Here is a 60,948-nt window from a genome sequence, read left to right as displayed (position 1 = left end):
GATCCCAGTCAGGACCTGCCACTGCTGCAGGTGAACATCTTACCCTAAAATACCCAAACCCATCTAAAAATATTTCAAAGGAAGAGTTCCTAATAGCTGTTTACTATTAAAGAATAGAGGAGGCTGGGAAACTGCTGAGGGTTTGAGGAACTTGAGCACAGTAATTCAAACACTGTTATTAAAGTTTGCCATTGAAAATCCTCATCAGGATATTGGTTTACTGTCTTCTGGTCTCAGTCAGGTTGAATTATATTGTTTACCATGGGTCAGAACCATGACCATGAGTACAGAACTCTATTGCTCAACTGCTTTGCAGCATCCAGACTTTTTAAAAATGTGATATTGCTCATCACAGACTTAAGGGTGAAAAGATTAATTGCAACACTTTGCATCAGCATCAGCCTTACAAAGGAGGCATCTGAGCAGGGTTTCAGCTGATGAATAAATCACTCTGAGTCTATTAGTGACCAAATGGATGACATACATGATTTATTCCTGAATCCAGCTGGCAAGACACATCTCACATCCATGTGGTTAAACTCTTTTATCTCTAAACAAGAGTGTGGGCCCACTGGAATAATTCCTGGGCCTTATTATGCTTTAAAATATGACCAAGTATTGTCTGGGACTGTGGGGGCTGACATGGGGCAAAACCACATCAGGAACTGTGCAAACAGTTTCACAACATAGGCAGCAGAAGGAAATGCCAAGTCTTGGGTTCTGGTGCAGTTTAGTTTTCAGTGTAGAAAGAGATCTGAGTCTGAAGACATGTGTGGAAAAGTTCCCTTGGAGCCAACTAAACCTCTGGATTAAACCTGTGGTTTGGGATTGGTGATCTTGAAAGCGTTGAGCAAGGAGTTACTCGGTGCACCAGCTCTCCTGAGCACTTCATCAGTTCATCAGTGTGAATATCCCTGACAGACCTGGACTTTTACTTCTCCATGGCAAATATGGAGAAAGGATATCAGAATCCCTTTCACAGTATCTTTACTACTCAAATTGACAGTGATGTTTGCCTCTCTGCCTGATTGGAAGGCTCATTCCAGTGATCTGAAAGCTCAAAGTTTGTCATGTTTGAGAATATCCCAAGGGTTTACATAGAGAAAATCCATGAACCCCACACAGTAACAGGTGTGACACCAACACAGCAGATAAGATCCTTCAATGTTCCCATCTTCTTTGCCAGCAAGCACTTATTATTAAGTTTAATAGCAAGGAACTCATTTTCCACATGCTCCAAACATACCAGTGAAAATGCTGATTTAAAGTGCTGGCCATGAAATGGGGAGTGGAGGAAGAAGGGATGGGGAGCTGCACCCTAAAAAACACAGCCCAAGCAGCACCAAGTGCAAGGACCAGAGCAGCTCTCCTGGGGTACAGCTCCAGATGAGGCTTCTCAGGTGCTTTTCCTTCTCATTTAGCATTTCCTCCCATGGAGCAGTTTCCAGAGCAGTCTGACCCAAGCTCTCAGCTCCACTGTGTCAGAGCTGGCCCTGAGCACAGCTGAGTGCCTGGGGTTGGGAGGCAGGGTTGAACACTCCCTGATTCACACACACCCCTTGCCAAGTTTGCCAGCAGGGATTCAACTGGTCCTTGTCTGGCCAAGGATCTCCTGGTTTGGAGGTACCCAGTGGGTCCATCCTTCCTTCCAGCCCTTCTTGTACTCGTTTCAGGCCAGGCCTGCCATCCCTGGCTCTGCCATCCCTGTTCAATGTGCTGGTGTTGTTTTTCCTGCTGGATGAGAACACACCTGAAACTTCCCTCGTTGAGCACGTCCAGAGGAGGCAACAAGGCTGGAGAGGGGCTGGGAACACAAATCCTGTGAGGAGCCCCTGAGGGAGCTGGGGGTGCTCAGCCTGGAGAAAAGGAGACTCAGGCCTGACCTCAGCACTCCCCACAGCTCCTGAAAGGTGGCTGTGCTCAGCTGGGGCTGGGCGCCTTCTCCAGGAACTGACAGAACCAGAGCACACAGCCTCGAGCTGCACCAAGGGAAATTTAGGTTGGATATCAGGAAAAAGGTTTGCACAGGAAGGGTGATGAAGTTCTGTGGCAGCAGCTCTCTGGCCATAGAGGGCAACACACGACTTTCCCAGGCATTGTCCTGGGAAGAAGAGAAAAGAACGAGAAACAATTCTTATCTTCAGTTGCTCACCTGTTGCTGTGAACATGTGGGATGTGTTATGGAGATTTGTTTACCAGAGGGTGATTTCTTAATTGGCCAGTGGTGATGGTGTTTAAATTCAATAACCAGTTGGGTTCACCTGTATCGTGACTGTCTGTAAGGGCAATGGGTTTCTTAATAAGTATCGTGTAATAAAGTGATTGATCAGCCTTCTGGAATGATGGAGTCAATGGTAATTTTTACCCAGCTGGGGGCCTGCAGCAACAAAGTTCTGGAATGGTGCCAGGGCTCACCCTAGGTCAGGGGTGGCTCCATGTGGTGGAAAAATCTCTCCTCCAAGCCGTGCTTCCAAAGAAAGGCTCAGCAGTCTCTGTTGTTCAGACTCAAGGCAGTTTATTGCAAGTTATCTAAAAGATTTTCTTCTCTGGCTGCTGTGGTTTGCTCACAGCTCAGGCAGAGGCACACACACACCCTGACATCCTCTCTGACCCCGACTGCTTCTCTCCCTGCCCAGGGCTACTGCTGTCTTTTATATGGGACATTACGTGTGACATGTTTGCAGTTTTTCCCCAATGCCTATTACCTATATTAAATGGTGATTTTCTACTCTAAACCAATCTGTGAGTGCCAACATCACCAAGAACCAAGGTAAGGAAGAAGAAAGAGGAGGAGCAGGACCGGCCCACATTTCTCTATATTAAACCCTCTGACCCCCATGTATAGAACAAAAAACCCCCCTGTACAGCACTCAAAATTTCTTTCCTCTACTTTGTAACTACTTCTAATATGTAAACTTTTGTGACTTGTTCTTCCTGCAAGGTTGGTAAATCGTTCCATGGTTCAAACCCAAAATCACAGCTGTTTCCAGCTGCCTGCCAGGGTCTCAAATGCTTCTGACCTGGACCCGGAACTTCCAGAAATGTCTGAGGGACATTTTGAGTTCCCACAGAATGGCTGCCTGGGGAGGTGATGGAGTCAGCATCCCTGGGTGTGTTTAACAAAGCCTGGATGTGGCACTGGGTGCCAGGGTTGAGTTGAGGTGTTTGGGCTGGGTTGGACTCGATGATCTTGAAGGTCTCTTCCCACCTGGTTATTCTGTAAATTCCCAGCAAGTGAAATCCTGATCCTCAGGCAAAAATAACTTTGCTGTGCATCCAGGTACACATGTTCTTCAGCTGCACTCTTCTCAGGGGCTCTTGTTGGTTTGGCTGGAACATGTGGCACTGCAGACAGAGAGAAACTGCAGCTAAACTACCCCACGCAGAGAAAACTGAGCCACATCCACACATACACGTGTGGCAGCTGTTTTCTGCTTTTTTATGTTGAGCTTCCTGACATTGGCTGAAATACTGTTCTTTCAGAAATGTTTCTGTGTGTATATTCCTACATCCATCCATCGCTTTGAGGCCACAAGCTGGTTTGGCTTTTTCCCCAGAAATTCTGATGTTGAGAAGAACAGGTATGGCAGAGTGTGTGTGTGATGTCAAAAAGAAGAAAGGAGGGAAGATAAGAAAAAGGTACCTTTGATGCTATTCCCTGAGCATTCAACTGAGATTAAAAAATTGTCAGTCTTGAGTCCATGAATACACACGTAGGAAAAGCACTAAAGTACATATTGACAGCCCACTTAGATACAGAATATTAATTTCTATACATTAGTATTAAAAACATATTTTCATTTAAAAATAATTAAATTGCTGAACTTCTAAAAACCTCCATGCTGCAACAGTAAGATGGCATCAGCTACAGAGCAGGTTGTAGCAGTTTAAGGTGATGAATTTCTAGTCTGAGCACGGTGTGATTTATGAGATAATTAGAAAAATAAATGAGTAACCGCCCTGTTTACACGTGGGGAAGTTAGGATTCATAGACAAAAAGTGCATTTTGCTTTATATTATTCACTATTTGAGAAACTGGGAAATGACAGTGAGAATTTAATGTTGTTGTCAGTGAGATAAAGAGAAGGAAGAGGGGCAACAGGGTGTAAGATCAGCAGAAAAGTGATTAAAGGAGTTTTGTCCTTGTTTGAAAGAGGGCTCAAATTATCTAAAGACATTACAGGAATACTATGTAATGGCTCCTACAGACAGAGAAGATGTTGAAAAAGCTCTCAGTCTACTTGTAGAAATTTTTAAAAAATTCGTTAAAATAGTCCTTACATCTTTTCATGCACATTCCTTCCTGTTACAAATTGCACATAAGCTCCTGATTTGCTTTTCCACCTTTTTTTCTTCGAATAGCATTTTCTTTTTCACTTTAAATGAAAAGCACTTGTTGCAGAGGATAGATAGATATGATTGTTATCTTAGCTAGCCGAATGTCACTTCTACCCTTGGATGAATCCTGGAGTGAAATGGACTGTTCCATCCCACCTCATCCCTCAAGCACTGACATTAAATTAATAAGCATATTGAAACACTATATATGAATGTTTTTACTACTTTTTCCATGTTGAGTAAGGACTCAGAATGTAAGCTGTTTATCTTGTACATTTTCCTCTTTACTTAAAGACAAAGTGCGCTTTTCCAGTAAGCACAGTGGGCGAGAGTCTGATGTCATAAATACTAAACTTTTCCTCTAATTTCAGTAGAGTTAGGAGTGTTTATAATGTTCCACAGACTAATTTTTCTAAAGCATACAATTTATTTGCTTGTAGAAAAATCACATCCATAACTCTTAAGAGTTATGAAAACTGTGGATTTCAGTAAACTGCTTTCTAGTGCAATTGGTTACTTAAATACTGAAACAGGAGATTGAGTTATAGACTGAAGGTTCTGTGGAATTCAGAGCAAGATCAAGCTACTCTGCTATTAGAAATAAATAAATAAGACATTATTTCTCAAGATTTTTCTTTCAGTTCTGTGTGATGCTTAAATAATTTGAATTATTGATGTTTTGCTTCTCTATTTAGAATTTTCAGTGTAATCAAATCGATATTAAGAAATAACAGCGTGAAATTACCACTAACTGAGCACTTTGGTCTGACCCAACAAAACATTTCATTACAAGCTGCAAATGAACAGTTAATGATTTCAATGGAGCTTAATGAATGCTCAAAATTAATAATCGATCATTAAACATATTAAAGCAGGTAGCAAGTTTTGCTACTTAAAGGAGCCCTTTGACCTTGATTTAATGAGCAGTGTTTTGGATAATTAAGAGTCTAACCATCCTAATTCTTCATACAGCACCCAGCTGTAAAATGCTATTCCTGAAAATTGTATCATTGCCTGTACCAGGGGAGATGGTTTTCTTTTTATATCTTCTACTCTCAGACAAGCTGAAATCTTTTATGGGGGTTTAATGATAAGACCATTTGATTCATCTATTCCATCTAGTTTGCCAATAATACATTGACCTAATGTAAAGATTTAATATATAGATTTTGTATTTAATATATAAATTCATTTTTTATGAGATACCTGTCTGTAAGGATTCAAAGCTGTGCCACCACCCTCATGGGGAAGAATTTCTTCCTAAATATCTAATCCAAACCTCCCCTCTGTCAGTTTGAAGCCATTTCCCCTTGTCCCAGCACTCCATGCCCTTGTCAGAAGTCCCTCTCCAGCTCACTTGTAGCTCCTTTAGGTGCTGGAAGGGGCTCTAAGCTGCTCTTTTCTTGCAAAGAAAACATTAAAATTATTTTCACAGTGATCCAAGTCCACATGATACTTAAAACACAGTTGCAAGGCCAGAATTCAACTCAAACAAATAGCAAAGCAAACTGGGTGTTGTCAGATGCTGCTGATGAGGAAAAAGTGGGGTGTTAGATGTTGTTACTCATCTCCCCACTCACTGAGCTTTATGCACTGCTTTACTCTCTGCATGGAACATGTGCCAAAGCAGTCCTGAATCCATCACCTCCCCAGATGGTGCAGAAAAGGCTTTAAATAAAACAAATAACTCTGCCATATGCAGTGGTCCGTGTTAAGGACATTGCACAAGGTCTGATATCTCCAGCAACCCCCAGAACCTGGGATTTCTGCTGCCCAGCTGCTGGAACCCAGCCTGGGGTGCCCCCAGAGGGACCACCAGCCCCTCATACCTGCTGGGTGATCTCCTCCTTGCCTCCAAGTCACAGAATTATAGAACCATTAAGGTTGGAAAAGACCTCTAAGGTCACCAAGTCCAACCACTTGTCCTGCATAGCCCCCTTGAGTACCCCAAATCCTCAAGTTCACCTTCTTTTTCCCTTCCTATCAGTTGCACCTTCCCAATGAGCTCTCTCCAAAGCACTGCCTGTGGTTAATTCCTTCATGGCCCATCAGTGCTGGTTTAGACACTTTTGTTCTTCATCCCCATCCTGTTCATCCCTTGTCAGCCAGTCCCGTGTCCCTGTGTTTTATTTGTCCCTTTCCCTTTTACTTGTTATCCCCTGTGAACTAAAAATCCCTTGATCTTGTAACTTTACCAAGTCAGACACTCTCGTGTCCTGTGTGTCTTCAAGGCTGTCCCTCAAACTTGTTTAAAAAATCACTCTCAGGGCAGTTTCTGTGTGCATTAGAACTTCCCTGCACCTCAGTTGCCCTATAAATTTATCAGGCAGCAGTTCTGAACCTCAGCTGCCAAATAAATTGATCAGGTAGCATTTCTTATGAATGTGTGTGCCCTGGGTGTGCTGAACTGGGATGTCATTCAGCCCATTCATTGCCCTCTCCATCACATATCCCCTTGTGAACGATCAGCAAATATGGATTAAGTGTCTGTATTTCATGAGAGCAACTTCAAATCTGACAAACGTTTTAAACATTAAAGTGAGTGTGTGTATATATATATATATACATATATATGGATGGATGGATGGAATTCAGTTTGTGCTTTAAGGCCTCCCAAAAAGATTATTTCATCCTCATTTCTGTGCTTAATAACTCACACTGGATCTGATCAAGTCCACCCAAATATCCCTATTTGCTTGTACAGTCCTGGAATCTTTTCCCAGGAACCTTCCTATCCCTCACAATCCCCTTATGCTTCCTATCCCTCCTAAAATATTCTGCTCACCTAGAAAATGCTTCTGCCATCAAAATATTTAATCCTCACCCTCTGTGAATGAGGACAAAAGGCTGTACACTAATTAAAGAGTGCTAGATCATTAATTGAAACAATGCCAGAGGTCCAATTAACTAAATAGTGCTAGAGCACCAACTCAGATATTCTGCTTTTTCTGGACAGAGCACTGTTAAAACACTGGTTTGCACCAGCCTGTGCTCCCCATAGAAACTTTTACACATGGTTTGGAAAGCCAGTATGGACAAGGCCCCACAGGCAGCATGGATGAGACATTTCTGTTTCAGAGACAAAAGGGTTTTGCCATAGGGACACAAACAGGGCTGCTTGAGTTGGTTTTGTGGTGTTGGAGCTGGACATGATGCTCGTTGTGGGTCCCATGGGGAAGTGCAGACATCCCTCAAGAGCTCTGCACTGAAACAATGCCTGGAGTGGAGGAATTCTGAAAACAGCTGTAATTCATCATCCCCAGGGTGATTTATTCCTCCTTTGGGCATTACAGCACAGCCCAGCATCAAAGCCACCATGAGGATGGCGTGTGCATGGCTGTGGAGGACAGATTATGGACAAACAACTGCTCAAGATAAATGCCTGGTGTCCAAAAGGAGAATAAACAACTGCATTCTTAAACATGGCTGTGTGTAGGGAACACATAAAGCCTTCAGAAAAATAAATTAGTGGTAGGAAATGAGTGAGTTGGCCAGGCCTAACAGGGATGATGAATGCAGTGAAGGTGAGGGAAGAGACTGCTTGGGTAGGAGGCCACTTTCTGACCTCCTACCAAAACTGACTGGGAGCTAAAAATGACCTGTGACGTAAGGGGGAAAATGTGCTCAAGGACTAAAAAGGGGTCTCAGGGCTGAAATACTACACTGAACGTTTTATGGCTCCCACTAAAATAAAAATGATTTGTGAAAGAGAACTGTAGGGACTATATGGGAAAGGTCCTGGATCATGCATTCCTTGGAGAGTGGATCCCATTAGCATGCCTGGCTAGGTGACCCTTGCTGTCTTCTCCAGTTCATTTCCTTAACTCTCCCTTTTTTTTACTTGACAGCTGCTCTCTGACTGCAGTTCAAGGTGAGTTTTACTTCCCACTCATCCATGGTCTCTGTGTCCCAAGAGGATTTCCCTTGACCATGGAAGCCAGTCTCTGGATTTCCATCAGCTGCAGGCTTTTCTTGTTGCCTTCCTCTCTGGAAACAGAAAGTAGGGCTGTGTTTATATTTATTTATTTTTATTTATATTATCTATATCTATATCTATCTATATTTTTGTGAAGAACTAATGTATCTACTATGCTCCCTGATAGCACCCTTAACCATTACATGGATATAAAAATGACATTCCATAAACACAAAATGTAAAGAACTGCATTTAATGGGGATATAAAAAACACTTTGGTTTCTGACAAAGATCAGTTCATGTCACATGGAGCACCAGAAAGCTGGACTGACAAATAAGTCTCTTACAAGAGAGATTATACAAAATCTGTATAATAATACAATATGTGCACCCACAGCCTCTCGAGCCTGGGTCTGCCCTGCCTTGTTTTTGATTTGATCTGAGAGAACTCTGAATTTCTCAGGATTTTTCTGCCTCATGTCTCTGTGGGAACCATACAGTGTGGAGGTGTTTGTGTAGCCTTGGGCTCTACATTGAGCAGTTGGGATTTTTCCACAGAGAGAACATTTTTGATCAGTTTAATGGGTTATGGGTATAGATAAGCTGCATTGATCCCAGATTTAGACACAGCTTCTTGGCAGATATTTTAGTGTAAAAAGACATTTTCTTGGAAAAAAGTGCAACCATTTCATTAAAGATGTTTCAGTTTTTGGTTCTTCTCAGTTGCCTGGGTAAGTTGCAATTTATTTGAGCTGGGAAAGAGTGGAGCTCTCAACCTCTAAGTGCTGAAGATTAGAGCATACTGAAATTTTTTTCTCTTCAGTTTCTGTGCTAGGCTAAAACCTAATGTGGAAGGGTTTTCCTCCATTGTGAGAGCATTATCTCCACGAGAAAGATTTGGGAGTTTTCTGAGGGAGCAAAAACCTGTAACCCAAAAGAAAAGGGGATGTAGCATGGTGCAAAAAGATAGGGTTGGAGTTTGGGAAACAAATCAATTTATACGAGAGTTTTGTATCTTGAAGACCTTTTATTGTCTTTTTCACTCAGTGAGGATGAAAAATTCACTCCAGGATGGCGAGTGACCACAGTGTCACCATGTGCAAGCCTCAACCACTCCATCTTCCAGACCTGGCTGGCTGTGGTGACCATTGCTCTTTAGGAATGTGCACAACAAACTGCTCTCCTTGCTTTATTGTTTTAGGGGCAATCTCTGGGACTGCCCTCAGGGATGCTCTTCAGAAGAGGCCACGGAGCCCAAACAAACAGCTGCAAGTGGCAGGTAATGCTGGAATCTTATACTTGGAAAAAACCCTTAAATTAAAAAAAAATTAAAAACCAGTGAGAAAATAACAGCTTCCATTGTCCAAAACAACACAGTTTCTGCAGAGGCATGGCATGGCTTGGGTGTCAAATATGTTGTTAGATCCAGATTTCTATTTCAGATTTCCTACCTCAACAACCCAGGGTAGTACACCCACATTTGTGGTGGAACCTTTATCAGCATCAATTGTGTCATGACTGCAGCACACTGCCTCAGTGTGAGAGTGTGGCAGTCCCGTTCTCTGGGCAGAGAGACATAATTCTGTCTCTTAGGAGAAACACAGAGAGAAGAAGAGAAAACAATCTTTACCTCTGCTCCTTTGTTCTCCCCATGTGCAATGTGGTGTGGAGATTGTTGACCTGCAGTGATTGCTGGGTTGGATTCTGGTAGAGGTTGTTTGGGTTCAGTGACCAATGGATCCAGCTGTGGCTCGGGCTCTCAGCACAGAGTCACGAGTTTGTTGGTTAGTTGTTGGATAGGTAAGTAAGAAGTAATTATGTAGAATAGTATAGTATCTCTTTAAATAATATATTAATGTAATATAGTATAGTTTTAATAAAGCTATCCCACAGCCTTCTGATCTGGAGCCAGACATCATCATTTCTTCCCCTTTCTGAGATCGTCACATTTTTACAATATGTGAGCAGGATAAAAACAGTTAAAACTCCTGTTCTGCTCCTCATTCTTGCTGCAGGTGGGAGCCAGACCCTTTTCCTCCTCAGAGCTCCCCACTGGAGCATTGCACAGCTGGACATCTCCCTGCTGACTTAATCAGGGGAGCTGGAAGACTCTGCTGGCTTCAGCCTTGATTTCACATACTAATCGCTGACTTCCTGGGAGTGGAAATCAAGCTGATTGCTGATTTGCATAAGAGGAGGTGCATTTGCATGAGTGTGAGCATTCCTCATGGGTGTGCATCCTGAGAGACCTGCACAGAGATGGGAAGATGGAACAAAGGGGTGTTTGCTTGCTCTCAGGCCATGCTGCACAACCAGTCAATGCCATGGGACACCAGCAAGCCAACACTCCCCTTTAATTACTCCTGCCTTTAGTGACTGCACTTAAAATAAAGTGTAAACAGCTGGTCCTTCACACTCTGCTCCAGAAAGGTGCAGAAATGGAAAATGAACCTTTTTGTTCAAGACCAAGCTCAGCACTGCAGTAGCTGACGCTGCACCATCAGTTTCTTCACCAGCACACTGCAGGCAGCATGTGCCTGATTCACAAAACTACTTAGAAACAAAATTTGGGTTAGAAAAGTCCTCTAAAATCACTGAGTCCAGTGATGAACCCAGCACTGCCAAGCCCACCACTAAACCCTTGTCCCCAAGTGCCACATCTACACATCTTTTAAACACCTCCAAAGATGCTGACTCCACCACTGCCCTGGACAGCCTGTTCCAAGACCTGACCAGCCTTTCAGTGAAGAATTTTTTCCCAATATCCACTGGCCATTTCCTCTCATTCTGTTCTTATTACCTGGGAGAAGAGACCAACCCCCACCTTGCTAGAACTCACTTTTCTGGCAGTTGCAGAGAGCAACAAGGTCCCCTCTGATCCTCTTTTTTTCCAGGCTGAACACCCCCAGCTCCCTCAGCTGCTAATTCACCAGCTTCCCTGCCCTTCTCCAGACCCACTCACAGCAAATTTGGCTACAGTGTACTGAAAATCCTGTGGTGGAGGGTGCTTTGGAAATGGTGAGGCAGGTGGAAGGTCTGGGTTGTGCAGGAGTTGCACTGCAAAGCACCCAGTGAGGAGTAGATTTTGCACCAATTACTCTGTGATTCATTTCAGGCCATTGGCTCTGGGTCAGCACAGCCTCCTGGAGGTGGATGGCACCGAGTACTGCCTTGGTGTGGATGCAATCTTCATCCATCATGTCTAGAATCCCACTGACATTGCCAACAAGTCATTTTTTTTACTGTCAGACAGCTGAAGGATACTGAGCATCCTCCCTCCCCAGCATTTATGTGCATGTTCAATCCAGCTCCCAGTGAGGATGGGTTTGTGGGAAGCATTGGAAGATGCTGCAAAGGAGGTTTCCTAAACAGCCTCCTCTCTTGGAGGTGTTCCATGGTATCCACAAGGATGATCTCAGCCTGTTTTACTCAAGATGGGGAAAAGATGGGCCTGTTTCTCCATTTTGGGAAAAAAAAAATGGATCCAGGATGTGCAGATGATTCAGAGGCTTGCCTGCAGTCACAGCCCTGTGTGCTGAAGGATGAAGGAAAGCCAACAGGAAAAACTGAAGGACTGTCTCAAGCCCTCCCTCAGAGACATGCCTGTCCACCCTGGGTCCACCAAAATTCACCCCAAACCTGACTTTTGGGGAGTGTTATCCCTTTATCAGTCTGTACTTTGGCCTTTTCTCTCTTAATTGCTCTTATTTTGCTGTCACCTGTGATAGCTATAAGGAATAATTAATTATATTTGCAAGGTGCTTGTCAATCATTGCACAGAGTCTGGAGCCTTGTGTGTGTGGTGAAATGGGAATGAGAAAGTGTGGTTCATGCCTCATCCAGGATTTTCAGAGAGGAATCTCTCACCTGTGCCCTGTTCCAGCTCTGACATTGCCCTGCTGCACTTTGAATCTCCTGCCAATGCCAACAGATTCCTTGAGCTGGGAGCGCTTCCACCTAAGACAGAAATTTTACCCAGTGAATGTCCCTGCTATGTTACTGCCTGGGGAGGGGTCAGTGGTGAGTAAGGGGGAAGGAGGAGTGTCCAGGGGGATCAGCATACAGATAAAACTTGTTTCCTCAGCCCCTGGAGCTGCTGGGCCAAGGTGTCACCCTCCCTCGAGTCCCCTCTCCTGTGCAGGGGTGACACAGCACGGGCAGGCTGCAGGAGGGGATGCTGCCAGTGGTGGGCCATGAGATCTGCTCCCAGGAGGGCTGGTGGGCTCCCAGGCAGAGAACACCATGCTCTGTGCAGGTGGAGATGGTGTGAGGGCACTCTAAGAGCTCAGAGAGGTTTCAAGCTGCCCTCTTTCTTTTTCCTTCTTCTCTCACTTTGCTGTGCCTCGGGTTCTGGTTTTGCCAGAACTGAAGTTCTGGCTTTGAAAACGAGAAAACCAGAAAACTCAAGTTCTGGTTTTGCCATTTCTCCACCTTGCAAGTTCTCCTGCAAATCCTGGCCCCTTTGCTGCTTTCTACTGAGTATCTCCTGAACCAGGCCTTCTTCACATTCCTCCAGAGACCAGCGAGCAGAGAAAAAACCTAGACCCTCAGGATGCACCTCTGCCCTCTGATTTTGGAGAGTAGATTGGCCCTGTTGTAGAGTTGTGTTTGCACTGTATATCCCCTCATAATGCTTTGTCCTTCCATATCCCCTCTTTGTACCTGTTTGGTTCATCCCAGCTTCCCCATCAGTACCTGTATGTCCATCAAACCCCAACCCATCCCCCTGTCTCCTCCCAGGTGATGTGTCCATCACCTGGTGACCCTTCCCCTTTGTCCAGATCCTTCCCCAGGGTCACCAGGTAGCTGGACCCTGGCTGGGACTCCTCCCCAACCCTGAAACATAAACTTTAAGGAATTTAGAGATTTTAGAGGAGCTAAGATTTTAGAAATGAGCCTTACTAGAGTTAATTAAAATAATAATAACAAATGAGTAGGTCTAGATGAAGTAAGGAGTTAGTAGTTAACTAATAATTGATTGCTTATCAGGACAATGTTTAGTTAGCTGGGTTTATAATGAAGAATATAGAAACTAACAAATAGCTTTTAGGAACATAAGACAATTGTGGGCCTCCTCTGTTCTGAAACCAATTGCAGACAAGGAATAGGAGTTCTACCAAGAGTTCATTTGTCATATTTGCATTGAAAAGGTAGAAAGGTCAGAACGAGGAAGACTTCATTTACTTCCTCATTTTGGGACCCCTCCCCATGAAAGGGACCACCGACCCATTTCAAGGAACAAACTTCATGCTGAATGGCTTTGGGAGTGATTAGCATACGAAGCGGGGAATGGGATGTACCAAAATTATGAATATGCATTTGTATTTTGGGTATTTAATACTTGTATGGATAAAAGGGCTCTGTAATCACCTGGAAGGTGCGGTGTGTATTTGGGAGCGATCCCACACACTGCCCGGCGTTGAACAAACACACACTTTCTAACTTTAAACTGTTAGAGAGTTTTTGTCCGTCACAATTGGATATCGGTACTAGATCAATATCCATATTTTTTTCAATAAATCAACCCCCTCCTCAGTGGTCATTTTGAGGCCTTGCCCCCCGAGAGCCACTCCCATGTCCTTCCCCCTTTGTCTGCTCGGTTTTCCCTGCCCCTCTATACCTGGCAGCTCTGGGCAGGGACCTCCCTCTCTTGCTTTGGATGCCCTTCGAGGTCAGATGTGGCCTGGGATCTCTCCAGGCTCTCATTAAACTTTGGAACTAATCCTGATGGAGAGCGCCTCTTTCCTTTGCTTGTGGGACCAGCTCGTCTTTGGACTCACGAGGGAGCTTCTCCAAGCCCCCCGGGATCCAAGGAGAAGTTCCTTCCCTCTGCCCACCTCGCCCCACTGCCCAGCTGGCCGGGCTCCACAGGGGTTTTATCCCCATGGATTCAAGGGGGAGATGCAGCACCCTGTCTCTCAGCAGCGTGTCCCAAGGACCAGATCCTGGGGACAAGGGTGAAACTCTGGCAGTTGCCTCTGCCCTGACCCAAGGGGTGAAGCTGCCAGGAAGTTTCTCCACTCTTCCAACGCTGCTGTGTTGTTGCACCCTGAGCCAGGCATTGCTGCCTCCTGTTTGTCACCCTCCTCCTTCCCACCCACAGCTCCCTCTGGCCCAGCTTAGGTGGAAAAGGAAGATATTGTGATGTTCCCATTATCCCAGGGGATCCAGGTGGCCTCAGCATCAAGGCAAGGAGGTTTGGCACGTGAAACACTTGTTACCTCTTCCTCTATTCCCTTCACTGCAAAGGTGGCTTCTAATAAAAGCAGCCATGCAGAGTCCTTAAAAAATGGTGGAAAAATACATAATGTGTGATTATGTAAATATAGGAATATAATATAGAAACATACAGAAATAAAGCAGGTTATACAATTATACATAATGCAGTTATAGGTATGGGATAATTATAGGTCTGTAGATGTTTAGTGTAATTTTTTTGTGTGTGTGGCAGGTTGTGAGCCCAGGAAGAGCTTTTATCTTCTCACATATTTTAAGTCTCTAGTGCTCCTTAATCCTATCCAGATAATTTGTCTGAGTATTTCCTTTCCTTCCTCCAATCCAGGGGACTCAGGGGGCCTTCTCTACTGCTACAGGGATCATCACTGGGAATTCCATGGGATGCTGAGTTTTGGGTTACTTCCCCACTGTAACACCTACCAGAAGCCCACATTTTCCACACGTGTGTCAGCCTACATGGACTGGATCTACAGCATGAGTTGCTTCATGCCTGTGCATTCCCCCTGAAAGCAAGGAGTTGGCCAGAGGAATTTTTAATTTATTTTTCATTCAGAGTAGTTTGGGATTTTTTTTTGTTTATTAAACCATTAGGAGTGGAACAGGGAGGCTTAAAATCAGGAAATTTGATGCTACTTTTGGTGTAGTCAAACAATTTTAAGGAAGCAGCTGCTGCCTCAGAGCTGAAATGTTCTGCTGAGGGCCACAGACAAAATTCAAGCCAGGCAGGAGCTGGGCTCCATGTCCAAAAAGTTATCATCACCATTCACCCAGACAAAACCTTGCTGCAGAAAACCATGGAAAGAATTAGCTGGATGGGAAATGTAGCAAACATAAAGCATCTCTAGAAGTGTAAATCCTGCAGTGCTGCACTATGAACAAATTCTTTTCTCAATCATAAATAATGACTGGCATAAGGAGCAGCCTTTTCCCAGGCACAAAGGAAGGTTTTGTGGAAAAGCCTCTGTAAATTGTGGGTCCTGCTGGAAAGAAAGGTGGGAAAGAAAGGTGGGTAGAGGGAGGCCACTGCTCTCCATAAACCTTTTTGGGTGGGAATAGGTTGTTAGAGCAGTCCCCTGGCTCAGCTGGGAACAAACTCTTCTTCAGACCATTCCCTGACATGGAGACATGCCTTATTCTGCCTCTCTGCTGAATTAATCTGGTTTTTGCTTTCCAGACTATGGAGAATAATGGAGGTTTCTAGGGAAGGATCTCTTGGTGCATGAATATATGAGATAAAATTAAGGACCTATGCTCCTAAACTCTTCTCTCATCCCTTCTGCACCTCTCTGGGTTATTAGCAGCAAGATTTGGCTAATTTTGGTGTAATGGAGTCTCAGTGAGTGCAGCCAGTGACCTGGTGGTGTGTTTGCTCTGCCTTAGGCAGGGGTCCAACCCCCTCAGCAGGGAAGGAGGCTCAGGAATTCCCAGTCTGTGACAGTGCCCTCAACCTGGGGCTGGGCAAGGCTGTCATTTTGGGACCAAACCTGCAGAAAATGGTCATGGTGCATGTTTCTCATTGAGGGGTTCCTTAGGGATGACCCCACCAGAGGCAGAGGTGCTCAGCTCAGTGCTTCCAGGTCAGTGGGAGCAGAGCAGTGTGTGATGCTGCTGGGCACCAGTGCAAATGCTCCTGTCCTGATCTGTTCTCACAGCAGCCAGCAGAGGTTTTGCTTGCAGAACTGGGTTCTCTTCATATTCCCAAACAAACTGTTTCAGTCATAAAGATGCTCCTAAAGAGAGCATTTTCCTCGAGTATATTGGCAAACAACCCATAGGAAGAACAATCCATCCAACTTGTTCTTAAATTCACTCTGTACAGGATGATTCCTTAAGACTGAGAACATAGAAAAGAGCATTTTGGTGTGTGCTCTTCTAGGCAGGAAGCAATAAATTCCATGTAAAACAGTCCCCTGTGCTGTTAGGTGTGCAGAAGCCCTTATTCAGTCAGCTGGGCAAGCCTGTCTGCAGTGAACAATAATGCCAAATATTAGACACACAGCAGAGCTGGTAAAGGGAGGCAAGGGGGAAGACAGAGGAAAAGATGTAGGTGAACAATAAAGCAAGATTTGTCTTTTGATGATCTGCAAAACCATCCCTTCTCCATCCCTGGAAGAGTTCAAGGCCAGGTTGGACAGGGCTTGGGGCAACCTGAGATAGGGGAAGGGGGCAGGGGGGTAAAATGAGGTGACCTTTAGGGTGTCTTCCAACCCAAATAATTTTATGATTCTATAAACTACAAATCCATCCTCTTGGAAAACACAGGGAATCCCACAACCTCTCTTCTCTCCTTTTGCTGTGTGTGAGATGCACACTTATGGATGAAGGATTTCAATTTAGCTTTTTAATTATTTTAAACCACCTATGTACTATCTCTCCTAAAACCTGCACACACCTGCGGCACAGCACTATTTTAGCAAAATCCTCTCTTTGGGGAATGCACAATTCTCCTCTCCAGAAGCCACTAGAGGGCATTGGCCAACCAAGGGAATGTCACACACGGTTGTCACCTCCTGCTAAAGGAGTTTTTGGGCCAAGACTGATAACGTGCCATGTCTCAGCCTTGCACTCTGCCCTCTGTGTTTGCTTGCAGACCCACAGATAAGCAATGACACACAGGAGCTGCTTTTCACCTCTGTTTCCCAGAGCTCTGCTCTGCAAACAGTTAAATCTTCCTTATTATGGCAAACGAAAATGAAAGCAAGGGTGTTTTCTGTGAGGCTTGTGAAGGAGCAAAGTCCTGGCTTTATCCTTGGCCCTCAACTTTATTATGCTGCACTTGGCAGTGTCTCCTGGGTGCTCAGGAGTTTGGCAGCTCTCCTCTTCTGACAAATTAAAACCCCCTGAATCTCAGTTTTTCCACCCCTTAATAGTCCTGAACGGTTCTTGCTCCTTTTTAGACAGCTTGTGTGATTTCTGCGCTACATCACAGAATCCCATAATGGTTTGGCTTGGAAGGGATCTTAAAGTTATCATCTAATTCTAGCCCCCTCTCCATAGACAGGGACACCTCTGAAAGAGCTCAGTGGCACCTGGCTGTATTCTAGTTTTTCCTTCAAAAAGAAGGAATTAAAAAGACGCAAGATCAAAGGCTTTGGGAAATGACAGCTTACAAAGGGAGCCTCTCAAACTATTTCCAGAAATTGCTGAGAAATGAAGTATTACTGAGCCTGATGCCTGGGTTGGGGTGTAACCCTGTGTCCTTGGTGTTAGTGGGATTTGGGGATGTCCCAGGGCATCCCAATTTCTCATCAGCCTCCATCCCTGAGGCTCAGCAAAGCTGGGAATAACTGGGGATGTTGCTGCTATTGGGACCACAGCAGCAATTTAGTGAGGGTGCACGTGCCTTGCCACAGCCCAAACCACCACAGCCACCCCCAGTTTGTCCCCTGATGTGACAGCAATGACAGGCTGTCCCTGCTTCTGCCCACAGTTGTGCAATTACCCCTGTGGTCTCCACGGGGCATCAGGTGCTTGAAACCTCTGGTCACAAGCTGCCCTGAAATCCAGGCTGGACATTGCTCCTTTAAATCCTTCCTCCACATAAACAAATCCTGGACCTGTTCCTACAACTGCCAGGAGGAGAAACCTCAGGCTGTACCCACAGGAGCAGGAGAATCAGGTGCTGGAGACACACAGCTCTAATTCAGGGTCATTATCACATCCCCAGTGCCAAGAGCAGAGTTTTCTTTCTGTGTTTTGCTGACAGGAACAGCTTGTGCTGCTCAGCCATGATTTATTGTGCAGGATAAGAGGCAGGCAGGAGCTGGCAGCACATGGTCAGGGCATGTGTGCCTCTCCTGTACCTCCTTTCCCTCTCACCATGCAAGTGCCTGGCTAGAGCTGTGTGTTCCTCAGCTCTGCTGGGCACAACTGATCCCAGGAGCCCACCTTGGAATGCCTGTGGAAAATGCAGACCTCCACAGGATTTACTGTGTGGAGATGATAGATTTAACAGCAATGGAATATCCAGTGGTACTGGGAAAACACAGCTGGGCACAGTGTTATAATGCTCACAGAGAATGTGGAAAAGGAATCCACATCCTTTTCCCCAAAACTGAGTGGTGAGGGTGCAGCTGAAGCAGGGAATTAACTAGATTTTGGTAAACTGGTGCTGCCCACATGCTTATGGAGAGCAGAAAAAGGAGACAACCATGGCAACAGGAGAATTAGCTCCTGGGGGACTGGCTCCACCAGGTATAGGGTGCTCTGGTGAGTGTAAGGGGTGGCTGCAACACTTTGGGATATTTTGGGAGGGAAGGCTGAAGATGCTGTGAAACAGGGGATGCACAGATCAAACACAAGGGGTCAGTGCCATTAGAAATGTCTGAGAACATCCCATCCCATCCCATCCCATCCCATCCCATCCCATCCCATCCCATCCCATCCCATCCCATCCCATCCCATCCCATCCCATCCCATCCTTCTGTGCCAAAGGGCACAGCTCTCCTGAGGTCCCTTGTCATCTCATCACCCCCATGGGGATGCCTCCCTACCCTCAAGCAGCTCAGCTGTCCCAAAATACAACAGAGCTGGGGAGCTTTCGAGTCACACAGAGCTAAGCTCAGCAATAGGGCCTCAGCCACACTATGGCTGCAAAAAATGTTCTATTTACAGGCATCTCCCCACCCAAATCCTACCCTGGCACTGCTCTCCTTTGTCAGGATAACTCCAAAATCTCTGCAGCTGAACTTGTACCACTCCTTCTCCAATCAATTCTTGCTCACTCACAGGCAAAAGCGATGGATATTTGGGAATGTGGCTACAAGGGGCCCTGTTGCCTCGTGACAGCCATTCAGCCTTAATTACCAGAGAGTGCTTTGGGATGTTCTGACTATGAAAAGCACTTAGGTACATTAAGTTCCCATCTCTATTTACTCCAAAGTAGTAGCCAAGGTAATGTAATAGATAATAGTTTTATTTATTTCCAAGGTAATGTAATAGATAATAGTTTCCTTTGCAGAGGATGTCAGGGGAGCAAGTTTATTTTGGAGGGAGATCCTTGTATGTTATTAATTCTGTAATGTTTTAGCCCAGTGTGTGGCTCATGTAGTCCACAGGGAATCTCAAACCTTTCAACCTTTCCACCTGGGCTGACTAAAAGCCTGTGTGCTTGTGACAGAATATTTCAGCTCTGTGGTTAAAGATATTCCAATTTTGGTGGGTTTCATGCACCTAGTGATGTAATGGAGTCAGGCATCTACAGCACATTTTGTCCTCATTCAGTACCCTGGTCAAAATAGAGGTGCATCCATGGGGGTGAGGGGGTCTGAGCCATTTTGCTTCTGGAGATGGCTTCACCCAGCTGAGGATGTGTGTGCCAGGCCAGTGAAATCCCAGGACACCCCCACCTCTCCTCCAAACCCCAGTGGCCCATTTAAGCCATATTTTGTTTTCTTTTACTATGATATCTTAGTGAGATATGTGGTGCATCTGGTCCCACAAAAAGCATTGCTCAGGAGCAATTTGGCCAGCTGAGGGGTTGGAGAAGGAGGCAGCTGCCCAGTAGATGGCAATGCTGCCATTTATTCAGCAGCAGGCTGGGAGGGGTAAAACAAGCTGATGGGATTGTGTGGATTAAGTCAGCCCTAAAAATTCCTAATGGTCATAGCTGTGGAGGAGAATCATAGAATCATCTCCTGGTTTGGGTTGAAAGGGACCTTAAAGATCCTCCAGTTCCCACCCTCTGCCATGAGCAGGGACACCTTCCACTAGACTAGGTTGTTCTGACCCTTGTCCAACTTGGTCTTGGACACTTCCAGGGATGAGGAATGCAGAATTGCTCTGAGCAGCATCTCACCACCCTCACAGGGACGAATTTCTTTCCAATATCTAATCCAAACCTTCCCTCTTTCAGTTCAAAGCCTTTTCATTTTAAAGTCATCACTCCATGCTCTTGTCCCAAATCCATCTCCAGCTCTCCTGTAACACCTTCAGGCTCTGGAAGGGGCTCTAAGGTCTCCCTGGAGCCTTTCCTTCTCTAGGTGAACACCTCCAGCTCTCAGAGCACCCTCATGGCCTGGAAGCAGCAGCTTCTCTGCTAGAGGAATTTACATTTCCCTTGAAGTGTGAGACCAGAGAAACCCTGGAGGAGTTTCTGGGCTGGTTGGAGATGGTCCCTCTGTGAGGTGCTGCTGTCAAAGCCACTCTGATTTTACAGAGCTGCACCTTGGAAGGGGTTAAACCATCTACAACCCACAACTTTCCTTGGCAGGGCTGAAACCAGCCAGCTGCCTGCACACAGACCTGTCCCAGCCCGGTGACACCCAGCTGCCACTCCCGCCCCATTTGGCACCAAGCAGCTTCTCCTTCCCATCCCTGGCAATTGGTGATTCACTGCCCCCACATAAACCCGTCCGTGCACTCCCCACCTTGCTTAGGCCTTCACCACCTTCTTTATTTCTATTTATTTTCCTTTCCTTTTGGAACTCAAAATGTCCCTCAGATATTTTTGGATGTTCCGGGCCCAGGTCAGAAGCATTTGAGACCCTGGCAGGCAGCTGCAAACAGCTGGGATTTTGGATTTGAACCATGGAATGATTTACCAGCCCTGCAGGAAGAACAAGAAGTCACAAAAGTTTAGATATAGTAGAAGTAGTCACAAAGGAGAGGGAAGAATTTTTTAGTATGGTACAACGGGGTTTTAACACCTGTTCAAGGGGTTTTTACTTTGTACATGGGGGTCAGAGGTTTTAGGATGGAGGGATTTGGGCCTGCCCTGCCCTCCCTCTTTCTTCTTCCTTACCTCCATGTTCTTGGTGATGTTGGCACTCACAGGCTGGTTTAGAGTAGAAAATCACCATTTAATATAGGTAATAGGCATTGGGGAAAAACTGTAACCATGTAACACGTAATGTACCATATAAAAGATAGAAAATCACCATTTAATATAGGTAATAGGCATTGGGGAAAAACTGTAAACATGTAACATGTAATGTACCATATAAAAGATAGAAAATCACCATTTAATATAGGTAATAGGCATTGGGGAAAAACTGTAACCATGTAACACGTAATGTACCATATAAAAGATAGAAAATCACCATTTAATATAGGTAATAGGCATTGGGGAAAAACTGTAACCATGTCACACGTAATGTACCATATAAAAGACAGCAGCAGCCCTGGGTGGGAGAGAAGAAGCAGTCAGAGTCAGAGAGGATGTCAGGGTGTGTGTGTGCCTCTGCCTGAGCTGTGAGCAAACCACAGCAGCCCCAGAAGAAAATCTTTTAGATAACTTGCAATAAACTGCCTTGAGACCAAACAACAAGAGACTGCTGAGCCTTTCTTTGGAAGCTCGGGTTGGAGAAGAGATTTTTCCACCCCTGAACCAGGCCTGGGCTCCGACACTCCCTGTGCGCAGCACCGGAGGCTCGGCATTACTCATCCTCTGCTTTCCTTTTGTCCCGAGGTCCAGCACGAGTCGGGCTGTGCTGCAGCCACCAGAGCAGAAAGGATTTTGTCCCCGGGTGGCGGGGCTGCCTCGGGAGCGGGGATGAGTCACTTGGGCCACCCGGGGCCACCAGGACGGGAACAGGCGCTGCCGCCAGGCTCGGTGGCTCCAGACCTGGCGCCGTGCGGGAATGAGAGTTCCGAGGAATTTTCTCGTCAAGAGCGGCTATAAAATGACGGATAGGATGGACTTTAACTCAGTCAGAGGAAAATTTTAATAATAAACAAACAAACCAATTAAATCAAACAAGCCAGGGCAGGGGTGTTGGCTCTGCAGCACTGAGGGCATCCATAGGGGTCCTTGCCTTGGAGGCAGGAGATTTAGGGGAAAATCTTTTTTCGTCATTTGTCCAGCTGATAGAAGGAAAAGGGAAGGTTTTTAAAGAGTGTCTGAGCAGCGTGATGCTGCAGTGTGTAAGGGAGTCAGATCGTCTGCAGAGGCAATAAAAGCATCCCAGGTAATGCATTCCTGGGGCTTCAAGCCCTTGTCACTGCAAGAGGCACTTCCTCTGCCCATCCAAGAGCATTTTCCACAGAATTCAGCAGAGGTTTCGCAGAGCTGAGGTTTTAACTCAGACCTGGAGGTCAGCTTGGCTTTCCCAGGGAAAGAGCACTGCAGAATCGCCAATTATTGGCATATTCCCATTTGAGTTTTAATCTGTCACTGGTATGGGATGGGAAAAAAACCCCAAGGTCCTGCACCTGGGTCAGGGCAATCCCAAACACAAACATAGGTTTGGTGGAGTATGGCTCGAGAGCAGCCCTGGGGAGAAGGACTTGAGGCGGGGGATTGATGAAAGGCTGGACACAATTTGGCAAAGTGCACTGGCAGCCCAGGAAGCCCCAACCACATTGTGGGCTGCATCCAAAGCAGCGTGCCTAAAGGAGCTGGAGAGGGACTTTGGACAAGGCCACAAAGTGATATGACAGGGAAGCTGGCTTTAAAGCGACAGAGGGCAAGTTTACATTAGATATTAGGAGGAAATTAATTACTCTGAGGGTGGCGAGGCCCTGGCACAGATTGCCCAGAGAAGTTGTGAATGCCCCATCCCTGAAAGTGCTCAAAACCATGCTGAATGAGGCTTAGAGCAACATGGTGAAGTGAAAGCCATCAGGAGAGGGGTTGAACTAGGTGGTCTTTAATATAATCCCTTCCAACCCAAAGCATTCCAGGATTCTGTGATTCCCTGTGGGGATGCCTATGCCAGAGGCTGGTTGATGGGATACAGCACCTTGGGGTTGTTGGGTCCCCTGGTGATGATGTCTTGTGCCAGGGCACAACACCAAGTCATCACCATGAGCCAAAAACCCACCAGTGTTGCAGCTGGAGCTGTATGCTGGGGACTATTCTGCTCCCAGTCAAAAAAATAGGTAATGTAAGAGGGAATTAAAGACATAAACCCCATAACAAAAAAAAAAAAAAAAAGAAAAAAAAAAACACAACAAAAAAACCCCAACACAACCAAACACATCCCTCTGGGTGGGCAAACAGGCTGAGCTTCACTGCGTGTTGCAGAGCCTCCATGGATGAGCCTCTTTTCAGTATTTCTGCTTTTACAGCTCAGCAAATAATTTGTAACAAATAGTTTGTTCAATTAATTGAGCTTCTCTGCTCTGGGGGCAGATGGCAACCTTTAAAAATGGATTCCCAATGGAAAACTAGACAATGGCATTCTTTGGCCAATTTCCTTTGCTTTCAGGTCAATGGCAGTGGTTATGATTTATGCCTGTGCTGACAGCCACAGACCCATGGGAGAGGTGTGCTTTTCCCCATCCAGATTCCTGGGATTTATTAATCTTTTTTCCTTTGTACCATGGGCTGCTTCACATGCTACCCTCTTCTTTCCATGCTGTTGCCATGACCAAGAGTGTTTTTTCTGTTTTTCCCCAGGGACCCAGGACCATGGTGATGCTTCTGTCCAGCTGCATCCTTCCAGGTCCCAGGGGGAGCATGGGGCAATGAGAAATGGTTTGTAACCCAGGAGGGAAAGTGGTTTCCAGGGTTTCCCAAGATTTCTCCTTGGTGATGTGGATGCTGCCATGACTGTTGTCTATTCCATCATCCCTTAGAGACAAGCAGCCACCATCCACAAGGCCAAAAAGTTTGGGAAAACCACATCCAGTGCACTATTTTTTTACTTTATTTAGAGAAAACAGAAAAGGTTATTGTGTCATATAAAGGACATTAGTGAAGACACTGCCATATTCAAACAAAATTCTTTTATTGAAAGTGTAATGGAAATTTCTTCATATTGCTTTGATGAAATGAGAGACAGCAGCTGTAGACAAATATGCTTTTTTTTATAAACAAATGCAAATGGATAAGGTAAAAATAAAGCATTTTTTAAACTTGTACCTTTAAGCAACATAATCACAATATATACACAAAGAAAGCTAAAATAAAGCTATGTTGAAACCAAAGCGTTTCAACCAATACATTAGATAATTACAGATTGTGTCAATAAATACCCAGTTTTTAAACTGTTTAACAGGCAACTTTTTACACAGATACCGAGAAGAAAAAAAAAATTATATATTTACAATTCAGTGCCCTGGGGAAAAAAAAAGAGAAAAAAATATTTTTTTTCTTTTTTGGCACCAACACAAATAAAAAGAATAAATTATTGAAAAAAAAATCCACAAGGCAGGAGTCAATCCCAATAATTCATTTTAAAAAAGTGTATATATATATGTATATATAAAATACAGGCATATATTTTATATATAAATATATATATGCAGAGAAACCTAGGAATGTTACAAAATATATTAGTGCCAATAAATACAGAACGCTACCAGACTCTCAACTGTCAGTATTTTTGATGCAGTCTGAAGGATAAGGAACTACCACCTAGGAGATAACCGAAAAGGGGATTTTTCAGTCTAAAGAAACAATGACGACAATGAAAAATAATAATAAAAATAATAATAATAATAATAACAATAATAATAATAATAATAGATATATCCAGGAAATCCTCCATCTGCCAGTAGTATTCCTACAGTCGCCCTGGGGGCGATGCTTTGCAGGAGGAAGCGGCAGCGAGCGCGGGCTCGTGGCCGTGGGGGGTCAGCTCCACTCCCAAGTTGACCGGCTCAATACCAGAGAAGATGTACAATTAAATAGTAATAATAAGGATTTAAAAAAACCCCAAGCAACCCACGTTTCGTACGCCAGAAGTTTCCTAAATTGCCGGCAGGTTTGCAGTGAGGCACCCGTTGAAGAGCAGGTATCCAAGAGCACCATCCCTGTGGTCAGGGATAGAAATGGTTCAGCCAATAGGAAAATCCTCAAATCCATTGTTTCGGGGTTGGTTCCCTTGTCTGTGTGTCTCTGCACCCCCAGAAGTTCCCTCCAGCTGCTTCCCAGGGCAGCAGAGCTGGGGACACCAGAACTGTCTCCTCCTCCTGTGCTGGAAATGCCAGGAATCACTCCCATCACCAAATTTTCCAAGGGGGAATTTAAAGTCGGTAGGTATCAAATCCGTTTTGCTTTCTCCATACCACTGGTGTAGGCACTTAGTGTATCACTGATGCACAGATTTTTTTGTCCAGTTACATCTCGTGGCCAAACATTGTCATGCTCTCAGATTGACTTAAATACCAAAAGGCAGCCTCCAGTATCCTTCCTAAACACAAAGATTCCTCTCATTTTAAAAACCAAAAGCCTTCAGTTTTTCAGCTTGGTCTTCAGGTCTTCAAAAACTGTACTCACAGGACAAATAACCCAATAAATTTCATATCCATCTGTTTTGCTTGAATTACTTGATTCACCTATATAAAAATATAGTACAATCAGTGTGACCCACTGGATTTTGGAGCTGTGACATCCTCGGTGCTGGGGAGTCCTAAGGAGCACTTGCTGAGGAGCTTGAGCACTGCTGCTGTATTGGCTTTGCCCTCCCAAAGCCCCCCACGAGGGCAGCCAAGGTCCGTGTGGTTACACCTCCCCACTGCTGCCGACAGTTCCTCTGCATATTCAGGCACCATAATTGATGGGGAAAGATCTCATGGCCAAATCCCTAGGCAATTAAATAAATTATATAAAATAATTTACAAAAAGGGGTTGGGTTTTGTTTCGTGCTAGTATTAATGTTACTTCTTAAATAGTTGAAGGTTTTGCTTGCTTTGCTCTCCACAGTGACATTATGGAGACCAGACACCATTCCCATGTCTACAACAAGGCTGGGAGACACCAAGGGATGTTGCACAAACTCTTCCCTCGTTCCTCCTCTCCCAGACCACTTCTGTTCAGTGTTTTTAGAAATGTGAAGTGAAGACCAAACAGCTAACATCATTCAGACTCAGAAAAACCAGGGTCATCTTCCTCTTGAAGACCTTATTGCCCTTCCAGGTCATCGACAAACCACAGTGCTATTCACGTACTACAGGTAGAAAATAAATAAATACAGATATATTATGCAAAAAAATATGATTGTACACATAATACATCTGAGGTATTACCAATTTAAATAAGATTTCATGCTAGTTCAAGCTTCAGTGGCTAGTTAAATTCTGGAATTTGCAATAAATAGATGAAGAATGATTATGTATATAGTGTATGGATCTCTTCTGTAAACCTCGTCAGATTTAAACGTAAGAGTGTGTTGGGCTGACTCTTACGCAAACCACAAATTTTCACAATAAATACAGCTTCAAAAAGTTGCCTTAAAAAGTTCCTGCAACACTGAAACATTTCTAGAAGGGGCTGTATGGACGACTGGCAACGTTAGCGAGGAGTTTTTCTCAACAGGTCTTTTCGTACAAAACACAAGGAAATTCTCATGTGAAAGTCTTTCTCCCTCCCTCCCTTCCCCACCCCATCATGAAAGTTTAGAAATTTTTGCACAAACAGCGAGAGAACTGATTGTAGCTGCAGTATGTCAAAATGTCCATGTTGTATAAAGACCAAAAATAGTTAATTTGCTTATAAAGTCTTCTGCTGTTGCTGTTTTTTCCTCCTTATATTTGAGTAGCACACCACCCTTTCAGTGAAAGTTTGCCTATCCAACTGTTCCTCCATTTTCCTTCTGGCATGAGTCCTTGCCCAAGCCACACTGGTGTTTCACACTTTCACTGTCTCCATCAGCGATGACTTGATGGCGTCCTCCAAAAGTTGATTGTCTGTGAAAGGGGCTGGGGTTTCAGGGACGGATTCGGACAAACCAATGAGGGACTCCAAGAAACAGGAGCCCTGATCTCCAGCTTGGGGGAAGCCAGGGAAATTAGGCAACTGAAACTGTAACGCTGAGAAGTTATCCAGGTTCTCATACTCCTTTAAGGAGTTGTAAAGAGGTCCCAAGTTATAGTCCGAGAAGGACTGGAAGAAATCCAAGGAATCAGAGGAAAGGCTGAGGTCGGCGTAGCTCTTGGAGCAGGGCTCAGTGGAGGAGGAGGCGCAGCAGGACAGCCCATCGCACCTCACGTGGGCGGCATCCTCCAGCAAACCCCCGCTGTCCTGGTTGGCATTCTCATCCAGGCACTCCGAGAGGTGGGACAAGTGGCCAGGGACAGGCTTGGCCTCGCTGCCATGGTCCTCGATGAAGAAGTCGGTGGGATGGAAGCAGCCGAGGTCATCCTGACCACGCCTGCTCTCTTCCTCGGCATCCGAGTCGTTGAAGTGGAGGATGCGCGCCAAGCCGTCGTCGTCCACGTCCGACTGGGATTTGTCGGAGGGGAGGCTCTCATAGGGCTCCTCCAGGTCCTCGCTGGGGTGGGAGGAGATGGAGGAGTCTGTCATGTCACTGCTGCAGCTGTTCTCCCCCAGGGCCTCCAGGTCGGGGCTGAACTGGAAGGCAGGTGCCAGCGGCACCGCACGCTCCTCCAGCGAGCCCTTCCCTGCCGCGCATCCCAGCGGAGGGAGCCGCTCCCGGAAAGGCGGCTCGGCCTCCGCCACCTTCTCGCTGCTCTGCTGCTGCTTCTCCAGCTCCAGCTTCATGATGGTGTGGATGAAATGCGTCTGCACGCGGGCCTGGTTGAACTCGATCCTGCCCTCGGTGTTGCCACAGCCGTCCTTGGTGCAGCCACAGGGGAAGGAGGTGTGATCCATCTGGCAACGGGGAGAAGCAGAGGGGGAGGGTTAGGATTGAACCCAGTGGCATAAAACCAAAACTGCCCGTGACTTGTCTGCCCTGAGAAACCAAGTAACAGCTCAGGGGTTTAAAAGCAGGAAGAAAAAAAAAAAACAAACAAAAAGACACCCTGTTCTGAAGAGGAGTCACAATAAGCTGGATTTCAGTACAAATTAAGAAAAAAGATTCCAAAAAAAAAGCAAAATATAAATGTCCAAAAGGAGACATAAGGGAGCAAAAGTGATTTTTTTCTTTATTGCTGTTTAATGATTTCACTATCTGGTGTGCAGCAGCCGCTAGAGGGGGGCTGTGACACACACATGGAGCAGCCGTGTGCACCCACCTCCGCCACCCCCAGCCTCCAAACACAGCACCGAGGGAGAAAGCAGCGCCCGGAATAGGGAATGAGGCTCCCTAAATACAGCTGGGCAGGCACCCGCAAAAAATACCCTGTAAAATATAACTCACTAATTGAATACAGGGGGATTATCCCGCTGTGCAGGTGGCCTGCACAGCTCCGCTGTGGGCTGACGCTCAGCTGACACTCCCACGTTCCCTGAGCGCACTGCGATTTGTGACACACACCAGAAGAAAAAGGAATGAAAAATAAAACCTGGGGGAAGGGGAGAAAGCGCAGCCTCATGTGAGGAGCAAGGAGCTCTTCCTTGCAGACATTCCCATGTGGCCCACCTCCAGCAGGAGATCAAGCAGGTATGGATCTCATGGGGACGTACAGCGGGGACATTCTCACTGCAGCGTGGGGATGGCAGTGTGTGTGATTGGGAGGAGAATGCTTTCAAGCAGTGCCTGCCTTGCAGCCTGAGGGATGCTCCAAGAGCTTTCCTCACCACCACGCACAGGTGGGAGCAGATGGATTTACAAGCTGCCTCAACTCTGTCCAACTTGCCCACACCCCCCTGCTCTAACGCACAGCTGGAGCCGCGGCGTTCCCCCGTGAGCCCAGGGGTGAGGCTGTACCTGACATTTAATGCCTGCCAAGCTGCAGCTGCAGGTCTCGGGGTCGCAGACCTCGCGGCAGTCGCAGCCGCAGTCCTCCCGGGACAGGCGGATGTTGTGCAGCTCCCGCTTCTCCTCCTTGTCGATCTTCTTCACCCCCACGGCCTTCAGCAGCGCGCGCCTCTTCTTGGCGGGGTAGGGCTGCAGGAAGAAGCCGTCCTCCAGGTCCACGTTGCTGACGTCGATGTCGTCGTCGGAGATGTCCTCGATGGTGAGCTGGTTGGCCTCTTCGGACTCCTTGGTGCCGTTCATGGTTAGCTGAGGGCAAAAAATGGACAAAGCATTAGGAGCTTGTTTGGGACTCAGAGCCATTGGAACCCACAGCTGAGGGGAAACAAGGAAGGAATGACCTCTTCCAAACAGTGGCCAACCTCAGGATTAATACCTAAGTCAGAGCCCACAAAAAACTGACACCTGACTGGGGATGTGTCCTGGGATATCAAGGATGTAAATCAGAAATGAAAGTCTCAAGTGGATCCCAGGACAGAGACGTACCACCAAAAGAGCAAAAATGTCTTCTGTGTCTTTTCACTTTTCAAAGGTGGAGAATTAAATGAAAATCCCCCACTGGAGCCTGTGTTTTTTGGAGACCCAAACTGAGAGCTAAGGATTGATGCCCGCAGGTCTCAGAGGCTCTTACTTAAAAACTGGCCAATTAACCAACAGCATCCACCAGCTCCTCATCCACCCAGCCCCACGCTCCTCACTCACTTTCCACTTCAACGCTTCCAACTTCTCCTCTTTTAATTTCTCTTCGAGTTTGCCCCGACGGACGTTTTCCTGCTCCTTTGAAAACTCTGCCAGCGTGAACTGCCGGGAGGAGCTGTGTTTGCTCACCATCCCCAGGGTACAGCCCCCACGGCTAGGCACGCTCGTGAAGCCCTGGCAGCGTGGGAAGTAAAACACAGTGACCCGGTCAAACTCCACATTGTTCTTCTTTAGTCGCTTGGATTTCTTCAGGATTGACGTGGCTAAAAAGGGGAGAAGGAAAAAAAGAAAAAGCACTGACTCGGTGCTGCCGTGCTGCAGATGGAGCAGAAATATTACAAACAGGTAAGACTTGTAATTACTCTCTCAAGAGGAACACACTTGGACAAGGCTACAATATCACTTGGTGTTGTTTTAGGAGCTAACACTTCAGAGGTGGGATGAGGATGGAGAGAAAGCTAAGTCAAGCAGTCAAGCCCTGCTGCATCAGAGTCACCGATGAGATTCACCCTACGAGGTGGCTGCTGCTTCTCCTTCCTGCTTGACTTCCCCCCGGAACATCCATTTGCTTATTCTTTACATGTGGCAGAGCATAATGAACAAGCAGCCAGCCATCCTACACATCTGTCTCTCTAAATCCACTCTGCCCCACGCTCAGGAGCCCCTGGTCTGCACCTGGCAGACCATGGTGTTGGTATTCCTAGTGTTTCAAGCTTTTGTGGCAGGGCAGAAAATAGCCCAAACGGCTGTTTCTTCTGGTGCTTCCTTTCACCATCCACTGGGAGGAACTCTCAATCTATGGTTTATTCTCAAGAGACTCATTTGAGAGCAGCTGCAAAGATGTTAATCTTTGTGCAGGTGATCCCCGGGTAAACATGGCAATACACGACTCTGCTTTATCTTAAACTGCTGAAACATGCTACACATCACTGAGAGCAGAGCCTCTCCAGAGATACCTGGCCCTGCACAGCTGCACATGCAAACACAGGAGGTGGAGGGGGACTAATGAGTCAGGGCAGGTTCAGAGTCACCGAGTTTCCACAAGTGTGGCCTGCCAAGAAAGTAAAGCCAGGCACAGCCGCATGAGTGTGGCAGGATCAAGAGCCAGCTACACCCCAATTTGTGGTGGGGAGGTATTTCTGGTCCCATTCTCTGCTAGTGCAGGGGTGCCTTGGTTGCCTTAATGGAAAAAAATACCCCAGAAAGGATGGGTGACTGCTGCAGAGCTGGGATCAAGCCCTGCTCTTTGGGAGGCAGAGCCACAAGCAGCCCTACAGTGGGACCCAAGGAAAAGATTGCAACAACCCACGGGGTTCAGCTGGTTTGGTGGGCCCCAAAGGCTGTGAAAGTGCAAGAATGGACAGTTAACTGCACCCACATTTCACAGGTCTCACTTGCCAAAATATTGTGTTTCGGTTTCAAGTGAAAAAAAAAAAAAAAAAAAAAAATAAATAAAAAAGAAGTGTTCACCCAGCTGTGTCAGCAGCTTCTGCTCAATAGCTGGGGGTTCACACTGGGTCCTGCAGTCACTCTGATCATATCTTTGCACTGTGCGTTGCATTTTCACAATAACCTTGACTCAATCTCCTAAAACATGAGCTCTTTATCAGAAGGCAAGCTAACCACCGCGATCATCTATCGGCCGAGCTGCTGCACTTTGGCATTTGCTTCTCTCTCCCTGCACCCCTCCTCTGAAATAGTTTTCCCATTCCTGACCCTTTTCCAATTGAGCCAGAGAATACAAAAAGTTCATTGTTTTGTCACAAAACCTGGGAAGACAAGCAAGAATGAGACTCTTTATTATTACAAGACTTCTAAAGCCTTTTCAGACCACTGCATGTTTGTGTATGTCTGCTAAGTGGACCTTAACTGTTATATACAGTGGGTGTTCAGTATAATTTACTAGGTTGGACTATTTCTCCTCCATGAAGATGTTCTTCTATCGTACTTTTTATTCTTCCCTTCACGAGGCAGATAAAGGGCTTTACAACACTGCCTTCTGTGTGTTTTCCTAAAAGCTCTCAAAACTTACATTGCTGGGAAAACAAAATAGCTTTTATCTGTACTAGCAGCAGAGGCAATGTCAAACGTGTCATGTTCTTTGGCAAAGTACCCAATTTACGTAGGAAACAAGTTCTGAAATGGTAATTACGCTACTGGTTAATAATTTTTTAAAAAGAGCATTACAGGCCTTCTCTGTGTGATTAGGTGTTGCCTGTGAAACAGGGAATTGAGGGTTGGTGGGATGGTCCTGCAGCACAGGCTTGGAGACACCCACATGCCTCTGCACACCCATCCTTGTGTTTCTATTCCTGCAAATCTGGACTTCAGCAAAAATATTCCAAATGAATAATAAATACTGGAAGGAAGTGCTGAGGAAGATCACTGTGAGGAGGATGGATGTTTCCAAATCAGTGTCATGACAGGTAGCAGGTGCCACAACCACTTCTAGCCACAAAGGTGTACCTCAAGGGGGTCTGTGTGTGGTGATGACCCACCACCACCCTACAAAAAACCCCTGCAGAGGCACGGCTGATCCTGGGAAAGCCAGAGGTACTCACGGGTGAAGCTGGACATTAAGGCAGAGCTGGGCTTGGGCTCTCCACGGGAATTCTCCTCATCAGTGTCCCAGCCTGAGGATGCTGAGGAGGAGAGGGGGGAGCAGGAGGAGGAGGAGCAGTAGGTGCTGTCATCCCCCAGCTCTTCATACTTCCTTTTCAATACTCCGCTCATGGTGGCGCCGTTTTTGTCATATAACTGGAAAACAAAGGAGAAAACCAACATGAAGCCAGGGAAATCTTGGCAGTTTTTCGTGATGAGCAGGACAGCTGTGACCCCCAGCAAGGCTTCCCCATCAGATCCACGTGGCCATGCAGATGTGATTCCCAAAAAGTGCTGCCCCTAAAACACCGCGCCTTGCTACACTCGCTGCGCACACCTGTGAATTTCTCTCCCATTTCACAACACTGCAGAATAAACTGACTATCCCAGAAAACAAACTGTCCAGAAACCAATCCAATCAACACAAATGTCATCAAACAGTAAGTATTACATTTTGCTTACTAATTCTTCTATGTTCACTCCTCACCCAGATCGCTTTCTATGCAGTTACAGCTTTAACGTCTTGCTAATTACAAAAATAAGCCAGTTTGCAGAAAACAATCTGTTGGCATGATTTACTTGCTACAGCCCCCCGGGGAAACAGACTTATTAAATGAAGCACTGAAATACAAATATATCAACTGTGAAGAACAGCCCTTCTCCTCACGGTGCCTTTCATAGTCAGTCCCCCATTCAATAAGCTATTCTTGTTTAGGCTGGGTTATGTATCAAGCATAGAAGCAATTAAAAACAACGCAGCTAATTAAAAACAAAGCAGCTCTGTACTTGCCTAGATTCCTAAATTTCCTGCATGCTTTGCCCCTGCTCATCTTAAAGGAAAAAAATAAAAGAAAGCCAAAAATAACTGTGTCGCATCTTTTAAAAGGTGCTTTTATAAAGTTTGGGAGATGGAAAAAAAAAACAAACACAAAAGCTAGACTTTGTCTACAGTATGTTTGGGCAATGCTCTCAGGCACAGGGTGGGATTCTTGGGTTGGTCCTGTGTATGGCCAGGAGCTGGGACTTGAACATCTTTGTAGGTCCCTTCAACTCAGGATATTCTATTATTCTAATGGACATCAGCACCCACTCAACCTGGGATGCTCCTGCACTGATGATGGATCATTCCACCTTTGAGACTCCAGCAACACCACCCCAGCTCCCCCTGCTCCTGCAGAAGCCACTGCCAGCTGATCTGGGAGCCAGTGAGCCATGCCCAGAGCTGAGAGCCAGGCTGCTGCCTGAGGGGTGCCTTGCCCTGACCCCATCCCACCAGGCTGTAAGGCACAACCACGGTGGGAGGGAGGCAGCACCAGCCCAGGAACTCCTTCCAGCAAGGAGGGGACAGCCCCAGCAATGTGGGATGCTACCAGCCACCCCATAATACTCAAAAGCTAAAGCATCCCTAGAATCTGGATAATCTGGGACAGTAGACAGCCCTGGGATGGTGAGAGTGAAGATACAGGGGTGCCAGACACCCAGTCCACATCCCCTCCCACCACACGAAACTTCTCCACCAGCCAAATTCATCCTTTGCAACCCAAACACTTTCTCACTCCGCTTTGCATGTCTGAAATTATGCCTCTGAAAAAGAAAAAGCAAAACAAAAAAAGCACTAAACCTGCCCTTCTGACAGACCTGAGGAGGCAGCACAGACACCACATCACTTGGAGAACCTCCCCACTGTGGGATTTTCAGTGTCCCGACAGCACCAAGCAGTATCACGTTGCAGGACAGGAGCACACAGTTCCTTCCAAGTCCTGCACCAACCCTCCCTAATTATGTTTACCACCGGCTTCCCAGGAGACAATAGTCACCTTAAAGGTCAAAAAAGTCCCTGGCTGAAGCACTTCTGTGGCCTGGAGGAGTTAATCATTCGCTGCAAGGCGTGCTTACAGGGGCAGTCCCCCTGAACCCGGGGAGAAGTGATCCCTCCATCCCTCCTCCTCCTCAACAGACCTGGAGCTGCAGGTGGTTTTGCCACAGAGGGGTTGTTGTTTTGTTGGCCTTAATCCAAAATAGATGCAGAGAAGGTGGATTTGGCCACCCTCCAGCCCCAGCAGCACATGTCCTACCTGACACCTGGATTAACTCCTTTCCTGCCTGCTCCATGGCAAAGCTGAGCTCACAGGTGGCCACAAAACAGCAAATAGCAAACTTTTTATTTGTATTATTTTTGTGTATGTGCCTCCTGCTCTGTCTCATGTTTGCTTTAAGAAACAATCAGGAGCAATAACACTTTCCAAATCCATGGAAGGGGTCTAAATCAAAGCCTTGGCTGCTTTTCGTTTGCAGAGGTTTGCAGACCCCACTGTCCACCTAGAATGGGAAAAAAATTTGAAAACAAACAAAAAAACAAACAAACAAAAAAAAACAACCACAAAAAAAAAAAAACCAACCAAAAAAAAAACACATGTGGTTTGAAAGAGCATCAGTTTCTGCTGCAGAGAGAATGCTCCACAGGACAGTGAGGGATGCCACTATAGCCAAGGGAGGGAGGAACCAGCTCCCTAAAATGCCTGTAGGACACATTTCCAACAGCAAACACCCTCAGAGATGCAATCCTGACCACATCCAAGTCCCGTGGGAGACACTGGAGGCTGCTGGAGCAGCCAAGGTCACGCTGCTGAGACAGGGATAATTCCCAGGGCTGGACCAAAGATGCAGCAGCCCTGATGCTCAGGTCACCTGCCAACCCAGCATCCCATCAGGGGCTGCACCACATCCCCCCAAAACATCCCCACAGGGAAACCAGAGCTCTCCTGCAGCCAGAGAACCCAGCTAACACAAACACCAAGCCAGAGCCAAGGCAAGCTGTGCATGAGATGGTGCAATTCTATTTATTTATTTTTTTAAATACTATCACCAGCCAGGAGGATGAAGGGAGGTTTGTGCAGCTCCCCATCCGTGAGAATGAGCCAAATGGATAGGGGAAAAAAACCACTTCTGGCACGCTGTCTTCTTCAAGACACCTATTGTTTTGTTAATGCAAAGGAGGCATTGTGCAAACAGGATTGCCAGCTAATGGGAAAAAGCTGGTGAACCTGCTGCCCACCAGCCAAAATATAGTGATTTTCTCCTGTTACACCTTCCCCCTCAGTGCTGATTTATGGCTGTGAGGTTTTCCAAGCCAAATTTTCAAATCCTTCTGAGGAGAGACATAGTGGAGCTTCACCCATCAGTGTCTGCTTCTACCCTACTCCAAAAAATCCTCCGGATGGGCATTTTACTGCCAAAGCCAGGATGATCCTCTGCTCCCCTCCTCACCCTGGCATGTGGAGACAGAATTCACACCAGCAGTTTGGATGCTGCCATGTCGCCAAGGCCACTGGTCACTCAGCCAAAAAAGCCCAGAGGCCCATTCAGACACAATGAGGATATTTTAATTGCAGTAATTTTGCAAAGAACCTTAAACCCACATTGGTGCCTTAAAAGCAAGTCCCAAAAATGTTCACAGCAGCATGGAAAAAATAAGTATCTGTATCGGAGTTTGCCATTGCAAATCTCTGCAGGCACCACTGAGTGCAGGATTTTACCACCTTCTCCTTCTTTCTTTATTTTTTTTTTTTTTTTTACATAACCTGAAATAAAATAATCCTATCTTCCTTTCAGATGCCAAAAAAGACATTCTGTTCTTGGCTAAGACTTCTTACTCATCTATTTTACTGAAAACAGCTTTTGGAACAAGTACATAATGCAATGGATCAAACCCGCAGGAATTCCTCTCTGGCACCAGAACTCCCACTATCCTGGGAATACTTTCTAACAAATATTTAGCCCAGATGTGCATTCCTTTCTTTCTCTCTCCCTCCTTTTTTTTTTTTTTCTTTTTTTTTTTTTAAGCATTAAAATTTGGGTGGGGGGAATAGGAGGGGGCAGTCCAGTTGGGGGGAAGGGAATCCAATCTGCAAAGTCCCATTTCTGGCACCCAGCAAGTTGCAGGGTAAAGCCCTAATACACTGGAATGCAAGGAATTAATGTTTTAACTATCCTCCTCTTGGACGACGTCTCAACAGTAAATATTTTTGAGTAATTTAGATTTAAGAAGGTTTGGCATTTGTTTAGCCAAGTGCAGAGGGAGGCAGCTAAAAACCCCTAGCAGTGTCCAGTCTCCAGGAAACTGCACAAAGAGGCACCGTGGCTTTGGGCAGAATTGTGAGGAGGAGATGTTTCAGTGTTGTGTTTTGGGGCTGTAGTTGTGCTTTGAAGCATCGGGCGATCTCAGCAGTGCAAGCAAAGCAAAGCAAAACTCCTCACAGCCACTCCAGCAGCTGCCTTTGCTTCTGCCACAATTCCCATGGTATTGCAGGAGAACACCCAGGAGCAAGAATATTTCAAATTTTGGGGGTTGGTCGGTGGAGCATCCTAAAGAATGGAAGGATCCTGATCTGTGCATGAGTTATTGAAAGCAAAGTTTCTTTTACCAAGCGATTTAGGCAACACCGGGGAAACAACAATCCCTCTGACCACCCCCCCCCCCCCAAAAAAAAAAAAAAAACAACTCAGCACGGTGCACTAAAAGTGTTTGATTTGCAGTGACTTTGTGAGCTGGTTTGCTGACTAAAGCTCAGCCAGGAAGACAAAGTGGACTTATTCCAGCACACCAAGGTGGACTTTTCCCAGCACACCGGGACGAGGGCTCGGGTGCTGGGACCGTGCTGAGCCGTGAGTCAGAGCGGCTCCCGCTCCCTCCCCCGGAGCCGCAGTGGCTGTGCAGGTCTAGCAGGAGTAAATATTAGTTTAAAAAACATCACCGCATATTTTAGGCAGGTACGGCTCCGAGGGCAGCTCGTGGAGCAGCGCTGGGGGACTTGTCGGGGTTGGGGTTTGTTTGCACGCTGCTGTTTCTTGTGGGCAAAGAGATCTCGGTGTGAGAATCCGCAAAAAGTGCTGCGGAGCTGAGCTTCCCTCTCAGCTAGCCCAGAAACGCGATGTCCAACAGCAGTGGTGATCCCAGTAACACTTCAGGGTTATTGAATAATCGCCACGCTATCAGCACTGATTCATTGCTCAATCATTTAACTATTTTAATTCTTTGCATATTTACTTAAGTGCTTTCCCCTGTGCCGCCGTGACAGCCTCCCGATGACAGCACTTCCCAATTTCGGGGCTGACTGGAGCCAAGGGGAGCGGGATCATCCCACCAGGAGCCTCCAGGGGACAGTCCCACGCGTGTTCCCTGCCACATAAAGCTGTGCTTTCCAGTTCAGACCAGATTATTTTCACCCAGCTGGGTCTAAGGTTTCATAACCTTGCTCCGGTTAAAAATAGCCTCTGCCTACTATGCAATGGCAAAACCCAAAGTACGTCGTGCTGCGGAGTGGGAGCATGAATCAGTCCGTAGCACCACGAGTTTATGCTCCTGTCAGAGACTGAACAGGCAAAACACCTTCCCCGGAAGGAGCAGCAGAAGTGTTTACTCCATCTCCTAATTTTTGGAAGGTCACAAAGGAAAAAAAAAAAAAAAAAAAAAAAAAAAAAAAAAAAAAAAGCTTGTCAGATTTTTCTACCAAGCCCTCACTTCTTATTGACAGACTGAAAGGTAAATAAGAAATTTCAGCAAATACATTAAAGGTTATCTGACACGGCCCAAAATGAAAGGAGGTTCAGATGTACTCGGCGCAGATTGTGCTGTAACAAACAGGAAAACAGCGAAGTGTGCTTTGTCTAGGAAAATCCTCTATTTGATCACACCTCATGAATAATTCACACCAGGTTTCCATATTTGTCCTCCTGTAGGTACACGCTGTGCGGTACCTTCCCTGCTATATATACGCACGCATTTCCTGCGCTGAATTATTAAAGCCTTTGCCGGGAGCTGCGGAGTCTCTCCGGGAGGAGAACAAACCCAACCATCCTGAAAATAACCCCTCCCCCCCACCCCACACACACCTGGACGGGCTACATCTGCAAACTGTTCAGCAGAGCGAAACTAAAATAATTGTCATGAAAAAACAAAGTAATAAAATCAAATAATAATTGGTGATCGATTCCTGATAACAAATGATAAGATTTAACCTGGCAGTGCTGGGTTAAGGGTTGGACTCGGGGATCTTAGAGGGCTTTTCCAGCCTTTAGGATTCCCTCATTCTGTGACTTCGAGGTTTGTAAAGGCCGTGAGGGTTTTCTCTCCATCCATCCCACCCAGGCGTTGGCATTCCAGGCGTTAGTAAGGCTGAGCTGCTTTAGGATAGGGCTGTCCCTGTGTGCCAGCCTCTTCCTACAGAGACATTATGTAACTCGGAGGTGACAGACACTTTTGAGGATGCCGGGGATAGAAGAGGGAGTGGGGGGCGCAGACAAAAAAAAAAAAATTACACAAAACCTGTGAAAACTTAGTAGTTGGGGGCGGGAGACGGGGTATCCTTTTTGGGGTTTTTTTCCCCTCCTTTTTTTTTTCAGGTGGGCTGTAAAAGCCGCGATGTCTTATTTCGGGAGGCTGGGGGTGTGGGGGGTGCCCCGCTCCGTCTGTCCGCCCGTCGGTCCCTCCGTGCGCCCGTCGGTAGGTGTTGCTGTAGCGACGGGAAAGCATCCCCAGCCGGGCGGATTTGGGGAAGAGCGAGCCGGCAAGGCTCCCCCCGCCACCCCCCCAACCTTTCTCTCAACATCAAAAAATTGGAACCGCGGCCGTGGGGATGGAGCCTGGACTTACCGGAGCGGGGTGAGGGGGGAACTCTGCGCTACTCCTAATAAATATGATAAAGCTGCTCGGCCGATGGCAAAGTGCGCGGGGGCGGCTCGGGGGGCGCAGCAAACCCCCACCCCTTCCCCCAAGGAGCGCCGTCCCGCTGCCCCGGCGGCTCCCGGAGCTTCCCGGCGGCTCAGCCCCAGCCGCAGCCCCGCCGGCTCCGCTCGCCCGCGGGCAGGAGCAGCGCGGCCAGACGGCGCCGGGGCGGCGCGACCGCCGGCAACGCGCACCGGGCACCGGCGGCGACCCCGGCCGGCGGGACGGCTCCGAGCGGCTCCCGGCCGCCGAGCCCCGCGCCGGGCAGGCACCCCGAGCGGACCCCGCACTGCCAGCCCGCAGTGGTGAAAGGCGAGCCTGCCCCTCGCCGTCTCCCCCCATCCCCATCCCGGCGCCGGCTGCCCGCGGCGGTCCCTACCTGCGGCGGCGGTGTCGGCGCGGCGGCTCCGGCTGCAGCGGCGCTGCCTGGCGCGGCGCCTCCCGCTCCGCTGCCGGGGCCGGGCCGGGCTGCGCCGCCCCGCGCTGCCCTTTTCCGTCAGTGGAAAACTCCGGGCTCTGACGCAGGCGGTGACAGGAGCGGGGCCGGCCGGCCCGCCCGGCTTCCTGCCCCCGCCGGGCGGGGCGCTGAGTCAGGAGCGGCGGGAGGCACCGCCCCGCACCGCCCCGCACCGCCCCGCATCTCCCCGCACCGCCCCGCACCGCCCCGCATCTCTCCGCACCGCCCCGCACCGCCCCGCATCTCCCCGCACCGCTCTGCATCCTTCCGCATCTCCCCGCATCTCCCCGCATCCCCCCGCACCGCCCCGCATCTCCCCGCATTCCCCCGCATCGCCCCGCATCTCCCCGCATCTCCCCGCATCCCCCCGCACCGCCCCGCACCGCCCCGCATCTCCCCGCACCACCCCGCATCTCCCTGCACCGCCCCGCATCTCCCCGCACCGCTCTGCATCCCTCCGCACCGCCCCGCATCTCCCCGCATCCCCCGCACCGCCCCGCATCGCTCCGGACCGCTGCGGGGGAGCTGCGTCCCACAAGTTGAGGAGCCACAGGGGCAGGTTGGACCCCAAAGTGGGTCTGAGTAGCACACAGGGCTGGGGACCCCAAAATGGATTTGGGTCCCACGGGGAAGTTGCTGCCCACAAGGGATTGGGGAGCCCAAAGTGGGTGTGAGTAGCACGGAGGGCTGGGGACCCCAAGTGAGAATCCAAATGGATTTAGGTCGCAAAGAGGGGTACCTATAATACAAGGGCTTGGGAAGTCATGGGTACCACTTGGAACCCCAAGTGGTCATGGGGCCCCCAAAATGGATTTGAGTCCCTTGTGGAAGCTGTGTCCCTCAAGGAGCTAGGGAGCCACAGGCACAACACAGACTCCAAAACACATTTGGGCACACAGGATTCTGGGGACTCCAAAGCAAGAGGGTGCTGGCTGCTTCAGAGCCCACAAAGGGTTGTGAATCCACAGGGAAAACTTGAACCTCGAAACACATTTGGGTACCAAGGGGACTTTGTGTTTTACAAGGAGTTGAACACTTACATGGTAAAGGTTGAACCCCAAAATGGATTCAGGCACCACAGGGGGCTGGGGACTCCCAAGCAGGCTTGGAACCTGAAAGGGATTTGGACCTTTCAGAGGGTTTGGTCCCTGTAAAAATTTGGAATTTGGGACCCACGGGCACAACTTGGACTCTAGAATACATTTAAAACCATAGGAGCTTGGGAACCTGAAGCAGGTGTGAACCCCAAAAGGGGTTTGGGTGCTTCAAAGGCTTTTGAGGCTATGAAGGATTGGTTACCCACAGGCAAAGCCTGGACCCTGAAACACATTTGGGTCCCACTGGGGGTTTGAGCCATGCAAAGGTTTGGTGACCCACACAAGGGCTGGACTCCAAACAGATCTGAGTCCCACTGGGAGCTTGGACCCACAAGTAGGCTTGGGCTCTGAAAGGGATTTGGATCCCACAAATGGCTTGGATCTGTGCCTGGGATTTGGGACCCACAGGCACAGCCTGGACCCCAGAATGGATGTGGCTGTTTCAAAGGGCTTGGGGCCCACAGGGGGCTGGGGACTCACAAGAAAAGCTCACACCCCAAAAGAGATTTGGGCATCACAGGGGCTTTGAACCTCACAATGGTTTGGGACCCACAAGTAGACTTGACCCCTGGAAAATGTCTGGAACTCACAGATGGATGGGGACCCACAGGCAAGGCATGGATCCCAGAACAGACACCACAGGTAATTTGGGACCCCTAAGAAAGTCTTGGAGCCTGGAACAAATTTGAGCCTCACAGGATGGCTGGTCCCACAGGGATTAGGGATCCACAAGCAGAATGTAGCCCTCAGAAGGAGTCTGAGCCCTATAATATGTTCGAGTTCCACAGGGGAAGTTTGACCTCCACACTGGGTTGGAGATCCAAAACCAGGGCTTGGCCTGCAAGCAAGAATTGGCATGAAAAAGAGTTTTGGCCCCTGGTGGCTGGGATCCAGACCTGGGAGTCAGGTTGGATTTGCCTGGGCTAAGAAGGTGGATGAGGCTGTATTGGGGTATGTGGGATTATTCCCATGCTCTATTGTGAGCTCCTTAGTTCCAAGAGGCTGCCTACACAGCGCTGCAAGCCAGAGTGCTGACACTTCTTTCCAGGAACATTATTTTACTTGTAAACCTCTTGGGATGCCTCTCATGTTTTTTTTCTTTCGTTTGCTTGTTTTGGTTTTTGTTGTTGTTTGATTTTTTTTTTTGGTTGGGTTTTTTTTGTTTTGGTAATACAGGTGTCTCATAGGAAGTGGTGGCATCAGGATTTTCACTTCTGGTCTTGCCCTGGTGTGTGTCAGTGATTCCTGCGGGTGTGACATCCCTGCTGGTCACCCCAACAACACCAATGCAAGGACGAGGGTGAGCTGAGAACACCCTCAAGCTGATTTTCCTGCTGGTTGGTTCTTTCCAGGTGCTTCACCCCTCTACCTGGCTCACCCCATGGCTCTCTCCCGAGCCCATTAAACAGCAGCCGGGTACAGAGGCACAGGAGGCACAAGCTGAGATTTTGCTTCAAACGTCAGGGAGGCAATCCATAATTGGAAGTGGTGCCCTGATGAGGGGTGGGTCCCATCTTTGAGGCACAAGGGCCTTCCTGAATTTGCCAGCACACAGCCCTCGATGGCCAAAGGAGCGGTTTCCCTGAGGTTTCACTTACCATGTTTGGACATGGCCGTGATTAATATTTCCTAACAGGAAGATGTCATGCATGCAGGCTTTCCTCTTCGGGGTTTGGGTCGAGGGTGGCCAAGTTCAGGTTGTACGCTGGCTCCTCACTTCCTCCACCTCACAGGCTACACCCTCCCCGCCAACCCCGCCAGCCACCCTGGGCTCAGCCCAAAAGGGGTCCTGGCGCCAGGGAGGTGTCACCAGACAGCCCCTGGGGATCCAGAGAGCTTCAACAGGACTGGATCAGGATGTAATGTCACCTGTCTCTGCACAGTGGCTGTGGGATGACGGGGGGGTCATGCTGCCCTCCCCGAGCTGAGTTTGGCATGGAACCCAGGTATGGGGGAAAGGGGATATCCTGGAAATCAGCTGGAAAGGCTGCCAGCAACCCCCAGCTTAACCATTTTCACTTTTGCTTCCAATAGTTTTAATGAAATTAAAGCCACTCCGAGATAGGAGTCCCACACAGGGCAGAAATTATTTAGCAATTCAGTTTATGAATAATTCTGCCTCCACACTGCCCGTGGTTGTGTGTGTATGAAAGAGAAGAGGGAGTTGAAACAAAACTTATTTTTCAAGTGGAAATTTTTAATTTTTTTTTTTAAATCAGCCTAAAAGCACTACAATCAATAACTGGAAGCTTACACAGGAGGATAAATAGCCCTCAACCAATCTAAGATATTTTCTTGTGTTGAAAGAAACAGGTTAAAGAAATATCTCAGTTTGACTCAACGTATATTTCCTTGCTTCTTTTCTGAGCCTCATTCCTCCAACAAATTAATTCATGAGAAGGGGAGGGAGAGAGAGAGAGAGAGAGAGAGAGAGAGAGAGATACCAGTTTCTCTTTACCCTGAGCCAAGCTGGTGAGGTTTTAACGCAGTTTTTTCACCTCTCAAGGAGCATCCTCCTTTCCCCGCGGAGCCGGAGCATCTCTCAGCCCCTGCGCCCAGGAAAACCCTCTCTGCTTTGGCCAGGGCTGCTGGCAGCATTGGCCTGGAGCTGGTTTCCCTGGCCGGGCGCCACGGGAGCGCTGCTCCGGAGGAAATTCCCTGCTGCCCGGCCGCGGCAGGGATAAGTGCTCTGGCACGGAGCGGCGGCCGCAGAGCGAGCGCAGGGAGCGCAGCGGGGAAGGACCGGGAGAGGATCCGCGATACACGAGCAGTGAGATAAGAGCTGTGAGCTGGACAAGCTCGGGATGTCAAGCCCCTCGCTGCCGGTTTTGTGCTTGCCCTGCAGCAGGAGAAGTGCTTTTCCTGGGGTTTAAAGCCTCTTGGTGCTTAAGGATGGATAAATCGGGAGTATCTGAGTTTGGAGGTTGGAATTTTTTCCTGGTTTTTTGTCACATCCCTGCTGCAGTTCTGAAAAAGCTTATCAGGTGTATCTGGCTGTGGTTGTGTTGCTGGGTACTGTAACAAGCCATTCCAGAGTGACAACACAGGGACATGGGAAAAGAAATTGTGGCTAAAGCAACCCAGCTTGAGCAGTCAGATGTCCAGCATCATCACCGTGTCCCCAGCTTTCCTTCTGACCCTAGTCCTCATTGATTTTACACCAACACAGCTCCACCATCCTCTGCAAAGTTGCTCCTGTTTTGAGCTGATGCTCTAAGGCAGTCCCATCTATAGGATTTAAAGCCCTGTGTGCTGTGCTGTTATAGACCTGGGCTGGGCTATTATTTATACATTTACCAAAATGTTCTTGATGCTGTCAGTCCTTGGTGGAGATCAGGACAGGGTAATTCAGTGCTCTCCTACAGTAACCTACAAGCACCCTGTCAGCTTTGAGAGAGATGCAGAATGTGACCTGTTTGCTGGTGAGCGCCAATATTTTTGTTAGATTCCCAACAAACACACAAAAATTGTCACCCTGAACGAATAAGTGTTAATTTAAAATGCAGGCATGAAATGGGAATTGTGAAAGCGCCGCGTCGCTTCAGCCGCTCGCCAGCGATGTTTAGCGGGCAAGGAAAATGAGTATGACAAAACCCCACGTTCTGCAGGCAGCTGCATTCAAGTGGGGCACCTGTGTCCTCAATTAACCCAACCCACAGTGAACTTTGGTGCCATCAGAAAGCCTCACACCAGGGTTTGGAGGTGGGAAGCGCAGGAGTGCTGCACGCTTCGCTCCTTGACATTTCGTGAGTCGTCTGTTTCAGCGCTGAAACCTCTCAAGTGATGGGACCGCTGCAATTTCTCTTTCAAGGGTATCGCTCTCACACAATAATTAAATCTCTGGCTTTCAGGCATAATTGCCAATGACAGTGCCTCCGAAATTGCTTCTTTATGCTCGACTGTTCTGTCTCCTGGCAGAAAGGGCTTCTGTGAAAATAAGCCGGAAGAGTTGTGAGTGGCAGCAAAGGCAAGACGAAGCACCACAAACTCCATCCCTTTCGCCACAAAGGACAACAGCTGTCCCTAAAGACTGAGGTGGCCCAAAACCTGCACAGTCCTGGATGCCTAACAGGCCCAGGAGGAAATGGTAGCTCACAGCACAGCTCCATCATTACCAGGCCTGTTGGAAAAATGCAATTTTTCAGCACTGGGACCTGTCTCCTGCTCCAGGTTGGTAATTGGTGGTGTTGGCTGTGAGCCAGGCAGCACTCACAGCTCTGTCTTGAGAGGACAAAAACCTCCATTACTTTATGCTCTCTAATTCTCCCAAGGTGTGCTGCTGTCTATCAATGGAGTCACCATGAGGTAATAGAAATTACAAACCTCCCCAGACTTATTTGTCTGAAAGAGTTTCTTGTAAAAATACTTATATGAGTCTCCAGAACCGTGGCACATGAGAATGGCAGAGAAGAGAAAGTTTGCAAATTAAATTGCAACAAAAGGCTCTTTATTGTAAACTATGGGGGAGACTGGGTGAGAGGGTTATTTCACTTCTGCTGGGCTGGCTGGGGACAGCATTTAGAGAGAAAAAGCAATTTTGGTTGTCTGTTTGTCACTGTGCAGTGAAGCTGCTCTAGACCTCAAGCTGTGTAGGGTGATGAGGTTGGCCAGATGCCACCGGGGCTCGTTTCCTACCCTTGCCAGTGTCTCCCTGTGACCTTTGGTAATCCTCTGCCCTGTCACTTCGGTGGCTCACAATGGCAACATCACAAGTCCAGTCTCACTTGCTTTGTCTGGCTTTTGCCTGCCAGCCCCTGCCCTCCCTGCAAGGAGCACCCTAAACCTTCATCAAAGCCCATTCTTAACCAGCAAAAACCATCCAGAGCGGGCGTATTTGCAGTGATGTGATAGACAAGCTCTGGAGGAAATACCTGAGCTCTCTGAGAAAGTTACTACCCCCCTGCCTCCAGCAAAGGTTGAGTTGAATCCGGGGTCTCAGCATGATCCTATTTTGATGCAAAATCGGAGCAAATGGGCTGGACTGTGAATGGGAACATCTGGGGTGCTGCACACCTGCCCCATGAGTGCTGCTGAAGCCTCCAGCACAGGAGCAGTGGCTCCTTAAGAGTGAAGAGTTTCAGAGCACAGAAGTCAGGATCCAAATCCATTAAAAATAACAGTACGACTAAAGCTCAATTTTCTTCTCTCCTCTCTCCATTTTCTCCTTTTACAAGCCCACAGTATGGGGCAATAGCACTGATTCCCCTGAGCAGCTCTTATGATGCTTGAGCTGGACTGAAACAGCAGTAAAATCCATGTGAAAATTATATATACAACTAGATGTATGTGCATATCTTTATATTTTACTTGATGGACAGAACTCACAGCAAATCTCCTAGCTAAAAGAAATGCTTCTTCTGCATCACCAAGAGCTGGAGCAGTGTTCGGTGGCCACAGTGGCTACAAGTGATGCTTCAGTGCTTTTTACTCAGTTCTAGATGATGGTGCTTGTTTAAAACTGGGAGCTACCAACACATTTGTGTGCTGGTTTTATCTGTGAGCTGTCATTATCCTGACACTTGCAGGTTGCCCAGAGTCACTGAGTTTCAGAGGCAGATGAAAAACTTACTCTGAAAAGGTCAGCTCTGTGGAACTAAGTACAGAGAGCCAATTATTATTTGCCTTGGCATGTTCCATATGGGTTTGGTGGCAGGTCACACTCCCAAAGTCCTTGTGGTCAATGATGGGACTTCTGAGCCAAGTTCTCATGTGCTTTAAAGCTCTTTAACTCCCAGCAAGGCCACTGACAGAACTGTCCTGTCCAGGGGTCTTGGTGTTCCCAGTGTAACTGTGCCACCCTCATTGTTCCCTGGGGACGGGATCCTGGCTCTTACCCCACTTTTACTAGTGGGAAACTGAGGCAGAAGGGTGGGGACAGACCCGAGGTTTTGAGGCTGAGCCTACAGCAGCTGTTGCCAAGTTGCTCTGATATCAGTGCAGGGGGAAAGCTCCAGAAACAGGGACTCTGGATTGCCCCGTGCAGGAGCTCAGGGGTTTCTGTAGGAATCCTAAACCCCCACTGCAGGCACCTACTGGGCACAGGTACTCATGTAGGACAAGCACCACTCTGAGGTGGAAGCTGCAAGGGAAAACCCCCCCTGCGTATTTTCTGGCAAAAGATTGAGCCTTTGGTAATTTCATTGCCAGACAAAAGAGATGACCTTCAAAACCTGGAGGCCAGACCTCAGAGGACCTGGGAGCATCCACCTCTCCTCCCATCTGCAACCAGGAGCCACTTGCATCAGTTTTGCTTAGGTAATTTGTGACTGATCTGGGCTTTTCCTCTCCAGCTTCCCTGCAAGTTCTGCCCCCCTGGCACGCTGCATGTACCTCGAGATGCTGTTCAGCTGTGGCTCCTCTCCACGGAGCAGTGGCTGCTGTGCTCTGCAAGGTTACACAGCCCTCAGCTGCTGCTGCCGAGCCTGCAGGAGGTGATTCCTGCTGCACAGCCAGCGTGGAGTGGGGCTGTGCTCCAGCATGCAATGGAGCTGTGCCCCACCATGGGCTGGGGCTGTGCCCCACCATGGGGCACCAGCTCAGCACCCCCTGACCTCATGTGGGGTGCAAAGGGCAGAAATTGGGGCACAGGGAGAGTTCCTACCTCACTGGGGTTGCTCTGCCCGAGCCATTACACATCTTGCTATGAATTAAAACCCACAAAAGGGGTGGCAAACATCACAGTGGTGGTGGCAGTGAGACCCAGGTCTCATCTGGCAGGCAGTGCTGGGCTGAGCTGGCCTCATGCTCCTGCATGAAGGGACTGCTCAATTTTTGGGACACTCCATCAGGAGTATAAATATCTCCTAAATCTGCAGTGCTCAAGTCCTGGAGGACAAAACTTTCTGGTTCACACTGTGCCCCATTAACCCCTCAAAGGTCTTAGGGAGCCAGACATCCCCACAACACAACCTGCCCCAGTGCAGGAGGATGGATGATCTGGGGTTTGATGCATCTCACCCCACATGAAGGTTATTTTCCCCAATCATCCTGTAAAACTGAGGAGCTGCATTTATGCTTCTGGCCCTTACCTCTCCCCAAAGAGTAAAAATGAAGTTATAGTACACACAGTTACAGATACACTTATTAGCATAATGTGTACATTGTGGTGACACCTGTGGTTGGTAGAAACCTCTGTAAGACAACAGGATGAATGATTGACACCTCACTCAGCAAGAGACAGAGGGGGAAATGGAGATGAACACTGTTCTGTTGAGGCTGAAACACCCACAAACTCACAGGAAATAAGAGCAGCTTGGCCAGTCCAGCTTAAACCCCACCATGCTACAATTCAGAGAGGATTAAGGAAGGGAAATAAACCTGAGTTTGGTTTCCATTCTGGTTTTTGAGCTCCTAAACCTTTGCACATACAGGATTTTCTCCTAAACTGTGGCAGCTGCAAAAATGAGTTCTCTCCTCCAAGTAAAGCCAAGATTGCCATGTAATGATGTGACCCCAGGAGACAGACTGCTGAGAAAAGGACCAAAAGTGTGGCAGTTTCCCTGCATGGGAAATGTTCACATGTGTGTCCAGACATGGGATTTAGGGGAAGGCTTTGGTAAGCCAGCACTGGCTACATGCAGTCTGGAGTGCAGTGAAAAGAGCAGGCCTTTTGTTTCATAAAACACTATTTATTTTATTTTTGAAATTATTCCACTCGGGTCAACAGAAAGAAAAAGGTGGCAGGAATAGTATAAAAACTGAGGTTGAGTTTAATTCAGAAAGTTAATGTGGCAGGAGGCCTGAAGTAGCTTTCCAGGGCTCAGCCTCTCCCCACAGGTGTGATTTTCTGTTCATCCATGGACCTAAGCAATCCCTGCCCTGCCTGGCTGAGGTTGTATAATGCACACTTGGAGAACACCACAGCTTCAACTCCACACAGAAACACTGCAGGGGAGAAATAGTTCTTGAAGTCAAGCATTATAATTTACTAACAGGTTTATTAAAATCTTATTAGAAGATTATTTTTTAAAGTCTGTTTTACACAGCTGTTGTCCTTCTGCTGCTGTCTAATCCTGGAAAATCTCAGTGAATGAGTCATTTGCACTTACTATCTATTACACCCTCTTATTATACGCCTGAGTGTGTTTGCATTTTCTTCAAATAATATCATTAGAGCCACAATGGCGCCATAAAATCTCCCTCACCTCCCCTTTTGGAGTCTCTTTTGCTCTTGGAAGAGAGGTGTCACCTCACCCAAAGATTTCATGGGGTCATTCTGGGGTGCAGAAGGACTCAGGGAGCATTTTGTTTGGAATTAACCTATAATTTCACTCCCCCAGTGCTGATCTTTTAGTACCAGGCTTTTAATGTGTGCCTTTTGGGTTTGGAAGGTCAGAGACATGTTGTGTAGGGTCAAGGATCTGCAAAGTGAATTCCTGCTTCCTAGAGGCGACCTCAAGCTCCAAATATTTGTGCATCATGAGAAGGAGGAGAGCTGGCAGTTGTGCATCAGGGATATCTGAGGGCCACATTGGGTTGTTTTGCTTGTTTTGGATATCTGAAGGCTGTTGGGTATTAAATGTGGCCTCCAGGATAGAACCCTGCATTGCTGCCTTGTTTGACCCCAGGACATGATGTTCCAGCTTCCATGTCCATTGAAAAGAGGGTGAAGAAGAACCCAATGCAAGAACATCAATTTCTGGAGCAGCATTGGTTAGCAGAACGTGCAAACACTGCCAAAATAATAAAACATAATATTGGTGGGTACAGAGTGTGCTTTGGTCACAGCTTTCATTCCCAGCTGTGCCCTCTCCCTTTACCAGTTATGAGTCTCACCATCACTTTGTGATGCAGCCCCAAAAATGCCCAAACATTCCCTCAGCCCATCCTTGTCCTCCTCTTACCCACCCAGGAGGACTGAGAGGGAACAGGGACATGGGTGGAAGCTGCCCTGACATCAGATGGGCTCTCCCAGGTGGTGCAAACCATGTTCTCCTGACATCCCAGAGCAATCCTTTCCTCAGGGTCATTTGGCCAGAAGTCAAGGGAACAGTATTGCTCTGAATAGAACTACAGGAGGGGAAAACGAAATCCATATTCAACATTTAAAATCACTTGCTGCAGGGGATGTTTCCATTGGCAAAGTCGCCAGAACCAGCACAAATGATTCAAAACATTTTGTTAAGTGAAATTCTCAGATGATGTCAGAGCTGAGGCTGCCTTAGCAAAACCAAAAGAGAAGGAAGGTTGAAACCAAAAAGAAGGGAAAAAAATTATACCATTTGACAGAGAGGGATTAGGAGCTTAAAATTATTTTTATAGGCTATCCAAATACTTGACAGCTTGGAAGTTCATAGTTCCAGTGCTTTAGCTCAGCTCTAGAGTCCTGCCAGCCCCTTAGTGCAAGTCACACAGTGCAGCCAGCTGGGCTGGACTCACTAAACACACAAAGCCTATTTTCTGTTATCCAGCCCTGGTTCCCATTTCCTATAGGCTCACCAACAAATCCCACCACCTTTGCCTGCCTCGGTTTCCCCTTCTGTCAAATACAGAGATTTCTATTCTCTGTCATAAAGTGCTTTGAGATTTGGCACCGAGAAGAGCAGGGAAGCATCTCCTCCTGTGTGGGTCCCTGCAAAAGAGCAGATTGATCACTCAAAGACAAACAGCAGCTCTTTGTGTGACTTTTCTTTACACCACGCATTTCTGTTGGACACAGAAAACCCAGGATGAGGCTGCTGAAGTGCTGTTTTCTCTCATGCCTGACACCTGCCTGCTTCTCCAGGACCGTGCAAAATAATCACATCTTTGTCACAGCTCGGCTAACCCACTTCATCTTTATTGATTAACGGGTCATAATCCTATTTTAGTGAAAACATAACATGCCCATGGCCAGAGGATTCAGGTATCACCAACAGGGAGATTACAACCTCAGTCTGAACACAGAGAGTGAGATGGACTGTCAGAACAAGAGCACTTGTTAAGAGGAAAATCAATAGCGAGATGTGTGGGGAGGGAGCAAAACAAATCCCCACCACCACAAGTGCATTAAACATAGGCTACAGGGCTCCAGCTTTCTATAAACCCAAATTAAATGTGACCATAATAAACTGTTTGCTTTTTTTGGGTTTACCCAGTAGAAGGGAGATTCCAGTTTGCTCTAATGCCTGTGCCAGTGCAAGTGTTGGGTGCAGATTGTGGGGATATGGTTGCTTGTTACTAAGTTTAGCTGGAAAATACTTCAATATTTTCCTCTCCTTCTTTTGGAATCATAGCTAATCGTAAAGTGTTGGAGCTGTAGCCTTGTTTAGTTACATCCTCACTGAGGAGTCAGTTGCTCATGAGAGTTTGGAGATGGGGTGTCCTGCCTTTTCTCTCCCCTTCTTTTACCTTTCCTCTCTTCTCACTTTGTTAAAATCCCAAGCTGAGACTGAAGGGATTCATGCCAATCTTCATGTCTTTGATGCCCAGGCAGTGCTTACCTTCTCATCCCCCACCATTTGCCAGCTTCCCAGGGACTGCTTGTTGTTGCATGAGCACCCAGCCTGGAGCATCAGGGAGGGATCAAAATCCTGGGCTTTGCAGGCAGCCCACGATGCACAGAGAGCTGCTTCCACTCCTGGCTTTCAGGCACTGCTGTTGCTTTTGAGTTTCTTAACCAGGGTAAGTTTAAAGAACGGGTGACCCCACAGCTTTGCTCCCTCTCTGGAGCCAGAAAGACACAGATTGAACAGTAAATAATGAAAAAGAACTAGATTTCCTTTGTTACGCAGCTCATTGAATGAGGTTTCCCACATCTGTAGAAGTCACCACATCTTTTATGAGATTTGACTGTCAGCAAGATGTTATGAATCCCAGATGTTAAAATATGGATTTATTTATAACTCAGAGCCTATAATAGAGCACTCAAAAAGATTATATCCAGCCCCCCTCCTCAAAAGATCTTCCTGAAATAAAAGCCATAGCTTTTATTATTTTTAAATTATTATTGCCATATGATTTATCTTGGGTATTACCTCATTAAATGCCCTTTAATTACTGTGGCTTTAGGGCTGGTGTGCATTTGGCTTTGGGGAGAACTGGGAAAGCTCAGCACCAATGCTCCCATCCTGAGTGAGATTGTTGCTGCTCAGAGGCTGAAGGGCGGCATGGCCAGAGGAGTGGCACGGGGGAAATTCAGCCCCAGGAGTTCCTTGGCAAAGCACAAGGAAGGCACAGCCAGCTCCGGGCACCTGCAAAACTTGGAGCTGGAGGTGTCTGGTATCCATTGCAGCCCCAAGGAAATGCTCTGGTCAATAAAAAAGCAGTTCCTCACAGCTGGTGACCATTACACCGAGCACAGCGTAGGACATGCCACAGCTGCTACTCTGCCGGAAGATGGAAATGTTTTTGGAACCGCTTTTGGAGCATTTGTTCCATTAATGCTCTCTCCCTCCCTCCTCCTACCCCCTGCTTTTCAAAGTGCTGCAAAAAAAACCTGCAAGTGGAAGAGGAGGGGCCCTCCATGGGCACAGCTACGTCGAGGGCTGGGGTGCAAAGCCTCCTCTGAAGGAATTCTCCAGCAGCAGCTCCGGGCCCCAAAGGGAGCCTGTGGTGCTGTGCACTTGCACGCAGCAAGGGACACCTCTGCCACGTCTGTCCCACGCTGCAAGCAAACAGGACAGGTCTGAAGGGAAGTTAAAAAGCCTGGTCCTGCACAAGAGGAACAGAAAGTCAGTGATTTTCCCCCCAGGTCACACACGGCGCTGGTGGCAGCCTCAGGCATCATGAAACAAGTGCTTGAGGCCGTGGTGGCTGAGAGAAGCCTTCCTCCCATCCTCCCTGCTCCCCGACACCTCCCCTGCCATGGCAACCCTGCTCCCTTCCTCTTCAAGAGCCCAGATTTTGGAAACTTGGTCTTCCATTCCCTTCCCTTTACTTTTTGAAGCTAGGTCATCTCCTGAGGCCGGTTAGGAGAGTGGATCCAGGTCAGAGGTGGCAGACAGTGGCTGGCCAAATGTGACCATGCCATCACCCCCTTGGGTGCCACCACTGCAGCCTTTAAGGACCAAACCCACTGTCCACCCTGCAGAGGTGTCCCAGCCCTTGGAACATTTCCAGCCCCTTCCAGCTTGCAAGTGATGGAGCAAGGCTGGTGCCTGGAATCTCAAGGTCTCCAGGCTAAGGGCCAGCTGGACAGGAAGCCCTGAGCCCTTCTGATCTCAGCTTTGCTCTCCTGCCTCTCCAGGTCCATGTTTCACTATAGAGGTGGTTGCTCTCTACAGTCTTCTCCTGGGCTGGGGCAATTTGGTGTTTTAAAGGCAATGCAGGAAGGAGGATGCCTTGAAATCCTACTTGGAGGTGAGCCTGTTGCACTTTGGGATCTGCAGAGCTGGAAACCTGAACCTTATCTGCACCACAGCAGCAATGAGCCGAGGGAAAGGCAGGAAATTGGCTGTCAGTGCTGACACTACACAAATCTCAGGGAGCTGTGAGGAGGAGCAGCAAGTGGGAAACTGGGAGAAACCACCTGGGCTTGGCACTGCCTGGCTCCTGGGGTATGGTACAGAGAGGACCAGAGCTCTGGTGTAAATCAGCACATCTCCTGAAAAGGAAAATCTTTGGTGGGAGTTTATGGGACACTCACTGGCTTGTAAATATTTTTCTGGCGAGCAATTTGTGCGTCGTGAGATTTTAAACCTTCATCACCCTCACGTTTCCCATCCTGCAGAGAGCTCTGATCTAAATATGATATGCACTCGAGAAGCTTTGCCAGGAGTGTGATGTTACAGAACTTGTGAAATGCCTCTCTTAACCACAATATTCTGCATTTTCCAAGTCACATACCTATCTATTACAGGGTCTTTCAGATGGAGCTATAGACAGCCTGTGGGTCATGAGATCCTGACCTTGGTGTGTTTTTACTCCCTTCGTCTCATGAATTAACTCCTGAACTATTGACTCTGTGTTGAATGGATAGCAGAGTTCAGCCACATTTTACATGCAGGCTGCTTTTCCATCCTGTATCTCAACAACTGCAAACCCCAAGGACGAGTAAATACTTCAACCTCAGCCATAAAATTGATGTGTTGCAAAATGAAGAAAATGGGTTTAGTAACTTACAAGGCAGATACCATCAAGTCCATAATGAGCCAGAACTGAGTTTTTCAGTCCCTCAGCAGTGAGGCTGGGAGAACTGTGAGCAGTACCCCTTTGCAGGTACTCAGTTTATGCCTTATACCTTCTCCACTGGAAGCCAAATCCACCTGTGCTTGTGTCACATCTCAGCCTCGTGAGCCCTCCAGAAAGGAAAAGTTTGACTTGAGAATCACAATGTTTTCATGGAAAATCTTCAGCTTCTTAAGTTCTGCTTATGCCTTCTGGTTTTTGAATCTGCAGATGACTCCCTGGTAGGTTAAGGAGCTTTTCTCCAGATTCAGAAAGGCCAAAAATAAATCAATAAAACATAAAGTTCCCAAGATCTTGTGAAGCACAAAAAAAAGGCAGTAAGAGCACAGATATCCAAATTGCCAGTACCTCATTAATGCATCAACAACCACACTCTGCTGCTGCAGCAGGGTGCAAATGGGCAGGATAAAATTGGGGCTGGCACACCTATTTTATCATTAAATAAGGAAAGGCCCTAAAACCTAACATATAACACTGGCATCATTACAAGCCATGCAAGTTATTTCTACATTGCACATCCTATTAGGCAGAGCCCTTAAGAAATCAAAATTTAAAATCTAAAAATAGCGGGGTTCAGTTTCCTTAGATGTCTGATGGAAAACGTAGTCTAAGGTCTGGTAAAGAAATTCTCCTTATTATCTGAAAGTTGCTTGGCTAAGTATTGAAATAGCTTCATGTATTCCCAAGGCTTCCTAGCCAGCCTGGCTCTGAAAAACACCCCTCTGTGTGCTCCTCTGGCATTAGAGATGAAAAGTTTGAAGCTTTTCATGCTGAGTCTTCATGTCTAATTGAAAATGAAAACACAACATCCATCTCCCCACTCCAGAATACAATAGAGGCAGTGGCGGCATATTAATAAATATTCTCACTAGCAAATACCATGAAGAAGGAGTAGGCTGAGCCTCAAGGCACAATGTTTGTATCATCTTGGCAGGGCAAAGTCACTGATAGGCACCCCCAGATTAACCTGCAGAGGGGAGCAGAGCAGGACTGAGCCCACCTGGGCAGGCAGGGAGCTGGAGAGACGTGTAGGATGGCTTTGTCTGCCTTCCCAGGTGATCTCCATCAGGGACAAACAGGGCAGTAACACTTCCCTGTCCCAGACACAGCTTATCAGGAGAGGCTGAGGATAGATGAACTCACATGCAGGCTGCCCACACCTGTGGTCACCTTCACTGCAGAGACCAAAGGGGCTCCTACCTCGGGCTGGCAGGCTGGAGAGGTGATGGCAACACTTGAATCAGGCTTGCTAGTAGGTGGTCTGAATGCTCTGGTGGCTCCCCAGAGCCTGGGCATGGGATCAAACACCCTCTCAGGAGCACCAAGATGCTTCTCATTGCCTGGCATCGCTTTTGGCCCATGCTCAGGCTCCCATCTGGGCACTGTTCAGGGCATTGCAAGGGCCAGGGTATGTGACCTCATAGGCAAGAGCACTCTGTGGGGTGTTTTGAAGGGTCAGGGAGGAGGTAACTCTGTAGATATTAGCTATGTTCTTATCTTTATCTGTAGGGCCAGGGGGGTCTGGATCAATCTGGCCCTGCTTGGTTTGAAGCTGTAGCCACAGCCAAACTCTCTGACTGGGGTTAAAGATGGCCCCTAAAGGCTAAAAAATAAAACAAAAAAACAAAACCATATCAAAAGGAAAAGAGGTAGCTAAATTAGCATGACATTTAGGCAAAGCATCAGATATGGCTCCTAGTGCCTAAAGCCTTCCTTGAGCTATGGCCAGTCACAATGAACTCCCTTCCCCCACCAACAATCTTTAAAAACTGATGTCTTGGTTCCTTATAAAACTTCAAAGTAAGGAAATAAAAAGGAGAGAGGAATGGGGGAGGTTAATATTTCCCCAGGTTTTCCCAGGCAGCCCGTGTGTCTCTGAGCGGAGATCAAGGCTCCGTGTGTTTGGGATGTCAGACACTTGCCTGGGATTTCAGCCTGCCCCAGCCACAGATGTTCTGTGTGCTCAGCCCATCCATACAGAGCATTTTCACCAGTCTGACAAGCCTGGGATATTCATGTGCTGCATAATTTTTTTCTCAGGAAATCCTATGGGAATCCTACAAAGCGTGAATAATAAAATATACATGATACATCAGTGTTCACTGAATGAATTAGCCTTTGCTGCTCTTCATCTCACTTCTTCCTCTTCCTCTGTCCTGGCTGGAAACTCCTTAGGACATGGGGTGTGCTCCTGAGTCTGTAATGGGTGAAGGGTGCTCTGGAATTCCCAGTTTGGGGGTATTTTTTGGTTGTCACCTTACCCCACTGAAGCTGGCTGGGTTCTCTGCAGAGGGATTGTAGATTTAATTTAAGTAAGATGGCAAAAATGTGGCTCCTGTACATCCAGGTGGGGTTCTGCACTTCAATTTCCATAAGGGCAAAGCATGCTAGGAAAAAGGGAGAAGGAAAATAAATGGGAGCACATCAGGGAGGATGTGCTGCATGAGGAGCATCTGGATTCATCTTGCAGGGTTGTTTTGGAGGTTGTCATGTTTTAAGGAGCATTGACATTGAAAATGCCCTTTCAGAAGGACAATAGAAGGTTTTAAGACACATATACAAGGCAAGGCTCATTGAGATTGGAAAGCAAATTAGAGTCCTCCCCAGCAGCAGCAGTGGAAGAAATTAAAACTAAGAAAGTAGGTTTAGATTGGCTTTCTGGAATAAATTTTTCTCTGTGAGGGTGGGGAGGCCCTGGCACAGGTGCCCAGAGAAGCTGTGGCTGCCCCTGGATCCCTGGAAGTGCCCAAGGCCAGGCTGGACAGGGCTTGGAGTAACCTGGGATAGTGGAAGGTGTCCCTGCCATGGCAGGGGGAGATGATCTTTAAGGTGTCTTCCAACCCAAACCAGGAGATGATTCTATGAAAAATCTCTCATAAGATTTTTCCAGACTTTTTAAAAACATTTTCATGTAAGTCTGTTTGCATTGATATTTGCAAATCGATATTTGCCCATAATGAGTCATTTAATAAAATTAGTTTAAACAGCAAATATAAATATCTAATTTTTCTACCACTCAGCTGAACTTCACTCCAAAAACTGAGCTGGTATTGCAATAAATTCCCCTTCATCTTTGGATGCTCTGGTGGTGTGGAGAATTTCCCTTTTCTCCTGCAGCAAAGCAGCTTTGTTGGAATCACTGCTGAGAGTGAGAAAATAAGAAAATGAATTGAAACCACAGCAGCTTGTATTCAGATCTTGTTTGGAGCTGACTGAAGAGGCTGGGAAAGCCTCTCTCAATGTCCACTGTCCTTGCTCTGAGCCCAGCTGGCTGGAAAACCCCAGGGCTCTGGAGGCAGTGCTCTCAAGCTGACATGTGCTGAGACAGGAAAATAGGTCAGAGTCATCATGCTGTGGTCTGATTCCCAGTGTGTAGCCAAAGGCATTTCTGTGACTGAGTCTTTAAATATGGGGGGGAAAAAAATTTGGGGATGAACCTTAGGGATGCTGGAATAAGCACCGTGACATTTTGGCAGCATGGGAGTCCTTTGGGGTCTCCTGGAAACAGCCAAACATCCCAGGAATGGCTGTGGGGAAGTGCCTGGAGCATTTTAGCCAAGATGAAGCTCTTGGGCACGAAGGAGAGTTCTTCAAAGGCACAAAAGGAAACCTAACTCCTCTTGAATTTCATGCTTTGGAAAACCTACCTAGCCATAGTATTTTTTTGCTTGACAGGCAAACTTAGGCTCGGGTTTCTCCTTTTTAAAATAAGCTTGACAAACTAATTAATTTTAAAAATCCAGCTATCATGTTCTCCTCTTGCATGTGACACAGTAACCATTAAGGCATTAGCAGATAAATTTATCTGAGTTCAGAGGGAGGAAGTTCCAGGTTGTACCTGGTTTGCATTAAATAGTAGGTCAACCTGGTAAAGCATAAAGTTAAGCACACAAGTAAGTCTCACCAGGACTAGGGAAAGCATTAATGTGATTAAATATGTCATTAAGTGATGACTCAGAAGAGCCAGACTAGAGGACAGGGCAGAAACACTCCAGATTTATTTCCTCTATTCTTCCATTTGGATTAACACATCCAGGGGTTCAGGCACAGAATCCAGGTAAATCCTGCAGAACCTGAAAGGCAGAATGACAAAAAACAGTGGAGACAATGTCCATGGCCTGGCAGATAAAGACTGACCTGCAGAAAAACTGATTTTGCTGTGAATTTTCCATCAGGTGATCACTTTGGTCCTGGCTTTCCATCCCCGGTCCAAGAGGCAGAGTAGGTTACTTCATGATCCCTTAGGTATCTCCTGGAATCTGGGCAAATATAAACCTAATAGATTTACACTTTATTTAGGTTTATTCATTGTATGACCTGGAGGAAATAATTCTTGGGTTTATCACTTATCACTTAAATATATATATTATATATATATATGAGAAAAACATGTCATTAAGAAAATAATTCTACAGATGGAAAATCAAATACTAACCTTCGAAATTGCTTTTTTGGGATTGACAGTTCTTATTGTTGTTAAAATAAACAAACTAATGAATATTGTTTCTAATACAAATTTGTGTCTCAATTTTTTTGATGTCCAATTTATTATGCCCATGTCAGAATATCCTTTGTCATCTTTTGATGCCCTACCAGAATCAAGCCACCCTTCAGCTATTTCCTTGCTTTCCTATACATCTTGAGGGCCCTTTAAGTCTTTCAGTGCAAGCCAGATATAAATGTAAATACTTTCATCATTCCTGTGACTCCCTCCAATTTATTAACACTTCTCCAACTTGCCCTCTAAACCCCTGGAAGGTATTCTCCAAAATTTTTGTTTCCTGGGATGCTGTGCTGCACAGAAAATGTGAACAGAAAATCTTCATTGCTCAGAAGATAGAAGTACAAGATATATTAAATATTGATCGCTTGCAATGAGCAATCCAGGGTGCCACTACCCCAATCTCTTCTTTCCTTGGCAGTTCCCAGATTTCCCCATCACTTGCAGTTGTAATAACATGTTTTTCTCCAAAATATCAGTAAAAGAGGTTGAAGTATAAGACCCAAACAACTCTGCAAAACACCACTAGAAGCACAGGAGCTCAATGAACTGTCTCCTGTGGCAATTAGAGTTTGAGATCTATCAAATGTCCAGTTCTTAACAGATTTTACGTATGCCAAGTGGATTTAATCAGCTTAAAATACCTTGTGCTACTGATACCTTTATAAAGTGCCAACTCTATTAGCACTGTTGTCCCTATCAACAGGGAAAAGGTAAGTTTACTTTGACAGGATCTCCTTTCCATGAACCAGTGCTGATTGGTATTGACTACATTAGTGTCTTTATTAATCTGGTACATTTGAACTGATGTACTTATCAGCAGTTTATTATTGTGCTAGAATTGATACAGTCTCCAATTGTAACTCGCAGACACTCTGGAAATAATGAAATTCAATACTAATAGCCCTCAGGCAGCTTGGTGAAAATCCTGGGGTTCAAGTTATCCATTTAGCTTGAGTCACTTGCTGCTTAATGACCACAACAAGTATTGGTGGAGTGGAGGTATTTAATTTTCAACACACAATAAGACACAGCACAGAGGTAGTCACTGCAATTCTTCCCTCTGTCCCTTTGCCTCCTTTATCAATATCCTATGATTTCTTACTCCTCCTTTTTACTTATTGTTCAAGTAACCTTTTCTTTCCTCTGAATGTTGGACTCTGTCAGTGGTCACACAGACATTACCCTATAGGTAGTGCATATGCATTTTGGGGCAAAGCCAAAATATGCTTCACTCAACTTGTAATTATCAGTCACATTTTTCCTTAAATTATTTCTTTTAACTTTTTTTTGGCCTGTAACTGACATCAGCCTCAGGAAGCTGGCCATTTTTAGCAGCTCAGTGTACAAGTATTGTGCCCACACATGTGTGTGTGTGTACATGCATGTGGATTTCCTCCTCAATCTGCTGCTTTTTGTGTGCACAGTAGACAATCTGCATCCTCCCAGTTCAATCCCTGCTTCTGTTTCATTCAGGCAGTAAAGGAGTAGCTGGAGATGTCCTAGGAAGATAAAGGAGCTGGGCTCAGGAGCTGTAAAAGCCAAACATCTGCTGGAAAGCAGGACACTCCCCCCATGGCAGAAGCTGGTTCTGGATACCTGCCAGCTTCTCCTGTTTTCCCACACCAGGATTTTTTTTTTCAGCTGTCCCTGCAGCAGCAGCAACTTTAACTTGGATGAGAGCAGAAGGACTCAGAGGTGTCTCAGAGGGGCATTCCCCCCATTCTCATGCGCTGCTGGCAATTTCTTCAAACTCCTTAGAGCAACTTTGATGTCAGAATCGATATTCCTTTAAATATATAGGAATATATTTACATATACATATGTGTATGTAAATATACACATTCCTCTTCCTATACATATTCCTCTTCTCCTTACCTGAAGAATCAAATACTTGTTCCATGACTGGGAAAGCATTTTACTTCTATGGAGGAGGAGCTTCAGAAGGAGACCAGGTTGATGACAGGTATGACCTAAAGGTTCAAGGTGTATTGGCATGGTTTCAAGAGTCAGTGTAAAGGAGCATCCTTTGGAAAAAGCAATGCTGGGCTGGCCAGTGTTGAATAAATACCTCATCTGTGCAACATCCCTGAAGGTGACCCCTCACCTGGGGCCACTGGGCAGCACCTGTAGCTGACCCACGGGTAGTGCAGCAATAAATTTAAATGAAAAGGCTACATTTAGATATTTTTTGTCTCTGGGCTGAATCTCTTCCCACCATACCTTGTTTCCAGCCACACTTTACCCTTGACCAGTCATATCTACACCCTGTTTTTGTGAGTACAGCCTTTCAAAGATCTCTGCTAACCAAAGGTGTCTCACCGCCATCGTGGTCTCCTCTCCCCTTGTGGTGCTTTCTGTGGGTTCCCGATTCCTGTTGGTTTTGGAAGAATCCACATTTCTCAGGTGTGACTTCAGCTGGGCTTGGATCCCAGCCCATCTGTATGGGACACCCAAGCTGGCCCTGCTTGAGCTTCACCAAACCCTTGGCCTTAGAGCACCCAAAGCGTCGCTCTTTAGCACAACCAGGGGGGACAGCCCCAATTCGTGATGTCACTCCCTGAGTGTCCCAAGAGCTCTCCAAAGCCATTGGGTGCCATCAGCAACGTCAACAAGCAAAAGGTCAGCACATTTTGTGGGCAGCTCTCTGACCTCCTGGGCAGCTCATGATTTCCCAACGCTCCCGTGCTGTGACAGCAGTGATGCATTAACTCCATGAGCCCGT

At 47.0% G+C, this 60,948-nt stretch overlaps 1 protein-coding gene across 2 annotated transcripts; it reads right to left on the bottom strand.

Moving 5' to 3' along the window:
• Positions 1-24,145: 24,145 nt before the first annotated feature.
• On the bottom strand, positions 24,146-39,598 carry CSRNP1 (cysteine and serine rich nuclear protein 1). 2 transcript variants are annotated; one of them, XM_021555292.4, is made up of 5 exons: positions 39,441-39,598; positions 32,298-32,493; positions 29,740-29,999; positions 28,990-29,286; positions 24,146-27,989 (listed from the first exon to the last, which is right to left on the bottom strand). In XM_021555292.4, the coding sequence occupies exons 2-5, from the start codon at positions 32,467-32,469 to the stop codon at positions 27,006-27,008; spliced, it is 1,713 nt and encodes a 570-aa protein (XP_021410967.1). In that variant the 5' UTR covers positions 32,470-32,493; positions 39,441-39,598; the 3' UTR covers positions 24,146-27,005. The 2 variants fall into 2 exon arrangements, with proteins under 2 accessions (XP_021410967.1, XP_031359644.1); XM_031503784.3 differs by lacking the exon at positions 39,441-39,598 and having other exon boundaries at positions 32,298-37,832.
• Positions 39,599-60,948: the final 21,350 nt, after the last annotated feature.

This window comes from Lonchura striata, chromosome 2 (genome assembly GCF_050655825.1).
Source record: "Lonchura striata isolate lonStrDom1 chromosome 2, ASM5065582v1, whole genome shotgun sequence".
NCBI classification, from domain to species: Eukaryota; Metazoa; Chordata; class Aves; order Passeriformes; family Estrildidae; genus Lonchura; species Lonchura striata.
This window is presented reverse-complemented; position numbering and strand designations above follow the sequence as displayed.

What these genes read in the sequence shown, in the direction of transcription:
- CSRNP1 (XM_031503784.3), bottom strand. Translation starts at nt 32,520, where the DNA reads ATGTTGGTTTTCTCCTTTGTTTTCCAGTTATATGACAAAAACGGCGCC. An exon ending in CTTAATGTCCAGCTTCACCC is followed by an intron (nt 30,000 to 32,297) that starts GTGAGTACCTCT and finishes TCCCCTTTTTAG; the next exon opens with CCACGTCAATCCTGAAGAAA. An exon ending in TGGAAGCGTTGAAGTGGAAA is followed by an intron (nt 29,287 to 29,739) that starts GTGAGTGAGGAG and finishes TTTTGCCCTCAG; the next exon opens with CTAACCATGAACGGCACCAA.